This window comes from Vidua macroura, chromosome 3, assembly GCF_024509145.1.
Source record: "Vidua macroura isolate BioBank_ID:100142 chromosome 3, ASM2450914v1, whole genome shotgun sequence".
Classification (NCBI taxonomy): Eukaryota; Metazoa; Chordata; class Aves; order Passeriformes; family Viduidae; genus Vidua; species Vidua macroura.
The window spans coordinates 67,091-139,179 of NC_071573.1; the positions used below are offsets into that span (position 1 = coordinate 67,091).

At 48.3% G+C, this 72,089-nt stretch overlaps 3 long non-coding RNA genes across 4 annotated transcripts; 1 reads left to right on the top strand and 2 right to left on the bottom strand.

Moving 5' to 3' along the window:
- Positions 1-10,428: 10,428 nt before the first annotated feature.
- On the bottom strand, positions 10,429-10,797 carry LOC128804461 (uncharacterized). Its single transcript, XR_008436082.1, has 3 exons — positions 10,725-10,797; positions 10,617-10,644; positions 10,429-10,516 (listed from the first exon to the last, which is right to left on the bottom strand). It is a non-coding gene; the product is annotated as an uncharacterized LOC128804461 (long non-coding RNA).
- A 1,225-nt stretch (positions 10,798-12,022) lies between these two features.
- Positions 12,023-13,391, bottom strand: LOC128805683 (uncharacterized). Of its 2 annotated transcripts, XR_008436520.1 has the most exons (4): positions 13,331-13,391; positions 12,369-12,431; positions 12,261-12,288; positions 12,023-12,160 (listed from the first exon to the last, which is right to left on the bottom strand). It is a non-coding gene; the product is annotated as an uncharacterized LOC128805683 (long non-coding RNA). The 2 variants fall into 2 exon arrangements; XR_008436519.1 differs by lacking the exon at positions 13,331-13,391 and having other exon boundaries at positions 12,369-12,441.
- A 481-nt stretch (positions 13,392-13,872) lies between these two features.
- Positions 13,873-14,823, top strand: LOC128805600 (uncharacterized). The gene is made up of 3 exons (XR_008436491.1): positions 13,873-14,039; positions 14,270-14,434; positions 14,710-14,823. It is a non-coding gene; the product is annotated as an uncharacterized LOC128805600 (long non-coding RNA).
- Positions 14,824-72,089: the final 57,266 nt, after the last annotated feature.

A 72,089-nucleotide genomic window follows, 5' to 3' on the forward strand; every position in this document is an offset into this window, starting at 1 on the left:
AGACACAGAAGGCACGACAGACAAGTGACACACCGTGCACCGGCACTGCTCTGCCCTGAGCACTTCAGCACTGTGAGGCTTTTCCTTTATGTGGCCTAAAGGGCCACCCCCATCTCCAAAGCTGCCTCCAAAAGCCCTCCCAGCGCCTCGCTTCCATCCCCTCTCAGGGTCCCAGCCCTCGACGTATCTCTCGGACGTCCGGGGACGAGAATCCACGTCCGGTGCCGAGGAAGGCCGCCTCGCCCGCTGGCAGTCTCCTAGAGTCACCGACTGTGGCCCCTTGCTCAGCTACAATCAAGAACACCAAACATCACTGCAGGATCTTAGCTGCACAGCGGCCAATAACCAATAACAATTCTGCTACTCACCATTCTCCTAAGAACGTCCGCCTCATCTGGCCGCGCCCGGAGGCCGATGCCCTCGCGGCAGGGTCTGCCTGGGTGAAGAGGAGACGAGGTGACGTGGCATTGCTGAAACTCGAGTGGACCCCGGCTCCTCCTCCCTAGCTCCCCGACCTACAGCAACTCCTCGGCCGCTCCTGAAGGCTCCCCGGGTGACACCTTCAAACGACAAAGATCAAGCCTTCATCACAGTTCCGTGCACTGCTTCCCGAATTCCCACGAGAGTGACGAAGCGGGGGTCTGCGGCCCCGTTGCTGAGGGGGGTCTCGGCGTAAGACGAGCAGACCGCCTAGAGCACGCAAACAAGAACGGAGCCTAAGAGCTGCACCGGGAATTGAGACCGGAGCAAGAACAACTGCTGCCTGCCACCGCTCACCTTACCCACTTACCTTGACCGCTAGTATCTGGCTTTAGTTCCTAAAAATAACAACAAAGAAAATAGCTGTAATACAGAGGCACCATTTATACTCCCCCTGCAAAGACAAACGGTGACTGACCTTCTCGGGGGACCCCCCTCACCCGGGACGGGGCCCTCTGCCACGGATTCCATCTGGCTGCGTCTGAAAGAACGTTAGCACAAAAGTCAGAGCACTGCAGGGTAACTTAACAGCTCCAGATAGCCTTCATCAATCTACAGATCCCATCTAGAGTCCAAATACACCCCACATTACAAATTTCCAGGCCCCAGGACACGCCCCATTCTAGACCTACACCAGGCTATGCAGCAGGGCAGAGCAGCTCCAGGCCAAATACCCAGACACCCGTGACACAGAACAAGACAAACAAGGGGACACAACAGGGGGAGAAAGCTCTGAGCGAGAAGAATGCCCTCAGGGAGCCAGAGACTGCAGAATGAGATGACCTAGCTGAGACTGATGGCGAGCCTCTAAGGCTCAGAGAACCCTGCAGGAACAAGATGCTAACTGAATGACCTATTCCAAGCAAGGCAGAGAAGGATGCCCGAGAACCCTAGCGTCAGAATGCTCTACGGATCTCCGCATCGCTACGAGTCCTAATCTGCTAGAACGCATCCTTGCCGTCACTATTGTCACAAATCACAGCTGTCGAGAACAGCCCAGAACAAGACCTCAAAAGACATCTGACCGGATGCTACTCTGATGCCTGTCCGGGCTCCCGAGCCAAAGGCAAGAAGGAATCAGCACGAGGCCGAGGAACACAGAGATGAAAGATGCAAAGATGGACGCCCGGGCTTCCGATAAGCCCCTCAAAGGACTAAGGCAAAAGACACAGAAGGCACGACAGACAAGTGACACACCGTGCACCGGCACTGCTCTGCCCTGAGCACTTCAGCACTGTGAGGCTTTTCCTTTATGTGGCCTAAAGGGCCACCCCCATCTCCAAAGCTGCCTCCAAAAGCCCTCCCAGCGCCTCGCTTCCATCCCCTCTCAGGGTCCCAGCCCTCGACTTATCTCTCGGACGTCCGGGGACGAGAATCCACGTCCGGTGCCGAGGAAGGCCGCCTCGCCCGCTGGCAGTCTCCTAGAGTCACCGACTGTGGCCCCTTGCTCAGCTACAATCAAGAACACCAAACATCACTGCAGGATCTTAGCTGCACAGCGGCCAATAACCAATAACAATTCTGCTACTCACCATTCTCCTAAGAACGTCCGCCTCATCTGGCCGCGCCCGGAGGCCGATGCCCTCGCGGCAGGGTCTGCCTGGGTGAAGAGGAGACGAGGTGACATGGCATTGCTGAAACTCGAGTGGACCCCGGCTCCTCCTCGGCCGCTCCTGAAGGCTCCCCAGGTGACACCTTCAAATGACAAAGATCAAGCCTTCATCACAGATCCGTGCACTGCTTCCCGAATTCCCACGAGAGTGACGAAGCGGGTCTGCGGCCCCGTTGCTGAGGGGGGTCTCGGCGTAAGACGAGCGGACCGCCTAGAGCACGCAAACAAGAACGGAGCCTAAGAGCTGCACCGGGAATTGAGACCGGAGCAAGAACAACTACTGCCTGCCACCGCTCACTGCTCACCTTGCCCACTTACCTTGACTGCTAGTATCTGGCTTTAGTTCCTAAAAATAACAACAAAGAAAATAGCTGTAATACAGAGGCACCATTTATACTCCCCCTGCAAAGACAAACGGTGACTGACCTTCTCGGGGGACCCCCCTCACCCGGGACGAGGCCCTCTGCCGCGGATTCCATCTGGCTGCGTCTGAAAGAACGTTAGGACAAAAGTCAGAGCACTGCAGGATAACTTAACAGCTCCAGATAGCCTTCATCAATCTACAGATCCCATCTAGAGTTCAAATACACCCCACATTACAAATTTCCAGGCCCCAGGACACGCCCCATTCTAGACCTACACCAGGCTATGCAGCAGGGCAGAGCAGCTCCAGGCCAAATACCCAGACACCCGTGACACAGAACAAGACAAACAAGGGGACACAACAGGGGGAGAAAGCTCTGAGCGAGAAGAATGCCCTCAGGGAGCCAGAGACTGCAGAATGAGATGACCTAGCTGAGACTGATGGCGAGCCTCTAAGGCTCAGAGAACCCTGCAGGATCAAGATGCTAACTGAATGACCTATTCCAAGCAAGGCAGAGAAGGATGCCCGAGAACCCTAGCGTCAGAATGCTCTACGGATCTCCGCATCGCTACGAGTCCTAATCTGCTAGAACGCATCCTTGCCGTCACTATTGTCACAAATCACAGCTGTCGAGAACAGCCCAGAACAAGACCTCAAAAGACATCTGACCGGATGCTACTCTGATGCCTGTCCGGGCTCCCGAGCCAAAGGCAAGAAGGAATCAGCACGGGGCCGAGGAACACAGAGATGAAAGATGCAAAGATGGACGCCCGGGCTTCCGATAAGCCCCTCAAAGGACTAAGGCAAAAGACACAGAAGGCACGACAGACAAGTGACACACCGTGCACCGGCACTGCTCTGCCCTGAGCACTTCAGCACTGTGAGGCTTTTCCTTTATGTGGCCTAAAGGGCCACCCCCATCTCCAAAGCTGCCTCCAAAAGCCCTCCCAGCGCCTCGCTTCCATCCCCTCTCAGGGTCCCAGCCCTCGACTTATCTCTCGGACGTCCGGGGACGAGAATCCACGTCCGGTGCCGAGGAAGGCCGCCTCGCCCGCTGGCAGTCTCCTAGAGTCACCGACTGTGGCCCCTTGCTCAGCTACAATCAAGAACACCAAACATCACTGCAGGATCTTAGCTGCACAGCGGCCAATAACCAATAACAATTCTGCTACTCACCATTCTCCTAAGAACGTCCGCCTCATCTGGCCGCGCCCGGAGGCCGATGCCCTCGCGGCAGGGTCTGCCTGGGTGAAGAGGAGACGAGGTGACGTGGCATTGCTGAAACTCGAGTGGACCCCGGCTCCTCCTCCCTAGCTCCCCGACTTACAGCAACTCCTCGGCCGCTCCTGAAGGCTCCCCAGGTGACACCTTCAAATGACAAAGATCAAGCCTTCATCACAGATCCGTGCACTGCTTCCCGAATTCCCACGAGAGTGACGAAGCGGGTCTGCGGCCCCGTTGCTGAGGGGGGTCTCGGCGTAAGACGAGCGGACCGCCTAGAGCACGCAAACAAGAACGGAGCCTAAGAGCTGCACCGGGAATTGAGACCGGAGCAAGAACAACTGCTGCCTGCCACCGCTCACTGCTCACCTTGCCCACTTACCTTGACTGCTAGTATCTGGCTTTAGTTCCTAAAAATAACAACAAAGAAAATAGCTGTAATACAGAGGCACCATTTATACTCCCCCTGCAAAGACAAACGGTGACTGACCTTCTCGGGGGACCCCCCTCACCCGGGATGAGGCCCTCTGCCACGGATTCCATCTGGCTGCATCTGAAAGAACGTTAGGACAAAAGTCAGAGCACTGCAGGATAACTTAACAGCTCCAGATAGCCTTCATCAATCTACAGATCCCATCTAGAGTCCAAATACACCCCACATTACAAATTTCCAGGCCCCAGGACACGCCCCATTCTAGACCTACACCAGGCTATGCAGCAGGGCAGAGCAGCTCCAGGCCAAATACCCAGACACCCGTGACACAGAACAAGACAAACAAGGGGACACAACAGGGGGAGAAAGCTCTGAGCGAGAAGAATGCCCTCAGGGAGCCAGAGACTGCAGAATGAGATGACCTAGCTGAGACTGATGGCGAGCCTCTAAGGCTCAGAGAACCCTGCAGGAACAAGATGCTAACTGAATGACCTATTCCAAGCAAGGCAGAGAAGGATGCCCGAGAACCCTAGCGTCAGAATGCTCTACGGATCTCCGCATCGCTACGAGTCCTAATCTGCTAGAACGCATCCTTGCCGTCACTATTGTCACAAATCACAGCTGTCGAGAACAGCCCAGAACAAGACCTCAAAAGACATCTGACCGGATGCTACTCTGATGCCTGTCCGGGCTCCCGAGCCAAAGGCGAGAAGGAATCAGCACGGGGCCGAGGAACACAGAGATGAGAGATGCTAAGATGGACGCCCGGGCTTCCGATAAGCCCCTCAAAGGACTAAGGCAAAAGACACAGAAGGCACGACAGACAAGTGACACACCGTGCACCGGCACTGCTCTGCCCTGAGCACTTCAGCACTGTGAGGCTTTTCCTTTATGTGGCCTAAAGGGCCACCCCCATCTCCAAAGCTGCCTCCAAAAGCCCTCCCAGCGCCTCGCTTCCATCCCCTCTCAGGGTCCCAGCCCTCGACTTATCTCTCGGACGTCCGGGGACGAGAATCCACGTCCGGTGCCGAGGAAGGCCGCCTCGCCCGCTGGCAGTCTCCTAGAGTCACCGACTGTGGCCCCTTGCTCAGCTACAATCAAGAACACCAAACATCACTGCAGGATCTTAGCTGCACAGCGGCCAATAACCAATAACAATTCTGCTACTCACCATTCTCCTAAGAACGTCCGCCTCATCTGGCCGCGCCCGGAGGCCGATGCCCTCGCGGCAGGGTCTGCCTGGGTGAAGAGGAGACGAGGTGACGTGGCATTGCTGAAACTCGAGTGGACCCCGGCTCCTCCTCCCTAGCTCCCCGACTTACAGCAACTCCTCGGCCGCTCCTGAAGGCTCCCCAGGTGACACCTTCAAATGACAAAGATCAAGCCTTCATCACAGATCCGTGCACTGCTTCCCGAATTCCCACGAGAGTGACGAAGCGGGTCTGCGGCCCCGTTGCTGAGGGGGGTCTCGGCGTAAGACGAGCGGACCGCCTAGAGCACGCAAACAAGAACGGAGCCTAAGAGCTGCACCGGGAATTGAGACCGGAGCAAGAACAACTGCTGCCTGCCACCGCTCACTGCTCACCTTGCCCACTTACCTTGACTGCTAGTATCTGGCTTTAGTTCCTAAAAATAACAACAAAGAAAATAGCTGTAATACAGAGGCACCATTTATACTCCCCCTGCAAAGACAAACGGTGACTGACCTTCTCGGGGGACCCCCCTCACCCGGGATGAGGCCCTCTGCCACGGATTCCATCTGGCTGCATCTGAAAGAACGTTAGGACAAAAGTCAGAGCACTGCAGGATAACTTAACAGCTCCAGATAGCCTTCATCAATCTACAGATCCCATCTAGAGTCCAAATACACCCCACATTACAAATTTCCAGGCCCCAGGACACGCCCCATTCTAGACCTACACCAGGCTATGCAGCAGGGCAGAGCAGCTCCAGGCCAAATACCCAGACACCCGTGACACAGAACAAGACAAACAAGGGGACACAACAGGGGGAGAAAGCTCTGAGCGAGAAGAATGCCCTCAGGGAGCCAGAGACTGCAGAATGAGATGACCTAGCTGAGACTGATGGCGAGCCTCTAAGGCTCAGAGAACCCTGCAGGAACAAGATGCTAACTGAATGACCTATTCCAAGCAAGGCAGAGAAGGATGCCCGAGAACCCTAGCGTCAGAATGCTCTACGGATCTCCGCATCGCTACGAGTCCTAATCTGCTAGAACGCATCCTTGCCGTCACTATTGTCACAAATCACAGCTGTCGAGAACAGCCCAGAACAAGACCTCAAAAGACATCTGACCGGATGCTACTCTGATGCCTGTCCGGGCTCCCGAGCCAAAGGCGAGAAGGAATCAGCACGGGGCCGAGGAACACAGAGATGAGAGATGCTAAGATGGACGCCCGGGCTTCCGATAAGCCCCTCAAAGGACTAAGGCAAAAGACACAGAAGGCACGACAGACAAGTGACACACCGTGCACCGGCACTGCTCTGCCCTGAGCACTTCAGCACTGTGAGGCTTTTCCTTTATGTGGCCTAAAGGGCCACCCCCATCTCCAAAGCTGCCTCCAAAAGCCCTCCCAGCGCCTCGCTTCCATCCCCTCTCAGGGTCCCAGCCCTCGACTTATCTCTCGGACGTCCGGGGACGAGAATCCACGTCCGGTGCCGAGGAAGGCCGCCTCGCCCGCTGGCAGTCTCCTAGAGTCACCGACTGTGGCCCCTTGCTCAGCTACAATCAAGAACACCAAACATCACTGCAGGATCTTAGCTGCACAGCGGCCAATAACCAATAACAATTCTGCTACTCACCATTCTCCTAAGAACGTCCGCCTCATCTGGCCGCGCCCGGAGGCCGATGCCCTCGCGGCAGGGTCTGCCTGGGTGAAGAGGAGACGAGGTGACGTGGCATTGCTGAAACACGAGTGGACCCCGGCTCCTCCTCCCTAGCTCCCCGACCTACAGCAACTCCTCGGCCGCTCCTGAAGGCTCCCCGGGTGACACCTTCAAACGACAAAGATCAAGCCTTCATCACAGTTCCGTGCACTGCTTCCCGAATTCCCACGAGAGTGACGAAGCGGGGGTCTGCGGCCCCGTTGCTGAGGGGGGTCTCGGCGTAAGACGAGCGGACCGCCTAGAGCACGCAAACAAGAACGGAGCCTAAGAGCTGCACCGGGAATTGAGACCGGAGCAAGAACAACTGCTGCCTGCCACCGCTCACCTTACCCACTTACCTTGACCGCTAGTATCTGGCTTTAGTTCCTAAAAATAACAACAAAGAAAATAGCTGTAATACAGAGGCACCATTTATACTCCCCCTGCAAAGACAAACGGTGACTGACCTTCTCGGGGGACCCCCCTCACCCGGGACGGGGCCCTCTGCCACGGATTCCATCTGGCTGCGTCTGAAAGAACGTTAGCACAAAAGTCAGAGCACTGCAGGGTAACTTAACAGCTCCAGATAGCCTTCATCAATCTACAGATCCCATCTAGAGTCCAAATACACCCCACATTACAAATTTCCAGGCCCCAGGACACGCCCCATTCTAGACCTACACCAGGCTATGCAGCAGGGCAGAGCAGCTCCAGGCCAAATACCCAGACACCCGTGACACAGAACAAGACAAACAAGGGGACACAACAGGGGGAGAAAGCTCTGAGCGAGAAGAATGCCCTCAGGGAGCCAGAGACTGCAGAATGAGATGACCTAGCTGAGACTGATGGCGAGCCTCTAAGGCTCAGAGAACCCTGCAGGAACAAGATGCTAACTGAATGACCTATTCCAAGCAAGGCAGAGAAGGATGCCCGAGAACCCTAGCGTCAGAATGCTCTACGGATCTCCGCATCGCTACGAGTCCTAATCTGTTAGAACGCATCCTTGCCGTCACTATTGTCACAAATCACAGCTGTCGAGAACAGCCCAGAACAAGACCTCAAAAGACATCTGACCGGATGCTACTCTGATGCCTGTCCGGGCTCCCGAGCCAAAGGCAAGAAGGAATCAGCACGGGGCCGAGGAACACAGAGATGAAAGATGCAAAGATGGACGCCCGGGCTTCCGATAAGCCCCTCAAAGGACTAAGGCAAAAGACACAGAAGGCACGACAGACAAGTGACACACCGTGCACCGGCACTGCTCTGCCCTGAGCACTTCAGCACTGTGAGGCTTTTCCTTTATGTGGCCTAAAGGGCCACCCCCATCTCCAAAGCTGCCTCCAAAAGCCCTCCCAGCGCCTCGCTTCCATCCCCTCTCAGGGTCCCAGCCCTCGACTTATCTCTCGGACGTCCGGGGACGAGAATCCACGTCCGGTGCCGAGGAAGGCCGCCTCGCCCGCTGGCAGTCTCCTAGAGTCACCGACTGTGGCCCCTTGCTCAGCTACAATCAAGAACACCAAACATCACTGCAGGATCTTAGCTGCACAGCGGCCAATAACCAATAACAATTCTGCTACTCACCATTCTCCTAAGAACGTCCGCCTCATCTGGCCGCGCCCGGAGGCCGATGCCCTCGCGGCAGGGTCTGCCTGGGTGAAGAGGAGACGAGGTGACGTGGCATTGCTGAAACTCAAGTGGACCCCGGCTCCTCCTCGGCCGCTCCTGAAGGCTCCCCAGGTGACACCTTCAAATGACAAAGATCAAGCCTTCATCACAGATCCGTGCACTGCTTCCCGAATTCCCACGAGAGTGACGAAGCGGGTCTGCGGCCCCGTTGCTGAGGGGGGTCTCGGCGTAAGACGAGCGGACCGCCTAGAGCACGCAAACAAGAACGGAGCCTAAGAGCTGCACCGGGAATTGAGACCGGAGCAAGAACAACTGCTGCCTGCCACCGCTCACTGCTCACCTTGCCCACTTACCTTGACTGCTAGTATCTGGCTTTAGTTCCTAAAAATAACAACAAAGAAAATAGCTGTAATACAGAGGCACCATTTATACTCCCCCTGCAAAGACAAACGGTGACTGACCTTCTCGGGGGACCCCCCTCACCCGGGACGGGGCCCTCTGCCACGGATTCCATCTGGCTGCGTCTGAAAGAACGTTAGCACAAAAGTCAGAGCACTGCAGGATAACTTAACAGCTCCAGATAGCCTTCATCAATCTACAGATCCCATCTAGAGTTCAAATACACCCCACATTACAAATTTCCAGGCCCCAGGACACGCCCCATTCTAGACCTACACCAGGCTATGCAGCAGGGCAGAGCAGCTCCAGGCCAAATACCCAGACACCCGTGACACAGAACAAGACAAACAAGGGGACACAACAGGGGGAGAAAGCTCTGAGCGAGAAGAATGCCCTCAGGGAGCCAGAGACTGCAGAATGAGATGACCTAGCTGAGACTGATGGCGAGCCTCTAAGGCTCAGAGAACCCTGCAGGAACAAGATGCTAACTGAATGACCTATTCCAAGCAAGGCAGAGAAGGATGCCCGAGAACCCTAGCGTCAGAATGCTCTACGGATCTCCGCATCGCTACGAGTCCTAATCTGCTAGAACGCATCCTTGCCGTCACTATTGTCACAAATCACAGCTGTCGAGAACAGCCCAGAACAAGACCTCAAAAGACATCTGACCGGATGCTACTCTGATGCCTGTCCGGGCTCCCGAGCCAAAGGCGAGAAGGAATCAGCACGGGGCCGAGGAACACAGAGATGAGAGATGCTAAGATGGACGCCCGGGCTTCCGATAAGCCCCTCAAAGGACTAAGGCAAAAGACACAGAAGGCACGACAGACAAGTGACACACCGTGCACCGGCACTGCTCTGCCCTGAGCACTTCAGCACTGTGAGGCTTTTCCTTTATGTGGCCTAAAGGGCCACCCCCATCTCCAAAGCTGCCTCCAAAAGCCCTCCCAGCGCCTCGCTTCCATCCCCTCTCAGGGTCCCAGCCCTCGACTTATCTCTCGGACGTCCGGGGATGAGAATCCACGTCCGGTGCCGAGGAAGGCCGCCTCGCCCGCTGGCAGTCTCCTAGAGTCACCGACTGTGGCCCCTTGCTCAGCTACAATCAAGAACACCAAACATCACTGCAGGATCTTAGCTGCACAGCGGCCAATAACCAATAACAATTCTGCTACTCACCATTCTCCTAAGAACGTCCGCCTCATCTGGCCGCGCCCGGAGGCCGATGCCCTCGCGGCAGGGTCTGCCTGGGTGAAGAGGAGACGAGGTGACGTGGCATTGCTGAAACTCAAGTGGACCCCGGCTCCTCCTCCCTAGCTCCCCGACCTACAGCAACTCCTCGGCCGCTCCTGAAGGCTCCCCGGGTGACACCTTCAAATGACAAAGATCAAGCCTTCATCACAGTTCCGTGCACTGCTTCCCGAATTCCCACGAGAGTGACGAAGCGGGGGTCTGCGGCCCCGTTGCTGAGGGGGGTCTCGGCGTAATACGAGCGGACCGCCTAGAGCACGCAAACAAGAACGGAGCCTAAGAGCTGCACCGGGAATTGAGACCGGAGCAAGAACAACTGCTGCCTGCCACCGCTCACCTTACCCACTTACCTTGACCGCTAGTATCTGGCTTTAGTTCCTAAAAATAACAACAAAGAAAATAGCTGTAATACAGAGGCACCATTTATACTCCCCCTGCAAAGACAAACGGTGACTGACCTTCTCGGGGGACCCCCCTCACCCGGGACGGGGCCCTCTGCCACGGATTCCATCTGGCTGCGTCTGAAAGAACGTTAGCACAAAAGTCAGAGCACTGCAGGGTAACTTAACAGCTCCAGATAGCCTTCATCAATCTACAGATCCCATCTAGAGTCCAAATACACCCCACATTACAAATTTCCAGGCCCCAGGACACACCCCATTCTAGACCTACACCAGGCTATGCAGCAGGGCAGAGCAGCTCCAGGCCAAATACCCAGACACCCGTGACACAGAACAAGACAAACAAGGGGACACAACAGGGGGAGAAAGCTCTGAGCGAGAAGAATGCCCTCAGGGAGCCAGAGACTGCAGAATGAGATGACCTAGCTGAGACTGATGGCGAGCCTCTAAGGCTCAGAGAACCCTGCAGGAACAAGATGCTAACTGAATGACCTATTCCAAGCAAGGCAGAGAAGGATGCCCGAGAACCCTAGCGTCAGAATGCTCTACGGATCTCCGCATCGCTACGAGTCCTAATCTGCTAGAACGCATCCTTGCCGTCACTATTGTCACAAATCACAGCTGTCGAGAACAGCCCAGAACAAGACCTCAAAAGACATCTGACCGGATGCTACTCTGATGCCTGTCCGGGCTCCCGAGCCAAAGGCAAGAAGGAATCAGCACGGGGCCGAGGAACACAGAGATGAAAGATGCAAAGATGGATGCCCGGGCTTCCGATAAGCCCCTCAAAGGACTAAGGCAAAAGACACAGAGGGCACGACAGACGAGTGACACACCGTGCACCGGCACTGCTCTGCCCTGAGCACTTCAGCACTGTGAGGCTTTTCCTTTATGTGGCCTAAAGGGCCACCCCCATCTCCAAAGCTGCCTCCAAAAGCCCTCCCAGCGCCTCGCTTCCATCCCCTCTCAGGGTCCCAGCCCTCGACTTATCTCTCGGACGTCCGGGGACGAGAATCCACGTCCGGTGCCGAGGAAGGCCGCCTCGCCCGCTGGCAGTCTCCTAGAGTCACCGACTGTGGCCCCTTGCTCAGCTACAATCAAGAACACCAAACATCACTGCAGGATCTTCGCTGCACAGCGGCCAATAACCAATAACAATTCTGCTACTCACCATTCTCCTAAGAACGTCCGCCTCATCTGGCCGCGCCCAGAGGCCGATGCCCTCGCGGCAGGGTCTGCCTGGGTGAAGAGGAGACGAGGTGACGTGGCATTGCTGAAACTCGAGCGGACCCTGGCTCCTCCTCCCTAGCTCCCTGACTTACAGCAACTCCTCGGCCGCTCCTGAAGGCTCCCCGGGTGACACCTTCAAACGACAAAGATCAAGGCTTCATCACAGATCCGTGCACTGCTTCCCGAATTCCCACGAGAGTGACCAAGCGGGGGTCTGCGGCCCCGTTGCTGAGGGGGGTCTCGGCGTAAGACGAGCGGACCGCCTAGAGCACGCAAACAAGAATGGAGCCTAAGAGCTGCACCGGGAATTGAGACCGGAGCAAGAACAACTGCTGCCTGCCACCGCTCACCTTACCCACTTACCTTGACCGCTAGTATCTGGCTTTAGTTCCTAAAAATAACAACAAAGAAAATAGCTGTAATACAGAGGCACCATTTATACTCCCCCTGCAAAGACAAACGGTGACTGACCTTCTCGGGGGACCCCCCTCACCCGGGACGGGGCCCTCTGCCACGGATTCCATCTGGCTGCGTCTGAAAGAACGTTAGCACAAAAGTCAGAGCACTGCAGGGTAACTTAACAGCTCCAGATAGCCTTCATCAATCTACAGATCCCATCTAGAGTCCAAATACACCCCACATTACAAATTTCCAGGCCCCAGGACACACCCCATTCTAGACCTACACCAGGCTATGCAGCAGGGCAGAGCAGCTCCAGGCCAAATACCCAGACACCCGTGACACAGAACAAGACAAACAAGGGGACACAACAGGGGGAGAAAGCTCTGAGCGAGAAGAATGCCCTCAGGGAGCCAGAGACTGCAGAATGAGATGACCTAGCTGAGACTGATGGCGAGCCTCTAAGGCTCAGAGAACCCTGCAGGAACAAGATGCTAACTGAATGACCTATTCCAAGCAAGGCAGAGAAGGATGCCCGAGAACCCTAGCGTCAGAATGCTCTACGGATCTCCGCATCGCTACGAGTCCTAATCTGCTAGAACGCATCCTTGCCGTCACTATTGTCACAAATCACAGCTGTCGAGAACAGCCCAGAACAAGACCTCAAAAGACATCTGACCGGATGCTACTCTGATGCCTGTCCGGGCTCCCGAGCCAAAGGCAAGAAGGAATCAGCACGGGGCCGAGGAACACAGAGATGAAAGATGCAAAGATGGACGCCCGGGCTTCCGATAAGCCCCTCAAAGGACTAAGGCAAAAGACACAGAAGGCACGACAGACAAGTGACACACCGTGCACCGGCACTGCTCTGCCCTGAGCACTTCAGCACTGTGAGGCTTTTCCTTTATGTGGCCTAAAGGGCCACCCCCATCTCCAAAGCTGCCTCCAAAAGCCCTCCCAGCGCCTCGCTTCCATCCCCTCTCAGGGTCCCAGCCCTCGACTTATCTCTCGGACGTCCGGGGACGAGAATCCACGTCCGGTGCCGAGGAAGGCCACCTCGCCCGCTGGCAGTCTCCTAGAGTCACCGACTGTGGCCCCTTGCTCAGCTACAATCAAGAACACCAAAGAAACCTGTTACCATAATCAGTATTTCACAGATTCTCTGCAACAACAAACAAAACATACACGACAATCAAACAAACTAAATGAATAAAACCTCTATTATACAATAAATAATAATGCAATTTCCAATATTATAAATACCTCACTGATTAACTACAGGACAGTACCTAAAACCCATCAAAATGAACACTACATACTCACACTTATAAAACCCACTCCAGCAGAATTATAAACCTACCCTCTACTTCATGGTATGACCCATATAGACTTTTGTAGACCTTAAACAACAGATCCTCTTAAAATTTTACTGTTTTAATTATATTTTTATAGCATAAAAATATTACTACATAGTAGAAAAAAAAAAAATCAAAACAAAAAAATCTAGCAAATTCCACAACAAAAAATATTCAACAAAACTCAATCCCAAAAAACCCTTGCCATCAGCACCTGAAACAAGAACCATAACATTCAAGAAGTACACCATGTCCGTTATCATACATCAACTACGAACGAAATAAAACGATACAATCAATTCCTAAAAACCACCTCAAAGTCACAACATCAAGGAACTTTGGAAAATTAAAAGCCGCGCTCCCAGCACCGGGCGGAAGGCGGCTTCCGGTAAGAAAGCGGCTCCTCCGGCGGCTCCTGAGGGCTGCAGGGGGCCCCGACGGCGCCCGAGCCCCGCGCCCGGAGCGGACGGAGCGGCCGGCACCGGCGCAGCGCCCGCGCCGCCTCTCCCGCCCGCCGGCCCGGCAAAGCTCCCCGCGGCTCCGCACGCCTCGCTCCGGCGCGGCTCTGGCAGTCCCGCGCCAGCCCGGCCGCGCCCAAGTCCCCTTCCACCTCGGCAGCTCCCCAGGCAACGCCAGCAGCTCCCGCGCCACAGCCTTGGCTGCCGGGCCAGGGGCAGAAGAAGCGCCCTCCAATGCAGCGGCACAGCCCGATTCCAACCCTTCAAACGCTGCGAGAGCTGCAGCTTCCTTCAATTCAACCCCCGGAACTTACGCCACACTCAGGTGCTCACCTCACTTCAACAAGGGCAAATAAATGTGTTCTCCCCTTCAGTTTCAGCCCCTATAAGAGCAGACAAGAAAGTACTTTCCTCAAATGATGGTAAAAGGGGGATTTTTACCGCAATCCAAACCCTTTACAAGGACGGACAACACGTCCCCTACCAACTACCCCCTCCATTTAAACCTCAGGATGATGAAAATGGGGGGGGGGGGGGGGCTACCCTCAAGTCAAAACCCAGCATACAACAACAATATTTTTCCCCTTCTATTTGAAATAGAACACAGGGATTCGCTGCCACCCCGGGATACCCCTAACACCCTGGAAAAGGCATGTTTTCCTTCAATCAAGACCCTCAAAACCACGAGTGCACGGGAATCCCACCCAGTTCAAACACAGGCAATAACGGAAGAGAAGTTGCTTCCCTCATTTTGAATTTCTTTTGTCTTAATAAACCCTAGTTTGTTTGGGGTTTTGTTGGTTTTTTTTTTTTTTTTTTTTGGTTTTGGGGTTTTTGGGGTTTTTTTGGTGGTTTTTTTTTTTTCGGGGAGCAATGGGGAGGGATTGGCAAAACGAAATTTAAAAGGGAAAGGAGAAAAGTCCCCGCTACAAAGGCACACCGTCTCACCTGTTTGGCTGCTGTTTCCCGGCACAAAGGTTTGTCCCTCGGCACCTCCTTTGAGCAATGCTCCAGGTATCCAAGCGATCCCCCAGACCCTGTCTGAAGCTCTCACCGTCCTTCCATGAGACAACCCCGGGAGCCCCCCCCCCAAACTCCTCTTCTCCAACAGCTCCATGCAAGAGTGAGCTGAGGCAAACCCCCTAAAACAGCCGCCGGCAGGAGCCGCCCCCTCATCATCCTCACAGCTCACACCTGGGGCTGCTCTGAGCCCTCATCATCCTCACAGCTCACACCTGGGGCTGCTCTGAGCCCTCATCATCCTCACAGCTCACACCTGGGGCTGCTCTGAGCCCTCATCATCCTCACAGCTCACACCTGGCGCTGTTGCCACTCTCCAACAGCGCCTCTCCCTGTCCAGCACACAGCCCACTTCTCACAGACACACACCAAGCAGAAATCCACTAGGGGTGTTGGCTTTTCTTAGTCCGTCTGGTTAGACGATTAAAACACGCACATGCATTGATGGTCATTGAGGGAAAGCTTTCCAGTGGACAAAATAGTCATTTTGGAAGCACACTTTGATACACCTTCAGAAAAAGCAGAATCAGCACCAGCTCCTAAGACCCTTGCTGAGGAACCCAGCCCTCCTTGGGACACCCAAAGCAGCAGACCTCGAAAAAGGAGGGGAAAAGTCAAGCTTGGAGTGGAAAAAGAGAACATAAGTACACCAGCCTTTCAAAATGCCTGCACACAGCAATAGTGGGAACCAGTCACATTTCTCCTTTCCTTGCTTTCTGTGATGACATAAATATGAAGTAAAAACACGTTAAACAAAAGGCAGAGCTAGGATTTTACAGGTCTTCATTTTGGCAGTCTGGATGACAAACGCCTCTTACGGGACTGCGACACGTTTTGGGGACTGGCAGAGAATGGAGGCAAAAGGTGCCAGAGCGCCCTTTCTATTCCCTTCAGCCCCTGCAGCTGTTCTGATGGTTTCAGGGCACTTGCTTGGTTCATTCCTAGATCAAAACGTTATGGCATTATTTTCAAAACTACTACCCATGCCCAGTCAGAGTTTCCTACATTCCTGGATACAAATGAGTGGATAGAGAGAGGGTTTCTTTCCAAATGAATTTAGCAATACTTTCCTATTTTTACCAATACCTATAAAAACGAAACATTTGCCAGGATTTAGTAGTATTCTACACACCCCCCTCCCTGTGCATTTTGGGGCAGCTTTGGGTCCCTCGGGGGGACGGCACCCGGCAGGACCCCCCCTCATTCACCACCCACCTGCTCCTCCGCCGCAGCGTGCGTCCCTCTCCTAGGGACCTTGGGGTGCCCCAAATGACACCAGAGCCCCGAGTCTTCACCCCTTTATCCTGGCCCCCAAAGAAGGCACAGAACGAGTCTTAACTGCCCCGGACAGCAGCCCAGCACTTGCTTCCATCCCTTTCCACATGTACATCCTCCCCGAAAGGGACTCTGCCGCAAGGAGAAAGGGGGGCAGCCCCCAGAAGGGTCGAAGCTCCTGCCCAGCCTCGCTGTCACGGGCGAGGGGCAGAGAGAGGGAGCGGCAGAGACGGCGGGGACGCGGCACGGACGGCACGGCACCGAGCGGGGGCCGCTCTCAGCGCGATGCCGGCAAAGCCGCAGGTCCGGCGGGGCCGGGCGGGGTTTGACCGGCACGGGGGGATCCGCCGAGAGCCTCCGGCCCCGTGCGGGGGGACTCCCGCAAGGGCCCGGGGGCGCCGGGCTCCGGCCCTCTGGGCTTTATTCTCCGGCGCCCCCGGCCCCGCGGCTGCGGGGAAAGAAGATACGGGGCGACGGCAAGAGAGGAGGGCTAGCAGGGCGTGAGAAAGGGTAGGGAGGGAGGGAGGTCGGGCTGTGGAGGAAAGCGGGAGGGCAAGGGAAAGGCCGGGAGCGGGGAAGAGGGACGGTGCACAGAGGAGGGAGAGAAGAGGAATAGAACGGAGGAGCGGGATAGGGACAGGGCAGTGGGGGTCGGGTTTGCGAGGGAGAGGAGGGGAGGGTCTGGGGGACAAAGAACAGGAATACGGGGAGGAGGAAGGAAGGGTAGAGGGGGGGACGGGAGGGGAGACCGAAAAGGGAGAGAAAGGGGTCGGCTTTGGGGAGAGAGGGAACTAAGGGATAGAGAGAGAAAGAAGGGGAATACGGGAAGGAGGAAGAAAGGAAGAAGGATTGGTAGAGAGAGGGACAAGAGGGGGAGCCTCAGAGAGCGCCGATCCACCCCGAGCCCGCCCCGGCGGCCCGCCCTGCTCGGGATGCTGCGCTCGGCGGAGCTCGGCTCGGTTCGGCCCCACTCGGCTCCTCGCCTACACTCGGGCTGTTCTCCGCTAGACTCGGCTGGATTCGCCTCTTCGGCGCAGCTCGGCTCGCCTCAACTCGGAGCCGCTCGGCTCCGCTCGGCTCCGTTCGGCTCCCCGCGGGAGCGCGCCTCCCGCGCACGCGCACAGCTCGCCGCTCTCCTGCCGCCGAGCCCCGCGCCCGGCCCGGCCGGCGCACGGAAACCCCCGCGCCACATCAGAGCCAGCAGTTTCTGCGCTAAAGCCTTTCTGTCCTAGAAGGAGATAAACTTCTCTACCTCCTTCGTCTCCTCAGTTTTCTTCTTTGATTTCAAAATCAGAGTTACAAAAACCTACTCAACTACAAGACTCAGTAAGTAGCCGATAAAGTAGTCCCGTCAATTTCAGAACCTAAAGAACACGTTATACTTAAGTTTCCACACTTCAAAAAAGAAAAATCACACACGAGTCCTACTCACTGTGTCAAGCCTTATTTAAAACACACAAAAAAACCCCTAAAAGAAATAGTTCCACAACCAAAACAGAACAAACAAGTAACACTAACTAAAACCACGCATCCAAATACACTGTTTATCAGTCACCAACCCGAAAAATCTCTTTTCAACGTGTCTCGTTTGTATACCTCCTCACAACTAACCTTATCCTTTACAAACACTAAATTGCAAATCAAAAAACTTACACATAACATAAACTCTTCAAATAACATTTATACACTCATACCCCAAATGACAGGTAAACCACCAAAAGTCAAATTACTCAAATCATTACAAACAAATACTTGTACAATATTTAGTTACAAAACAACCCCCAAACCACACAAAACCACAAAGAAGTTACCTCAAAACAGCAAACCTACAATTTAAAACAATTAATCCACTAAGACCAAACTTAACAATAATACATAAAAAAACCACAAAAAAAAACAAAAAAAAAAAAAACAAACAAACAAACAACCAACAAAAAAAAGAACACCCACCCAAAAATACCCAATCGCTCCAACACAAATTTACTTCTCAGTATCAAAACAGTACGACCTTTTAATGACCTAATTCTATTATTTCTGCATCTCTTTTAACACCTAAAATAACTACAACTCACACTTGAACCACATTAAATGAACTTACTTATTAACTAGCCAAATGAAACAATAACACATCTATAACATTAAATAAATTACTGCCAAATAGGAACATCTTTAAACATACTACCTTACAAAATAAAACAACTGTTCATTTTTTATTATTCACACACAATCATAAATATAAAACATTTAAAAAATATATAAATTGATGAAATCACAAGAAATCAATTTACAAAAACATTACAAAAATTTTAAATTAATCAATCACACATAAATAAAAAATAACGAAATAATATTTTCAAGAATTAAAACATCACTAAATAACTTAAATCATTATTAAAAACTAAAATACTCATCTTATTAATAATTACCGCTTTTTATCTCCCCTACCGATTTAAATTTTTACATAGAACTCTACAAAAATCCTTAACAAGTAGATTTATAACTTAAATTTAAAACATTTATAGATAAACATACTTCATGAATAATCTACACACCAAACAACTAAACTAACAAGAAAAACCTAATAAAATACTAATATATTCATAACATCAAAACCCCAAATCATTAACATAAAAACCCATATAAACACATGAAAATACCTACAGTTAAAAAAGACGTACCTTAATGAACAATATTCATAGCTTAATAATTCATTACAAACTCTTACCAATTAACGATTAACATTAATTACTTGATACCAATAAAATACAAGAAAATGTTACTTTAGCCAATAACTATAATAAAATCTCATAACTAATAACTTAAAATCTCACTTTATTAAAAATATAAAACGGTGAAGCAACGTATCATCAAAAATCCCATTATTATCACTACACAGCTATACGTATATACATATATCTATCTACAGATAGATAGATAGATCATATATCCATCTCAACAGCAGCATCTGGGACCGATTCCTGTTTTCTCTCTTGTCTCCTAAATTTATTAGCCATAGAGGATGGAGTAAGGAAATCATTTTATTTATCACCTTGTTCTCCAGAAACCTGAAAAACAAAATAAAACAGAACAAAAAGAAAAAAAAAAAAAAAAAAAAAAAGAAAACCACATTTGAAAGGCAGATCCTCACCAGCAGCTGGTCCATCTCCTACGGGGGACCATATTCTAGGGCACTTTTGGTGCACTTGCCTGAACCTGTCAGGGCACTCTGTGCCGGCAGAAGAGATTTTTTTTTGTCAGGGAGAGGCAAGGGGAGGAGAAATAACGTTCTAGACAGCTCAAATCCATTACTGTGCCACTTCCTGTGCAGCAGGTCCTGTGACAGGATGGGAACTGAGGGTGCTTGAAATTTAAAAGCTAAAGACACCAGCACAAGGTGTCCTTTTGCTTTGTCAAGGAAGTGATTCCCAAATCACACAGCCCCCCCACCATCGTCCCTCCTACCACCACCTGAAAGCCTCTTGATTCTCTTCTCAAAAACACAAGGGACACCTCAGAGTTCAGCAAGTTCTGCCAGTGCAGCCCTCGGTGCCCCCGTCTCCAGGTCTGTCCCCCTTGCTTTCATCCTCAGCCACGTCATTCTTCAGCCGTGGACAGGAAATTGTCCCCATTTCTCCCGTACTTGGCTGGTTACCTTTTCTCTAAGCCGTGCAGGACCCACGAGAGGAGGCTGTGATCCTCTATCAGCTCATGGGCAGCTCTAGAGGTGACACGGGCAGCACTCTGTCATATCTCCAGAATACGACTCTGAAACAGAGAATGCAACTTGTTCTTTTACAGCCAAGATCTGATTATCTAAAATAAAATGAGCAATTTGGCTGGTACCCGATCAACTTCCAGCTAAAATGAACACCGCCTGTTCTCAGCAACTCCAGAGAAGGAAAGACATTCTCCCTTCAACGCTTCACACCACAGGTGCTGCTCTTACAAGAAGTATTCAGGTAGCAAGACAATTTTCTCTTTTTGTCCGAGGTTTTGATACCTGAAATCCTCAGGGTGGATGCTCCCAAACCTGAGAGCTCCCGGCAGGCGAGTTTCCCTCCTGCCGAAGCACTGTGCAGGTGACAAACGTGCTGGCTGGGGAAATAGAGACCCCAAAAAGAAAAGGCCCCGACTGCAGGAGCAAAACCACGGCACCCCCGTGAGGCTCCACGACGGCAGGAACCGGTCCCAGTTTCAGGGGATAAGGATGGGACCGGTTTAGACACAAGCAAAATTATTTCCCCATCCACACATCCACAAAACCAACAAGGAACAGATTTTCAAGAGGACCAAGGCAGAATCAGCTATTCCTTTCTGTTTGGTACTTGAGATCTCGAGGCCAATACAAGCTTTTGTGGTTTTGGGGTATTTGGGAACTGTTCTTTTTCAATTCTTACCTGGGAGCCCTGGTCACACAAAGGACTGCTGAAAAAGGCAAGAATGACCCGGAAAATCCTCTGGTAGACATAGAGCTCACAGCAATGTTTGTCACGCAGCCCTTCCCCAAGAAATCTGAGGATCCACTCGCGCTCTGTTTTCTACGGGAAGCCACAAAGAAAAACACCGCTGTCAGACATTCCGACATTTCCAAAGGATACCTGCTCCTAAGAGCACAAAACCCCGGTTCCCTCTGAGTGCCAGCTCAGGGCTCACCACAGCTTCTTCTGGACTTCTCCATTTCCATTCCTACCAAATTTAATCGCTAACATCCACTGGGAACAGTCAGTCTGCAGCCCAAACATGCAGTGGAAATGGAATTTTAGAAGTACCTGTTTCTAAAATACTTCAGTTGATCTCAAAGTTACTAACCTAAACTCCTTCAAACAACTTGTTCACGAGGAGGCAGGGATTGATTCAATACTCACCAGCCCATCTGGCCAAGGTCAGAGCTCTGTGCCCACCCAGGACACGGCAGCCAGCAGGGACCCTTCTCCCACTCTCCAGCACGGACCTGTGAAGCCAGGGAGAAGTTTACGGAGCAGCAACAGCCAGAAGATGCTCTCTGCTTCCGTACGCTCTCTGATCCATCACTCCCAAGGAAAGTCCCCACGGATCGGAAGCAACCACCTCTCATTTCTCCTCCGCAATCATCACTGCCTTGCCTTTCTCTGCAAGCGTTTCCTCCCGTGCCCGTCCCCAGAGCACCTTTAGTCCATCTTTTCCTCCCAACCGCAGCTCTCCAGCACAAATGCCACTCCTCACACACACAAAGCAAACACTCATCTGCCTCAGCTTTTGGCCTAGAAAGCAAAAACCTCAACGCGTCCGCCTACGTGATTAAAACACAGAGACGCACGGGTGGACATAGATGGAAAGCTTTTCAGGAGAGAAAAGAGCTGATTCGCTAGCACGCCTCCATACAGCTTCAGAAAAATCAGAATCCACAGCAACTCCTAAGACCCCTGCTGAGGAACCCAGCCCTCCTGGGAACACCCAATTCAGCAGCCACGGGAAAAGGATGGGAGAAGCCAAGCTTGGGGTGAAAAAAAGATGACATCAATACAGCAGCCTGTAAAAAGCCTTCACACAGCAACAGTGGGAACCAGTCCCATTTGCTCCGTCCCTGCTTTTTGGGATGACACAAACAGGAAATGAAAACACGTGCAACACAAGGCACACCTATAGGGCGTACCAGGTGCTCCTTTTGGCAGCGTGGATGACAAAGGTCTCTCTGCGCACTTACAGGCAGCCCGGTTTCAATCCATCCTTAGCCCAAGCCTTCCTCGCCTCCCATTCGCCAGCGCTCTGCTCTGGCCTTTGGAGCGCTGGCCCCGTCCTCCCGCAGCAGCACGGCACCGGAACACAGCGAGGCAAAGCGTGCCGGAGCCGCCCGTGCTGTCAGCGTACCTGTCAGCTGCCGGCGGTGGGCAACTCCGGCCCTGCGGGCAAGGGGGAGACGGCTCGGGCACCTCCAGCGGCTGCTCTGCCCCGATGCTTTCGCGTTCTCCTGCATTTCCCTGCAGCGGAGGGGGTCCGGGACGGGGGCGGATCGTGTCAGAGTGGAGACGGCGGGGAAGCACGGGGAGGCGGCGGGAACGCGGCGGGACGAGACAGGGACGCGGCGGGACGGGGACGACTCGCTTGACCTTCCAAAGATGGCGGCAGGAGGGGCGGGGAAAGCCGGGGCCCCGCTCCGCCGCCCGCGCGCCGCCCCGGCGGCATTTTCCGGCACGCGGTCGCTTCCAGCGTCTAGAGAGGGACGCGCGCGGGGATCGGGAAAGGGGAGTGCAGCCCTGTTCCGACGCCGCTCGCCCGCCGCCCGCCGCCCCCGGCCCGTGAGCGCTGCGACCGCGCCTCCGCCGCCCGCCGAAAGCGGCCCCGCAGGGCCGCCCTCGCCGCTGCCGTTCTTCTCGGTTCTTCTCGGTTCTTCTCGGTCAAGGCCGCGGGAAATCCCGGCGGGGCGGCGCCTGCGTGGCGCGCGGGCAGTGCAGCACGCGGACCACGATTTTCCCGCGGTTTTTTTTTTTTTTTTTTTTTTTTTTTTTTTAATCCGCCATATTGAGAAGGTCAAGAGTGTCCCGGCCGCCGCGACACTTTCAAGATGGCGGCCGCGTGAGGCCCTCGGAAGGGAGAGGCGTTTATGCCGATGCCTGTCGGCGCCCGCTCACAACCTGACCGCCCGCGCAGCCCCTGAGCTCACAGTCCGTGGCCACGACACGGGAAAAAGCGAAAAAAATCCCGCGGGGCGGCGCCGGCGTCAGGGTGGCGTGCAGGCAGTGCAGTAAACAGACCGTGGTCCTCGTTTTTCCCGCCTTTTTTTGCCGCCATATTGGGAAGGTCAAGCGAGTCCGCGACAACCCACTCCCAAGATGGCGGCCGCGGGAGGACCTCGGGCGAGGGCTGCAGTACCGCACTCTGGCCACAAGGCGGCGGCACTGCCGCCCGCCCTGGGGCTGCAGGCGGGGAAGGCGCGCAAAGAAGAACAGGCGCGACCCCCTTCCAAACATCCTCTGCAATAAATGCCCCTAAACAGCCCGCACGAAACCAAAAAACACCGAGAAAAAAAAAAAAAAAAAAAAAAAAACAAAAAAAAAAAAAACTGCCTCTAACCCGATAATAACCAAAATAAAAAATCTTTCCTTTTAAGCTATATTTCAATCTATATTATTTTTATATTTTTTATATTTATATTCACATTTTGATTTAAAATGTATACTGATGTATAATGATCATTTCATAATTTCTTACATTCATTCATATTACTTAAAGTTTATTTTATTTTATATTTTTATGCATGTCTTAATATATGGATTACATATTTCTATATTTAGATTGATATTTCTAAAAGGTTTATATTTTTAAAAATAAAATCCCTGCATCTATCCAAGTAAAAACCTAAAAAAAAAAAAAAAAAAAAACTCTTTTAAACTGTTTGTAAATTTATCTATATATTTTTCGCATTTATATTCAAATTTGCATTTTAAAGGTAGATTGATATATGTCGTTATTTATATTCTATCTCTTCCTATTACTTATTTTTACTTATATTTTATATTTTTATATCTATCTTTATACATTGATTATATATTTTTATATTTAGAAGTCTATCAAAATAAAATGTATATTCATATTTTTTTTAATAAAAACCCTGCCTCGAACCAAATAAAAACCAAAAAAGCCCTTTCTTTAAACAATATTTAAATATTTATAGCATATTTTCATCATTATAATCACATTTGCATTTATACTTTCTATTGATGGATTATATTTATAAATGCATATAATATATATAATAACAAGATAGATAAAATATTATATATATTATATTTCATACATATTGCTAATACTTCTATTTACTTACATTTTAATTTTTATATAGATTTTAATGTACGTATGATATACTTCTATACATAGATTTCTACTTTATTTATATTTCTAATTTTTACAATAAAAACCCTGCCTACTAACAAATACAAAATTTTAAAAATCCTTTTATTTTAAACTATATTTGAATATTTCTATATTCATGCTTTTGATATTTACATCTATATGCTCTTGTATATTATACTACAGTATATTGACGTACTATATTTAGATATATATAATATATTACATGTAATGTGGTATAATAAGACATATACACTAGAATATCTATTAGGTATTGTATCGATTTCTGTGATTTTGTATTTTTTTTTCTATTTTCTATTTCTCTTTCTATATACACGTATATTAATTATACATTACATCCTCACAGCGCATACCTGGGGCTGTTCTGGCTTTCTTTCCAAATGAATTTAGCAATACTTTCCTATTTTTACCAATACCTATAAAAACGAAACATTTGCCAGGATTTAGTAGTATTCTACACACCTCCCTCCCTGTGCATTTTGGGGCAGCTTTGGGTCCCTCGGGGGGACGGCACCCGGCAGGAACCCCCCCTCATTCGCCACCCACCTGCTCCTCCGCCGCAGCGTGCGTCCCTCTCCTAGGGACCTTAGGGTGCCCCAAATGACACCAGAGCCCCGAGTCTTCACCCCTTTTTCCTGGCCCCCAAAGAAGGCACAGAAGGAGTCTTAACTGCCCTGGACAGCAGCCCAGCACTTGCTTCCATCCCTTTCCACATGTACATCCCCCCCGCAAGGGACTCTGCCGCAACAAGAAAGGGGGGCAGCCGCCAGAAGGGTCGAAGCTCCTGCCCAGCCTCGCTGTCACGGGCGAGGGGCAGAGAGGGGGAGCGGCAGAGACGGCGGGGACGCGGCACGGACGGCACGGCCCCGAGCGGGGGCCGCTCTCAGCGCGATGCCGGCAAAGCCGCAGGTCCGGCGGGGCCGGGCGGGGTTTGACCGGCACGGGGGGATCCGCCGAGAGCCTCCGGCCCCGTGCGGGGACTCCCGCAAGGGCCCGGGGCCGCCGGGCTCCGGCCCTCTGGGCTTTATGCTCCGGCGCCCCCGGCCCCGCGGCTGCGGGGAAAGAAGGAACGGGGCGACGGCAAGAGAGGAGGGCTAGCAGGGCGTGAGACAGCGTATGGAGGGAGGGAGGTCGGGCTGTGGAGGAAAGCGGGAGGGCAAGGGAAAGGCCGGGAGCGGGGAAGAGGGACGGTGCACAGAGGAGGGAGAGAAGAGGAATAGAACGGAGGAGCGGGATAGGGACAGGGCAGTGGGGGTCGGGTTTGCGAGGGAGAGGAGGGGAGGGTCTGGGGGACAAAGAACAGGAATACGGGGAGGAGGAAGGAAGGGTAGAGGGGGGGACGGGAGGGGAGACCGAAAAGGGAGAGAAAGGGGTCGGCTTTGGGGAGAGAGGGAACTAAGGGATAGAGAGAGAAAGAAGGGGAATACGGGAAGGAGGAAGAAAGGAAGAAGGATTGGTAGAGAGAGGGACAAGAGGGGGAGCCTCAGAGAGCGCCGATCCACCCCGAGCCCGCCCCGGCGGCCCGCCCTGCTCGGGATGCTGCGCTCGGCGGAGCTCGGCTCGGTTCGGCCCCACTCGGCTCCTCGCCTACACTCGGGCTGTTCTCCGCTAGACTCGGCTGGATTCGCCTCTTCGGCGCAGCTCGGCTCGCCTCAACTCGGAGCCGCTCGGCTCCGCTCGGCTCCGTTCGGCTCCCCGCGGGAGCGCGCCTCCCGCGCACGCGCACAGCTCGCCGCTCTCCTGCCGCCGAGCCCCGCGCCCGGCCCGGCCGGCGCACGGAAACCCCCGCGCCACATCAGAGCCAGCAGTTTCTGCGCTAAAGCCTTTCTGTCCTAGAAGGAGATAAACTTCTCTACCTCCTTCGTCTCCTCAGTTTTCTTCTTTGATTTCAAAATCAGAGTTACAAAAACCTACTCAACTACAAGACTCAGTAAGTAGCCGATAAAGTAGTCCCGTCAATTTCAGAACCTAAAGAACACGTTATACTTAAGTTTCCACACTTCAAAAAAGAAAAATCACACACGAGTCCTACTCACTGTGTCAAGCCTTATTTAAAACACACAAAAAAACCCCTAAAAGAAATAGTTCCACAACCAAAACAGAACAAACAAGTAACACTAACTAAAACCACGCATCCAAATACACTGTTTATCAGTCACCAACCCGAAAAATCTCTTTTCAACGTGTCTCGTTTGTATACCTCCTCACAACTAACCTTATCCTTTACAAACACTAAATTGCAAATCAAAAAACTTACACATAACATAAACTCTTCAAATAACATTTATACACTCATACCCCAAATGACAGGTAAACCACCAAAAGTCAAATTACTCAAATCATTACAAACAAATACTTGTACAATATTTAGTTACAAAACAACCCCCAAACCACACAAAACCACAAAGAAGTTACCTCAAAACAGCAAACCTACAATTTAAAACAATTAATCCACTAAGACCAAACTTAACAATAATACATAAAAAAACCACCAAAAAAAACAAAAAAAAAAAAAACAAACAAACAACCAACAAAAAAAAGAACACCCACCCAAAAATACCCAATCGCTCCAACACAAATTTACTTCTCAGTATCAAAACAGTACGACCTTTTAATGACCTAATTCTATTATTTCTGCATCTCTTTTAACACCTAAAATAACTACAACTCACACTTGAACCACATTAAATGAACTTACTTATTAACTAGCCAAATGAAACAATAACACATCTATAACATTAAATAAATTACTGCCAAATAGGAACATCTTTAAACATACTACCTTACAAAATAAAACAACTGTTCATTTTTTATTATTCACACACAATCATAAATATAAAACATTTAAAAAATATATAAATTGATGAAATCACAAGAAATCAATTTACAAAAACATTACAAAAATTTTAAATTAATCAATCACACATAAATAAAAAATAACGAAATAATATTTTCAAGAATTAAAACATCACTAAATAACTTAAATCATTATTAAAAACTAAAATACTCATCTTATTAATAATTACCGCTTTTTATCTCCCCTACCGATTTAAATTTTTACATAGAACTCTACAAAAATCCTTAACAAGTAGATTTATAACTTAAATTTAAAACATTTATAGATAAACATACTTCATGAATAATCTACACACCAAACAACTAAACTAACAAGAAAAACCTAATAAAATACTAATATATTCATAACATCAAAACCCCAAATCATTAACATAAAAACCCATATAAACACATGAAAATACCTACAGTTAAAAAAGACGTACCTTAATGAACAATATTCATAGCTTAATAATTCATTACAAACTCTTACCAATTAACGATTAACATTAATTACTTGATACCAATAAAATACAAGAAAATGTTACTTTAGACAATAACTATAATAAAATCTCATAACTAATAACTTAAAATCTCACTTTATTAAAAATATACAACGGTGAAGCAACGTATCATAAAAAATCCCATTATTATCACTACACAGATATACGTATATACATATATCTATCTACAGATAGATAGATCATATATCCATCTCAACAGCAGCATCTGGGACCGATTCCTGTTTTCTCTCTTGTCTCCTAAATTTATTAGCCATAGAGGATGGAGTAAGGAAATAATTTTATTTATCACCTTGTTCTCCAGAAACCTGAAAAACAAAATAAAACAGAACAAAAAGAAAAAAAAAAAAAAAAAAAAAGAAAACCACATTTGAAAGGCAGATCCTCACCAGCAGCTGGTCCATCTCCTACAGGGGACCATATTCTAGGGCACTTTTGGTGCACTTGCCTGAACCTGTCAGGGCACTCTGTGCCGGCAGAAGAGATTTTTTTTTGTCAGGGAGAGGCAAGGGGAGGAGAAATAACGTTCGAGACAGCTCAAATCCATTACTGTGCCACTTCCTGTGCAGCAGGTCCTGTGACAGGATGGGAACTGAGGCTGCTTGAAATTTAAAAGCTAAAGACACCAGCACAAGGTGTCCTTTTGCTTTGTCAAGGAAGTGATTCCCAAATCACACAGCCCCCCCACCATCGTCCCTCCTACCACCACCTGAAAGCCTCTTGATTCTCTTCTCAAAAACACAAGGGACACCTCAGAGTTCAGCAAGTTCTGCCAGTGCAGCCCTCGGTGCCCCCGTCTCCAGGTCTGTCCCCCTTGCTTTCATCCTCAGCCACGTCATTCTTCAGCCGTGGACAGGAAATTGTCCCCATTTCTCCCGTACTTCCCTGGTTACCTTTTCTCTAAGCCGTGCAGGACCCCCGAGAGGAGGCTGTGATCCTCTATCAGCTCATGGGCAGCTCTAGAGGTGACACGGGCAGCACTCTGTCATATCTCCAGAATACGACGCTGAAACAGAGAATGCAACTTGTTCTTTTACAGCCAAGATCTGATTATCTAAAATAAAATGAGCAATTTGGCTGGTACCCCATCAACTTCCAGCTAAAATGAACACCGCCTGTTCTCAGCAACTCCAGAGAAGGAAAGACATTCTCCCTTCAACGCTTCCCACCACAGGTGCTGCTCTTACAAGAAGTATTCAGGTAGCAAGACAATTTTCTCTTTTTGTCCGAGGTTTTGATACCTGAAATCCTCAGGGTGGATGCTCCCAAACCTGAGAGCTCCCGGCAGGCGAGTTTCCCTCCTGCCGAAGCACTGTGCAGGTGACAAACGTGCTGGCTGGGGAAATAGAGACCCCAAAAAGAAAAGGCCCCGACTGCAGGAGCAAAACCACGGCACCCCCGTGAGGCTCCACGACGGCAGGAACCGGTCCCAGTTTCAGGGGATAAGGATGGGACCGGTTTAGACACAAGCAAAATTATTTCTCCCTCCACACATCCACAAAACCAACAAGGAACAGATTTTCAAGAGGACCAAGGCAGAATCAGCTATTCCTTTCTGTTTGGTACTTGAGATCTCGAGGCCAATACAAGCTTTTGTGGTTTGGGGTATTTGGGAACTGTTCTTTTTCAATTCTTACCTGGGAGCCCTGGTCACACAAAGGACTGCTGAAAAAGGCAAGAATGACCTGGAAAATCCTCTGGTAGACATAGAGCTCACAGCAATGTTTGTCACGCAGCCCTTCCCCAAGAAATCTGAGGATCCCCTCGCGCTCTGTTTTCTACGGGAAGCCACAAAGAAAAACACCACTGTCAGACATTCCGACATTTCCAAAGGATACCTGCTCCTAAGAGCACAAAACCCCGGTTCCCTCCGAGTGCCAGCTCAGGGCTCACCACAGCTTCTTCTGGACTTCTCCATTTCCATTCCTACCAAATTTAATCGCTAACATCCACTGGGAACAGTCAGTCTGCAGCCCAAACATGCAGTGGAAATGGAATTTTAGAAGTACCTGTTTCTAAAATACTTCAGTTGATCTCAAAGTTACTAACCTAAACTCCTTCAAACAACTTGTTCACGAGGAGGCAGGGATTGATTCAATACTCACCAGCCCATCTGGCCAAGGTCAGAGCTCTGTGCCCACCCAGGACACAGCAGCCAGCAGGGACCCTTCTCCCACTCTCCAGCACGGACCTGTGAAGCCAGGGAGAAGTTTACGGAGCAGCAACAGCCAGAAGATGCTCTCTGCTTCCGTACGCTCTCTGATCCATCACTCCCAAGGAAAGTCCCCACGGATCGGAAGCAACCACCTCTCATTTCTCCTCCGCAATCATCACTGCCTTGCCTTTCTCTGCAAGCGTTTCCTCCCGTGCCCGTCCCCAGAGCACATTAAGTCCATCTTTTGTTCCCAACCGCAGCTCTCCAGCACAAATGCCACTCCTCACACACACAAAGCAAACACTCATCTGCCTCAGCTTTTGGCCTAGAAAGCAAAAACCTCAACGCGTCCGCCTACGTGATTAAAACACAGAGACGCACGGGTGGACATAGATGGAAAGCTTTTCAGGAGAGAAAAGAGCTGATTCGCTAGCACGCCTCCATACAGCTTCAGAAAAATCAGAATCCACAGCAACTCCTAAGACCCCTGCTGAGGAACCCAGCCCTCCTGGGAACACCCAATTCAGCAGCCACGGGAAAAGGATGGGAGAAGCCAAGCTTGGGGTGAAAAAAAGATGACATCAATACAGCAGCCTGTAAAAAGCCTTCACACAGCAACAGTGGGAACCAGTCCCATTTGCTCCGTCCCTGCTTTTTGGGATGACACAAACAGGAAATGAAAACACGTGCAACACAAGGCACACCTATAGGGCGTACCAGGTGCTCCTTTCGGCAGCGTGGATGACAAAGGTCTCTCTGCGCACTTACAGGCAGCCCGGTTTCAATCCATCCTTAGCCCAAGCCTTCCTCGCCTCCCATTCGCCAGCGCTCTGCTCTGGCCTTTGGAGCGCTGGCCCCGTCCTCCCGCAGCAGCACGGCACCGGAACACAGCGAGGCAAAGCGTGCCGGAGCCGCCCGTGCTGTCAGCGTACCTGTCAGCTGCCGGCGGTGGGCAACTCCGGCCCTGCGGGCAAGGGGGAGACGGCTCGGGCACCTCCAGCGGCTGCTCTGCCCCGATGCTTTCGCGTTCTCCTGCATTTCCCTGCAGCGGAGGGGGTCCGGGACGGGGGCGGATCGTGTCAGAGTGGAGACGGCGGGGAAGCACGGGGAGGCGGCGGGAACGCGGCGGGACGAGACAGGGACGCGGCGGGACGGCGACGACTCGCTTGACCTTCCAAAGATGGCGGCAGGAGGGGCGGGGAAAGCCGGGGCCCCGCTCCGCCGCCCGCGCGCCGCCCCGGCGGCATTTTCCGGCACGCGGTCGCTTCCAGCGTCTAGAGAGGGAGGCGCGCGGGGATCGGGAAAGGGGAGTGCAGCCCTGTTCCGACGCCGCTCGCCCGCCGCCCGCCGCCCCCGGCCCGTGAGCGCTGCGACCGCGCCTCCGCCGCCCGCCGAAAGCGGCCCCGCAGGGCCGCCCTCGCCGCTGCCGTTCTTCTCGGTTCTTCTCGGTTCTTCTCGGTCAAGGCCGCGGGAAATCCCGGCGGGGCGGCGCCTGCGTGGCGCGCGGGCAGTGCAGCACGCGGACCACGATTTTCCCGCGGTTTTTTTTTTTTTTTTTTTTTTTTTTTTTTTTAATCCGCCATATTGAGAAGGTCAAGAGTGTCCCGGCCGCCGCGACACTTTCAAGATGGCGGCCGCGTGAGGCCCTCGGAAGGGAGAGGCGTTTATGCCGATGCCTGTCGGCGCCCGCTCACAACCTGACCGCCCGCGCAGCCGCTGAGCTCACAGTCCGTGGCCACGACACGGGAAAAAGCGAAAAAAATCCCGCGGGGCGGCGCCGGCGTCAGGGTGGCGTGCAGGCAGTGCAGTAAACAGACCGTGGTCCTCGTTTTTCCCGCCTTTTTTTGCCGCCATATTGGGAAGGTCAAGCGAGTCCGCGACAACCCACTCCCAAGATGGCGGCCGCGGGAGGACCTCGGGCGAGGGCTGCAGTACCGCACTCTGGCCACAAGGCGGCGGCACTGCCGCCCGCCCTGGGGCTGCAGGCGGGGAAGGCGCGCAAAGAAGAACAGGCGCGACCCCCTTCCAAACATCCTCTGCAATAAATGCCCCTAAACAGCCCGCACGAAACCAAAAAACACCGACAAAAAAAAAAAAAAAAAAACCAAAAAAAAAAAAAAAAAACAAAAAAAACAAAACTGCCTCTAACCCGATAATAACCAAAATAAAAAATCTTTCCTTTTAAGCTATATTTCAATCTATATTATTTTTATATTTTTTATATTTATATTCACATTTTGATTTAAAATGTATACTGATGTATAATGATCATTTCATAATTTCTTACATTCATTCATATTACTTAAAGTTTATTTTATTTTATATTTTTATGCATGTCTTAATATATTGATTACATATTTCTATATTTAGATTGATATTTCTAAAAGGTTTATATTTTTAAAAATAAAATCCCTGCATCTATCCAAGTAAAAACCTAAAAAAAAAAAAAAAAAAACTCTTTTAAACTGTTTGTAAATTTATCTATATATTTTTCGCATTTATATTCAAATTTGCATTTTAAAGGTAGATTGATATATGTCGTTATTTATATTCTATCTCTTCCTATTACTTATTTTTACTTATATTTTATATTTTTATATCTATCTTTATACATTGATTATATATTTTTATATTTAGAAGTCTATCAAAATAAAATGTATATTCATATTTTTTTTAATAAAAACCCTGCCTCGAACCAAATAAAAACCAAAAAAGCCCTTTCTTTAAACAATATTTAAATATTTATAGCATATTTTCATCATTATAATCACATTTGCATTTATACTTTCTATTGATGGATTATATTTATAAATGCATATAATATATATAATAACAAGATAGATAAAATATTATATATATTATATTTCATACATATTGCTAATACTTCTATTTACTTACATTTTAATTTTTATATAGATTTTAATGTACGTATGATATACTTCTATACATAGATTTCTACTTTATTTATATTTCTAATTTTTACAATAAAAACCCTGCCTACTAACAAATACAAAATTTTAAAAATCCTTTTATTTTAAACTATATTTGAATATTTCTATATTCATGCTTTTGATATTTACATCTATATGCTCTTGTATATTATACTACAGTATATTGACGTACTATATTTAGATATATATAATATATTACATGTAATGTGGTATAATAAGACATATACACTAGAATATCTATTAGGTATTGTATCGATTTCTGTGATTTTGTATTTTTTTTTCTATTTTCTATTTCTCTTTCTATATACACGTATATTAATTATACATTACATCCTCACAGCGCATACCTGGGGCTGTTCTGGCTTTCTTTCCAAATGAATTTAGCAATACTTTCCTATTTTTACCAATACCTATAAAAACGAAACATTTGCCAGGATTTAGTAGTATTCTACACACCTCCCTCCCTGTGCATTTTGGGGCAGCTTTGGGTCCCTCGGGGGGACGGCACCCGGCAGGACCCCCCCTCATTCGCCACCCACCTGCTCCTCCGCCGCAGCGTGCGTCCCTCTCCTAGGGACCTTAGGGTGCCCCAAATGACACCAGAGCCCCGAGTCTTCACCCCTTTTTCCTGGCCCCCAAAGAAGGCACAGAAGGAGTCTAACTGCCCCGGACAGCAGCCCAGCACTTGCTTCCATCCCTTTCCACATGTACATCCCCCCCGCAAGGGACTCTGCCGCAACAAGAAAGGGGGGCAGCCGCCAGAAGGGTCGAAGCTCCTGCCCAGCCTCGCTGTCACGGGCGAGGGGCAGAGAGGGGGAGCGGCAGAGACGGCGGGGACGCGGCACGGACGGCACGGCCCCGAGCGGGGGCCGCTCTCAGCGCGATGCCGGCAAAGCCGCAGGTCCGGCGGGGCCGGGCGGGGTTTGACCGGCACGGGGGGATCCGCCGAGAGCCTCCGGCCCCGTGCGGGGGGACTCCCGCAAGGGCCCGGGGCCGCCGGGCTCCGGCCCTCTGGGCTTTATGCTCCGGCGCCCCCGGCCCCGCGGCTGCGGGGAAAGAAGGAACGGGGCGACGGCAAGAGAGGAGGGCTAGCAGGGCGTGAGACAGCGTATGGAGGGAGGGAGGTCGGGCTGTGGAGGAAAGCGGGAGGGCAAGGGAAAGGCCGGGAGCGGGGAAGAGGGACGGTGCACAGAGGAGGGAGAGAAGAGGAATAGAACGGAGGAGCGGGATAGGGCAGTGGGGGTCGGGTTTGCGAGGGAGAGGAGGGGAGGGTCTGGGGGACAAAGAACAGGAATACGGGGAGGAGGAAGGAAGGGTAGAGGGGGGGACGGGAGGGGAGACCGAAAAGGGAGAGAAAGGGGTCGGCTTTGGGGAGAGAGGGAACTAAGGGATAGAGAGAGAAAGAAGGGGAATACGGGAAGGAGGAAGAAAGGAAGAAGGATTGGTAGAGAGAGGGACAAGAGGGGGAGCCTCAGAGAGCGCCGGCTCCACCCCGAGCCCGCCCCGGCGGCCCGCCCTGCTCGGGATGCTGCGCTCGGCGGAGCTCGGCTCGGTTCGGCCCCACTCGGCTCCTCGCCTACACTCGGGCTGTTCTCCGCTAGACTCGGCTGGATTCGCCTCTTCGGCGCAGCTCGGCTCGCCTCAACTCGGAGCCGCTCGGCTCCGCTCGGCTCCGTTCGGCTCCCCGCGGGAGCGCGCCTCCCGCGCACGCGCACAGCTCGCCGCTCTCCTGCCGCCGAGCCCCGCGCCCGGCCCGGCCGGCGCACGGAAACCCCCGCGCCACATCAGAGCCAGCAGTTTCTGCGCTAAAGCCTTTCTGTCCTAGAAGGAGATAAACTTCTCTACCTCCTTCGTCTCCTCAGTTTTCTTCTTTGATTTCAAAATCAGAGTTACAAAAACCTACTCAACTACAAGACTCAGTAAGTAGCCGATAAAGTAGTCCCGTCAATTTCAGAACCTAAAGAACACGTTATACTTAAGTTTCCACACTTCAAAAAAGAAAAATCACACACGAGTCCTACTCACTGTGTCAAGCCTTATTTAAAACACACAAAAAAACCCCTAAAAGAAATAGTTCCACAACCAAAACAGAACAAACAAGTAACACTAACTAAAACCACGCATCCAAATACACTGTTTATCAGTCACCAACCCGAAAAATCTCTTTTCAACGTGTCTCGTTTGTATACCTCCTCACAACTAACCTTATCCTTTACAAACACTAAATTGCAAATCAAAAAACTTACACATAACATAAACTCTTCAAATAACATTTATACACTCATACCCCAAATGACAGGTAAACCACCAAAAGTCAAATTACTCAAATCATTACAAACAAATACTTGTACAATATTTAGTTACAAAACAACCCCCAAACCACACAAAACCACAAAGAAGTTACCTCAAAACAGCAAACCTACAATTTAAAACAATTAATCCACTAAGACCAAACTTAACAATAATACATAAAAAAACCACCAAAAAAAACAAAAAAAAAAAAAACAAACAAACAAACAACCAACAAAAAAAAGAACACCCACCCAAAAATACCCAATCGCTCCAACACAAATTTACTTCTCAGTATCAAAACAGTACGACCTTTTAATGACCTAATTCTATTATTTCTGCATCTCTTTTAACACCTAAAATAACTACAACTCACACTTGAACCACATTAAATGAACTTACTTATTAACTAGCCAAATGAAACAATAACACATCTATAACATTAAATAAATTACTGCCAAATAGGAACATCTTTAAACATACTACCTTACAAAATAAAACAACTGTTCATTTTTTATTATTCACACACAATCATAAATATAAAACATTTAAAAAATATATAAATTGATGAAATCACAAGAAATCAATTTACAAAAACATTACAAAAATTTTAAATTAATCAATCACACATAAATAAAAAATAACGAAATAATATTTTCAAGAATTAAAACATCACTAAATAACTTAAATCATTATTAAAAACTAAAATACTCATCTTATTAATAATTACCGCTTTTTATCTCCCCTACCGATTTAAATTTTTACATAGAACTCTACAAAAATCCTTAACAAGTAGATTTATAACTTAAATTTAAAACATTTATAGATAAACATACTTCATGAATAATCTACACACCAAACAACTAAACTAACAAGAAAAACCTAATAAAATACTAATATATTCATAACATCAAAACCCCAAATCATTAACATAAAAACCCATATAAACACATGAAAATACCTACAGTTAAAAAAGACGTACCTTAATGAACAATATTCATAGCTTAATAATTCATTACAAACTCTTACCAATTAACGATTAACATTAATTACTTGATACCAATAAAATACAAGAAAATGTTACTTTAGACAATAACTATAATAAAATCTCATAACTAATAACTTAAAATCTCACTTTATTAAAAATATACAACGGTGAAGCAACGTATCATAAAAAATCCCATTATTATCACTACACAGATATACGTATATACATATATCTATCTACAGATAGATAGATCATATATCCATCTCAACAGCAGCATCTGGGACCGATTCCTGTTTTCTCTCTTGTCTCCTAAATTTATTAGCCATAGAGGATGGAGTAAGGAAATAATTTTATTTATCACCTTGTTCTCCAGAAACCTGAAAAACAAAATAAAACAGAACAAAAAGAAAAAAAAAAAAAAAAAAAAAAGAAAACCACATTTGAAAGGCAGATCCTCACCAGCAGCTGGTCCATCTCCTACAGGGGACCATATTCTAGGGCACTTTTGGTGCACTTGCCTGAACCTGTCAGGGCACTCTGTGCCGGCAGAAGAGATTTTTTTTTGTCAGGGAGAGGCAAGGGGAGGAGAAATAACGTTCGAGACAGCTCAAATCCATTACTGTGCCACTTCCTGTGCAGCAGGTCCTGTGACAGGATGGGAACTGAGGCTGCTTGAAATTTAAAAGCTAAAGACACCAGCACAAGGTGTCCTTTTGCTTTGTCAAGGAAGTGATTCCCAAATCACACAGCCCCCCCACCATCGTCCCTCCTACCACCACCTGAAAGCCTCTTGATTCTCTTCTCAAAAACACAAGGGACACCTCAGAGTTCAGCAAGTTCTGCCAGTGCAGCCCTCGGTGCCCCCGTCTCCAGGTCTGTCCCCCTTGCTTTCATCCTCAGCCACGTCATTCTTCAGCCGTGGACAGGAAATTGTCCCCATTTCTCCCGTACTTCCCTGGTTACCTTTTCTCTAAGCCGTGCAGGACCCCCGAGAGGAGGCTGTGATCCTCTATCAGCTCATGGGCAGCTCTAGAGGTGACACGGGCAGCACTCTGTCATATCTCCAGAATACGACGCTGAAACAGAGAATGCAACTTGTTCTTTTACAGCCAAGATCTGATTATCTAAAATAAAATGAGCAATTTGGCTGGTACCCCATCAACTTCCAGCTAAAATGAACACCGCCTGTTCTCAGCAACTCCAGAGAAGGAAAGACATTCTCCCTTCAACGCTTCCCACCACAGGTGCTGCTCTTACAAGAAGTATTCAGGTAGCAAGACAATTTTCTCTTTTTGTCCGAGGTTTTGATACCTGAAATCCTCAGGGTGGATGCTCCCAAACCTGAGAGCTCCCGGCAGGCGAGTTTCCCTCCTGCCGAAGCACTGTGCAGGTGACAAACGTGCTGGCTGGGGAAATAGAGACCCCAAAAAGAAAAGGCCCCGACTGCAGGAGCAAAACCACGGCACCCCCGTGAGGCTCCACGACGGCAGGAACCGGTCCCAGTTTCAGGGGATAAGGATGGGACCGGTTTAGACACAAGCAAAATTATTTCTCCCTCCACACATCCACAAAACCAACAAGGAACAGATTTTCAAGAGGACCAAGGCAGAATCAGCTATTCCTTTCTGTTTGGTACTTGAGATCTCGAGGCCAATACAAGCTTTTGTGGTTTGGGGTATTTGGGAACTGTTCTTTTTCAATTCTTACCTGGGAGCCCTGGTCACACAAAGGACTGCTGAAAAAGGCAAGAATGACCCGGAAAATCCTCTGGTAGACATAGAGCTCACAGCAATGTTTGTCACGCAGCCCTTCCCCAAGAAATCTGAGGATCCCCTCGCGCTCTGTTTTCTACGGGAAGCCACAAAGAAAAACACCACTGTCAGACATTCCGACATTTCCAAAGGATACCTGCTCCTAAGAGCACAAAACCCCGGTTCCCTCCGAGTGCCAGCTCAGGGCTCACCACAGCTTCTTCTGGACTTCTCCATTTCCATTCCTACCAAATTTAATCGCTAACATCCACTGGGAACAGTCAGTCTGCAGCCCAAACATGCAGTGGAAATGGAATTTTAGAAGTACCTGTTTCTAAAATACTTCAGTTGATCTCAAAGTTACTAACCTAAACTCCTTCAAACAACTTGTTCACGAGGAGGCAGGGATTGATTCAATACTCACCAGCCCATCTGGCCAAGGTCAGAGCTCTGTGCCCACCCAGGACACGGCAGCCAGCAGGGACCCTTCTCCCACTCTCCAGCACGGACCTGTGAAGCCAGGGAGAAGTTTACGGAGCAGCAACAGCCAGAAGATGCTCTCTGCTTCCGTACGCTCTCTGATCCATCACTCCCAAGGAAAGTCCCCACGGATCGGAAGCAACCACCTCTCATTTCTCCTCCGCAATCATCACTGCCTTGCCTTTCTCTGCAAGCGTTTCCTCCCGTGCCCGTCCCCAGAGCACATTAAGTCCATCTTTTGTTCCCAACCGCAGCTCTCCAGCACAAATGCCACTCCTCACACACACAAAGCAAACACTCATCTGCCTCAGCTTTTGGCCTAGAAAGCAAAAACCTCAACGCGTCCGCCTACGTGATTAAAACACAGAGACGCACGGGTGGACATAGATGGAAAGCTTTTCAGGAGAGAAAAGAGCTGATTCGCTAGCACGCCTCCATACAGCTTCAGAAAAATCAGAATCCACAGCAACTCCTAAGACCCCTGCTGAGGAACCCAGCCCTCCTGGGAACACCCAATTCAGCAGCCACGGGAAAAGGATGGGAGAAGCCAAGCTTGGGGTGAAAAAAAGATGACATCAATACAGCAGCCTGTAAAAAGCCTTCACACAGCAACAGTGGGAACCAGTCCCATTTGCTCCGTCCCTGCTTTTTGGGATGACACAAACAGGAAATGAAAACACGTGCAACACAAGGCACACCTATAGGGCGTACCAGGTGCTCCTTTTGGCAGCGTGGATGACAAAGGTCTCTCTGCGCACTTACAGGCAGCCCGGTTTCAATCCATCCTTAGCCCAAGCCTTCCTCGCCTCCCATTCGCCAGCGCTCTGCTCTGGCCTTTGGAGCGCTGGCCCCGTCCTCCCGCAGCAGCACGGCACCGGAACACAGCGAGGCAAAGCGTGCCGGAGCCGCCCGTGCTGTCAGCGTACCTGTCAGCTGCCGGCGGTGGGCAACTCCGGCCCTGCGGGCAAGGGGGAGACGGCTCGGGCACCTCCAGCGGCTGCTCTGCCCCGATGCTTTCGCGTTCTCCTGCATTTCCCTGCAGCGGAGGGGGTCCGGGACGGGGGCGGATCGTGTCAGAGTGGAGACGGCGGGGAAGCACGGGGAGGCGGCGGGAACGCGGCGGGACGAGACAGGGACGCGGCGGGACGGGGACGACTCGCTTGACCTTCCAAAGATGGCGGCAGGAGGGGCGGGGAAAGCCGGGGCCCCGCTCCGCCGCCCGCGCGCCGCCCCGGCGGCATTTTCCGGCACGCGGTCGCTTCCAGCGTCTAGAGAGGGAGGCGCGCGGGGATCGGGAAAGGGGAGTGCAGCCCTGTTCCGACGCCGCTCGCCCGCCGCCCGCCGCCCCCGGCCCGTGAGCGCTGCGACCGCGCCTCCGCCGCCCGCCGAAAGCGGCCCCGCAGGGCCGCCCTCGCCGCTGCCGTTCTTCTCGGTTCTTCTCGGTTCTTCTCGGTCAAGGCCGCGGGAAATCCCGGCGGGGCGGCGCCTGCGTGGCGCGCGGGCAGTGCAGCACGCGGACCACGATTTTCCCGCGGTTTTTTTTTTTTTTTTTTTTTTTTAATCCGCCATATTGAGAAGGTCAAGAGTGTCCCGGCCGCCGCGACACTTTCAAGATGGCGGCCGCGTGAGGCCCTCGGAAGGGAGAGGCGTTTATGCCGATGCCTGTCGGCGCCCGCTCACAACCTGACCGCCCGCGCAGCCCCTGAGCTCACAGTCCGTGGCCACGACACGGGAAAAAGCGAAAAAAATCCCGCGGGGCGGCGCCGGCGTCAGGGTGGCGTGCAGGCAGTGCAGTAAACAGACCGTGGTCCTCGTTTTTCCCGCCTTTTTTTGCCGCCATATTGGGAAGGTCAAGCGAGTCCGCGACAACCCACTCCCAAGATGGCGGCCGCGGGAGGACCTCGGGCGAGGGCTGCAGTACCGCACTCTGGCCACAAGGCGGCGGCACTGCCGCCCGCCCTGGGGCTGCAGGCGGGGAAGGCGCGCAAAGAAGAACAGGCGCGACCCCCTTCCAAACATCCTCTGCAATAAATGCCCCTAAACAGCCCGCACGAAACCAAAAAACACCGACAAAAAAAAAAAAAAAAAACCAAAAAAAAAAAAACCAAAAAAAACAAAACTGCCTCTAACCCGATAATAACCAAAATAAAAAATCTTTCCTTTTAAGCTATATTTCAATCTATATTATTTTTATATTTTTTATATTTATATTCACATTTTGATTTAAAATGTATACTGATGTATAATGATCATTTCATAATTTCTTACATTCATTCATATTACTTAAAGTTTATTTTATTTTATATTTTTATGCATGTCTTAATATATTGATTACATATTTCTATATTTAGATTGATATTTCTAAAAGGTTTATATTTTTAAAAATAAAATCCCTGCATCTATCCAAGTAAAAACCTAAAAAAAAAAAACCTCTTTTAAACTGTTTGTAAATTTATCTATATATTTTTCGCATTTATATTCAAATTTGCATTTTAAAGGTAGATTGATATATGTCGTTATTTATATTCTATCTCTTCCTATTACTTATTTTTACTTATATTTTATATTTTTATATCTATCTTTATACATTGATTATATATTTTTATATTTAGAAGTCTATCAAAATAAAATGTATATTCATATTATTTTAAATAAAAACTCTGCCTCGAACCAAATAAAAACCAAAAAAGCCCTTTCTTTAAACAATATTTAAATATTTATAGCATATTTTCATCATTATAATCACATTTGCATTTATACTTTCTATGGATGGATTATATTTATAAATGTATATAATATATATAATAAGATAACAAGATAGATAAAATATTATATATATTATATTTCATACATACTGCTAATACTTCTATTTACTTACATTTTAATTTTTATATAGATTTTAATGTACGTATGATATACTTCTATACATAGATTTCTACTTTATTTATATTTCTAATTTTTACAATAAAAACCCTGCCTACTAACAAATACAAAATTTTAAAAATCCTTTTATTTTAAACTATATTTGAATATTTCTATATTCATGCTTTTGATATTTACATCTATATGCTCTTGTATATTATATTACAGTATATTGACGTACTATATTTAGATATATATAATATATTACATGTAATGTGGTATAATAAGACATATACACTAGAATATCTATTAGGTATTGTATCGATTTCTGTGATTTTGTATTTTTTTTTCTATTTTCTATTTCTCTTTCTATATACACGTATATTAATTATACATTACATCCTCACAGCGCATACCTGGGGCTGTTCTGGCTTTCTTTCCAAATGAATTTAGCAATACTTTCCTATTTTTACCAATACCTATAAAAACGAAACATTTGCCAGGATTTAGTAGTATTCTACACACCTCCCTCCCTGTGCATTTTGGGGCAGCTTTGGGTCCCTCGGGGGGACGGCACCCGGCAGGACCCCCCCTCATTCGCCACCCACCTGCTCCTCCGCCGCAGCGTGCGTCCCTCTCCTAGGGACCTTAGGGTGCCCCAAATGACACCAGAGCCCCGAGTCTTCACCCCTTTTTCCTGGCCCCCAAAGAAGGCACAGAAGGAGTCTAACTGCCCCGGACAGCAGCCCAGCACTTGCTTCCATCCCTTTCCACATGTACATCCCCCCCGCAAGGGACTCTGCCGCAACAAGAAAGGGGGGCAGCCGCCAGAAGGGTCGAAGCTCCTGCCCAGCCTCGCTGTCACGGGCGAGGGGCAGAGAGGGGGAGCGGCAGAGACGGCGGGGACGCGGCACGGACGGCACGGCCCCGAGCGGGGGCCGCTCTCAGCGCGATGCCGGCAAAGCCGCAGGTCCGGCGGGGCCGGGCGGGGTTTGACCGGCACGGGGGGATCCGCCGAGAGCCTCCGGCCCCGTGCGGGGGGACTCCCGCAAGGGCCCGGGGCCGCCGGGCTCCGGCCCTCTGGGCTTTATGCTCCGGCGCCCCCGGCCCCGCGGCTGCGGGGAAAGAAGGAACGGGGCGACGGCAAGAGAGGAGGGCTAGCAGGGCGTGAGACAGCGTATGGAGGGAGGGAGGTCGGGCTGTGGAGGAAAGCGGGAGGGCAAGGGAAAGGCCGGGAGCGGGGAAGAGGGACGGTGCACAGAGGAGGGAGAGAAGAGGAATAGAACGGAGGAGCGGGATAGGGACAGGGCAGTGGGGGTCGGGTTTGCGAGGGAGAGGAGGGGAGGGTCCGCGGACAAAGAACAGGAATACGGGGAGGAGGAAGGAAGGGTAGAGGGGGGGACGGGAGGGGAGACCGAAAAGGGAGAGAAAGGGGTCGGCTTTGGGGAGAGAGGGAACTAAGGGATAGAGAGAGAAAGAAGGGGAATACGGGAAGGAGGAAGAAAGGAAGAAGGATTGGTAGAGAGAGGGACAAGAGGGGGAGCCTCAGAGAGCGCCGGCTCCACCCCGAGCCCGCCCCGGCGGCCCGCCCTGCTCGGGATGCTGCGCTCGGCGGAGCTCGGCTCGGTTCGGCCCCACTCGGCTCCTCGCCTACACTCGGGCTGTTCTCCGCTAGACTCGGCTGGATTCGCCTCTTCGGCGCAGCTCGGCTCGCCTCAACTCGGAGCCGCTCGGCTCCGCTCGGCTCCCCGCGGGAGCGCGCCTCCCGCGCACGCGCACAGCTCGCCGCTCTCCTGCCGCCGAGCCCCGCGCCCGGCCCGGCCGGCGCACGGAAACCCCCGCGCCACATCAGAGCCAGCAGTTTCTGCGCTAAAGCCTTTCTGTCCTAGAAGGAGATAAACTTCTCTAGCTCCTTCGTCTCCTCAGTTTTCTTCTTTGATTTCAAAATCAGAGTTACAAAAACCTACTCAACTACAAGACTCAGTAAGTAGCCGAGAAAGTAGTCCCGTCAATTTCAGAACCTAAAGAACACGTTATACTTAAGTTTCCACACTTCAAAAAAGAAAAATCACACACGAGTCCTACTCACTGTGTCAAGCCTTATTTAAAACACACAAAAAAACCCCTAAAAGAAATAGTTCCACAACCAAAACAGAACAAACAAGTAACACTAACTAAAACCACGCATCCAAATACACTGTTTATCAGTCACCAACCCGAAAAATCTCTTTTCAACGTGTCTCGTTTGTATACCTCCTCACAACTAACCTTATCCTTTACAAACACTAAATTGCAAATCAAAAAACTTACACGTAACATAAACTCTTCAAATAACATTTATACACTCATACCCCAAATGACAGGTAAACCACCAAAAGTCAAATTACTCAAATCATTACAAACAAATACTTGTACAATATTTAGTTACAAAACAACCCCCAAACCACACAAAACCACAAAGAAGTTACCTCAAAACAGCAAACCTACAATTTAAAACAATTAATCCACTAAGACCAAACTTAACAATAATACATAAAAAAACCACCAAAAAAAACCAAAAAAAAAAACAAACAAAAAACAAACAACCAACAAAAAAAAGAACACCCACCCAAAAATACCCAATCGCTCCAACACAAATTTACTTCTCAGTATCAAAACAGTACGACCTTTTAATGACCTAATTCTATTATTTCTGCATCTCTTTTAACACCTAAAATAACTACAACTCACACTTGAACCACATTAAATGAACTTACTTATTAACTAGCCAAATGAAACAATAACACATCTATAACATTAAATAAATTACTGCCAAATAGGAACATCTTTAAACATACTACCTTACAAAATAAAACAACTGTTCATTTTTTATTATTCACACACAATCATAAATATAAAACATTTAAAAAATATATAAATTGATGAAATCACAAGAAATCAATTTACAAAAACATTACAAAAATTTTAAATTAATCAATCACACATAAATAAAAAATAACGAAATAATATTTTCAAGAATTAAAACATCACTAAATAACTTAAATCATTATTAAAAACTAAAATACTCATCTTATTAATAATTACCGCTTTTTATCTCCCCTACCGATTTAAATTTTTACATAGAACTCTACAAAAATCCTTAACAAGTAGATTTATAACTTAAATTTAAAACATTTATGGATAAACATACTTCATGAATAATCTACACACCAAACAACTAAACTAACAAGAAAAACCTAATAAAATACTAATATATTCATAACATCAAAACCCCAAATCATTAACATAAAAACCCATATAAACACATGAAAATACCTACAGTTAAAAAAGACGTACCTTAATGAACAATATTCATAGCTTAATAATTCATTACAAACTCTTACCAATTAACGATTAACATTAATTACTTGATACCAATAAAATACAAGAAAATGTTACTTTAGACAATAACTATAATAAAATCTCATAACTAATAACTTAAAATCTCACTTTATTAAAAATATACAACGGTGAAGCAACGTATCATAAAAAATCCCATTATTATCACTACACAGATATACGTATATACATATATCTATCTACAGATAGATAGATCATATATCCATCTCAACAGCAGCATCTGGGACCGATTCCTGTTTTCTCTCTTGTCTCCTAAATTTATTAGCCATAGAGGATGGAGTAAGGAAATAATTTTATTTATCACCTTGTTCTCCAGAAACCTGAAAAACAAAATAAAACAGAACAAAAAGAAAAAAAAAAAAAAAAAAAAAAGAAAACCACATTTGAAAGGCAGATCCTCACCAGCAGCTGGTCCATCTCCTACAGGGGACCATATTCTAGGGCACTTTTGGTGCACTTGCCTGAACCTGTCAGGGCACTCTGTGCCGGCAGAAGAGATTTTTTTTTGTCAGGGAGAGGCAAGGGGAGGAGAAATAACGTTCGAGACAGCTCAAATCCATTACTGTGCCACTTCCTGTGCAGCAGGTCCTGTGACAGGATGGGAACTGAGGCTGCTTGAAATTTAAAAGCTAAAGACACCAGCACAAGGTGTCCTTTTGCTTTGTCAAGGAAGTGATTCCCAAATCACACAGCCCCCCCACCATCGTCCCTCCTACCACCACCTGAAAGCCTCTTGATTCTCTTCTCAAAAACACAAGGGACACCTCAGAGTTCAGCAAGTTCTGCCAGTGCAGCCCTCGGTGGCCCCGTCTCCAGGTCTGTCCCCCTTGCTTTCATCCTCAGCCACGTCATTCTTCAGCCGTGGACAGGAAATTGTCCCCATTTCTCCCGTACTTCCCTGGTTACCTTTTCTCTAAGCCGTGCAGGACCCCCGAGAGGAGGCTGTGATCCTCTATCAGCTCATGGGCAGCTCTAGAGGTGACACGGGCAGCACTCTGTCATATCTCCAGAATACGACGCTGAAACAGAGAATGCAACTTGTTCTTTTACAGCCAAGATCTGATTATCTAAAATAAAATGAGCAATTTGGCTGGTACCCCATCAACTTCCAGCTAAAATGAACACCGCCTGTTCTCAGCAACTCCAGAGAAGGAAAGACATTCTCCCTTCAACGCTTCCCACCACAGGTGCTGCTCTTACAAGAAGTATTCAGGTAGCAAGACAATTTTCTCTTTTTGTCCGAGGTTTTGATACCTGAAATCCTCAGGGTGGATGCTCCCAAACCTGAGAGCTCCCGGCAGGCGAGTTTCCCTCCTGCCGAAGCACTGTGCAGGTGACAAACGTGCTGGCTGGGGAAATAGAGACCCCAAAAAGAAAAGGCCCCGACTGCAGGAGCAAAACCACGGCACCCCCGTGAGGCTCCACGACGGCAGGAACCGGTCCCAGTTTCAGGGGATAAGGATGGGACTGGTTTAGACACAAGCAAAATTATTTCCCCATCCACACATCCACAAAACCAACAAGGAACAGATTTTCAAGAGGACCAAGGCAGAATCAGCTATTCCTTTCTGTTTGGTACTTGAGATCTCGAGGCCAATACAAGCTTTTGTGGTTTTGGGGTATTTGGGAACTGTTCTTTTTCAATTCTTACCTGGGAGCCCTGGTCACACAAAGGACTGCTGAAAAAGGCAAGAATGACCCGGAAAATCCTCTGGTAGACATAAAGCTCACAGCAATGTTTGTCACGCAGCCCTTCCCCAAGAAATCTGAGGATCCCCTCGCGCTCTGTTTTCTACGGGAAGCCACAAAGAAAAACACCACTGTCAGACATTCCGACATTTCCAAAGGATACCTGCTCCTAAGAGCACAAAACCCCGGTTCCCTCCGAGTGCCAGCTCAGGGCTCACCACAGCTTCTTCTGGACTTCTCCATTTCCATTCCTACCAAATTTAATCGCTAACATCCACTGGGAACAGTCAGTCTGCAGCCCAAACATGCAGTGGAAATGGAATTTTAGAAGTACCTGTTTCTAAAATACTTCAGTTGATCTCAAAGTTACTAACCTAAACTCCTTCAAACAACTTGTTCACGAGGAGGCAGGGATTGATTCAATACTCACCAGCCCATCTGGCCAAGGTCAGAGCTCTGTGCCCACCCAGGACACGGCAGCCAGCAGGGACCTTTCTCCCACTCTCCAGCACGGACCTGCGAAGCCAGGGAGAAGTTTACAGAACAGAAGCAGCCAGAAGATGCTCTCTACTTCCATATGCTCTCTGATCGATCATTCCCAAGGAAAGTCCCCACGGATCGGAAGCAACAACCTCTCATTTCTCCTCCGCAATCATCACTGCCTTGCCTTTCTGTGCGTTTCCTCCCGTGCCCGTCCCCAGAGCACATTAAGTCCATCTTTTCTTCCCAACCGCAGCTCTCCAGCACAAATGCCACTCCTCACACACACAAAGCAAACACTCATCTGCCTCAGCTTTTGGCCTAGAAAGCAAAAACCTCAACGCGTCCGCCTACGTGATTAAAACACAGAGACGCACGGGTGGACATAGATGGAAAGCTTTTCAGGAGAGAAAAGAGCTGATTCGCTAGCACGCCTCCATACAGCTTCAGAAAAATCAGAATCCACAGCAACTCCTAAGACCCCTGCTGAGGAACCCAGCCCTCCTGGGAACACCCAATTCAGCAGCCACGGGAAAAGGATGGGAGAAGCCAAGCTTGGGGTGAAAAAAAGATGACATCAATACAGCAGCCTGTAAAAAGCCTTCACACAGCAACAGTGGGAACCAGTCCCATTTGCTCCGTCCCTGCTTTTTGCGATGACACAAACAGGAAATGAAAACACGTGCAACACAAGGCACACCTATAGGGCGTACCAGGTGCTCCTTTTGGCAGGGTGGACGACAAAGGTCTCTCTGCGCACTTACAGGCAGCCCGGTTTCAATCCATCCTTAGCCCAAGCCTTCCTCGCCTCCCATTCGCCAGCGCTCTGCGCTGGCCTTTGGAGCGCTGGCCCCGTCCTCCCGCAGCAGCACGGCACCGGAACACAGCGAGGCAAAGCGTGCCGGAGCCGCCCGTGCTGTCAGCGTACCTGTCAGCTGCCGGCGGTGGGCAACTCCGGCCCTGCGGGCAAGGGGGAGACGGCTCGGGCACCTCCAGCGGCTGCTCTGCCCCGATGCTTTCGCGTTCTCCTGCATTTCCCTGCAGCGGAGGGGGTCCGGGACGGGGGCGGATCGTGTCAGAGTGGAGACGGCGGGGAAGCACGGGGAGGCGGCGGGAACGCGGCGGGACGAGACAGGGACGCGGCGGGACGGGGACGACTCGCTTGACCTTCCAAAGATGGCGGCAGGAGGGGCGGGGAAAGCCGGGGCCCCGCTCCGCCGCCCGCGCGCCGCCCCGGCGGCATTTTCCGGCACGCGGTCGCTTCCAGCGTCTAGAGAGGGACGCGCGCGGGGATCGGGAAAGGGGAGTGCAGCCCTGTTCCGACGCCGCTCGCCCCCCGCCCGCCGCCCCCGGCCCGTGAGCGCTGCGACCGCGCCTCCGCCGCCCGCCGAAAGCGGCCCCGCCGGGCCGCCCTCGCCGCTGCCGTTCTTCTCGGTCATCGGGTCCCTTTGCTCTCCCGAATCTCCTTCACCCCTCCCCTCTATTTACAGACACCGCCCCGCTTGCCGCTCGCTCCCGCGCCTCGCCCTTCCCACGCTCGGCAGCCGTCCTTCCCCCCTCAGCCGGCACCCAGCGGCGAGGGGCAGGGCGCTGGCTGGGGGGGGGGGCTGCAGTACCGCTCTCTGTCCACAAGGCGGCAGCACCGCCGCCGGCCACAGCCGGGGGCTGCCGCTCGCCCGGAGGGAAGGGAGGCAGAAAAGAACGGGGGCGATCCCCTTGGAAAAATCCTGAAAAATAAAGGGCCCAAAAAACATCCGCACACAAACTAAAACACACTGCCTCTAACCCAATACAACCCCTCCAAAATCCTTTTCTTTTAAACTCTCTCTAACTATCTTTCATATTTATACTTTTCACATTCCCATTTATCATGTATATTGATGCATGATGTTATTTCGATTCTATATTAAATATCTTCCTATGACTTCTATTTATTTCTATTTTATCTTTTTATAGATCTAGATATATATATGATACATTTCTATATTTATATTGCAAAAATAGTTCTGTTATTTAAAATAAAAGCCCTGCCTGTAACCGAATTCTAGCTCTATGATATTAATATTAACGATCTCTTATTTAAAAGAAAAATGCTGCCTGAAACCCACCCGCCCGCGGCGCAAGTGTGGCAACAGCCCGTGTCCGCAGTACTGGCAAGGCCGCGGGAAATCCCGGCGGGGCGGCGCCTGCGTGGCGCGCGGGCAGTGCAGCACGCGGACCACGATTTTCCCGCGCTTTTTTTTTTTTTTTTTTTCCTATCCGCCATATTGAGAAGGTCAAGAGTGTCCCGGCCGCCGCGACACTTTCAAGATGGCGGCCGCGTGAGGCCCTCGGAAGGGAGAGGCGTTTTTGCCGATGCCTGTCGGCGCCCGCTCACAACCTGACCGCCCGCGCAGCCGCTGAGCTCACAGTCCGTGGCCACGACACGGGAAAAAGCGAAAAAAATCCCGCGGGGCGGCGCCGGCGTCAGGGTGGCGTGCAGGCAGTGCAGTAAACAGACCGTGGTCCTCGTTTTTCCCGCCTTTTTTGCCGCCATATTGGGAAGGTCAAGCGAGTCCGCGACAACCCACTCCCAAGACGGCGGCCGCGGGAGGACCTCGGGCGAGGGCTGCAGTACCGCACTCTGGCCACAAGGCGGCGGCACTGCCGCCCGCCCTGGGGCTGCAGGCGGGGAAGGCGCGCAAAGAAGAACAGGCGTGACCCCCTTCAAAACATCCTCTGCAATAAATGCCCCTAAACAGCCCGCACGAAACCAAAAAACACCGACAAAAAAAAAAAAAAAAAAAAAAAACAACAAAACTGCCTCTAACCCGATAATAACCAAAATAAAAAATCTTTCCTTTTAAGCTATATTTCAATCTATATTATTTTTATATTTTTTATATTTATATTCACATTTTGATTTAAAATGTATACTGATGTATAATGATCATTTCATAATTTCTTACATTCATTCATATTACTTAAAGTTTATTTTATTTTATATTTTTATGCATGTCTTAATATATGGATTACATATTTCTATATTTAGATTGATATTTCTAAAAGGTTTATATTTTTAAAAATAAAATCCCTGCATCTATCCAAGTAAAAACCTAAAAAAAAAAAAAAAAAACTCTTTTAAACTGTTTGTAAATTTATCTATATATTTTTCGCATTTATATTCAAATTTGCATTTTAAAGGTAGATTGATATATGTCGTTATTTATATTCTATCTCTTCCTATTACTTATTTTTACTTATATTTTATATTTTTATATCTATCTTTATACATTGATTATATATTTTTATATTTAGAAGTCTATCAAAATAAAATGTATATTCATATTATTTTAAATAAAAACCCTGCCTCGAACCAAATAAAAACCAAAAAAGCCCTTTCTTTAAACAATATTTAAATATTTATAGCATATTTTCATCATTATAATCACATTTGCATTTATACTTTCTATTGATGGATTATATTTATAAATGCATATAATATATATAATAACAAGATAGATAAAATATTATATATATTATATTTCATACATATTGCTAATACTTCTATTTACTTACATTTTAATTTTTATATAGATTTTAATGTACGTATGATATACTTCTATACATAGATTTCTACTTTATTTATATTTCTAATTTTTACAATAAAAACCCTGCCTACTAACAAATACAAAATTTTAAAAATCCTTTTATTTTAAACTATATTTGAATATTTCTATATTCATGCTTTTGATATTTACATCTATATGCTCTTGTATATTATATTACAGTATATTGACGTACTATATTTAGATATATATAATATATTACATGTAATGTGGTATAATAAGACATATACACTAGAATATCTATTAGGTATTGTATCGATTTCTGTGATTTTGTATTTTTTTTTCTATTTTCTATTTCTCTTTCTATATACACGTATATTAATTATACATTACATCCTCACAGCGCATACCTGGGGCTGTTCTGGCTTTCTTTCCAAATGAATTTAGCAATACTTTCCTATTTTTACCAATACCTATAAAAACGAAACATTTGCCAGGATTTAGTAGTATTCTACACACCCCCCTCCCTGTGCATTTTGGGGCAGCTTTGGGTCCCTCGGGGGGACGGCACCCGGCAGGACCCCCCCTCATTCGCCACCCACCTGCTCCTCCGCCGCAGCGTGCGTCCCTCTCCTAGGGACCTTAGGGTGCCCCAAATGACACCAGAGCCCCGAGTCTTCACCCCTTTTTCCTGGCCCCCAAAGAAGGCACAGAAGGAGTCTAACTGCCCCGGACAGCAGCCCAGCACTTGCTTCCATCCCTTTCCACATGTACATCCCCCCCGCAAGGGACTCTGCCGCAACAAGAAAGGGGGGCAGCCGCCAGAAGGGTCGAAGCTCCTGCCCAGCCTCACTGTCACGGGCGAGGGGCAGAGAGGGGGAGCGGCAGAGACGGCGGGGACGCGGCACGGACGGCACGGCACCGAGCGGGGGCCGCTCTCAGCGCGATGCCGGCAAAGCCGCAGGTCCGGCGGGGCCGGGCGGGGTTTGACCGGCACGGGGGGATCCGCCGAGAGCCTCCGGCCCCGTGCGGGGACTCCCGCAAGGGCCCGGGGCCGCCGGGCTCCGGCCCTCTGGGCTTTATGCTCCGGCGCCCCCGGCCCCGCGGCTGCGGGGAAAGAAGGAACGGGGCGACGGCAAGAGAGGAGGGCTAGCAGGGCGTGAGACAGCGTATGGAGGGAGGGAGGTCGGGCTGTGGAGGAAAGCGGGAGGGCAAGGGAAAGGCCGGGAGCGGGGAAGAGGGACGGTGCACAGAGGAGGGAGAGAAGAGGAATAGAACGGAGGAGCGGGATAGGGACAGGGCAGTGGGGGTCGGGTTTGCGAGGGAGAGGAGGGGAGGGTCCGCGGACAAAGAACAGGAATACGGGGAGGAGGAAGGAAGGGTAGAGGGGGGGACGGGAGGGGAGACCGAAAAGGGAGAGAAAGGGGTCGGCTTTGGGGAGAGAGGGAACTAAGGGATAGAGAGAGAAAGAAGGGGAATACGGGAAGGAGGAAGAAAGGAAGAAGGATTGGTAGAGAGAGGGACAAGAGGGGGAGCCTCAGAGAGCGCCGGCTCCACCCCGAGCCCGCCCCGGCGGCCCGCCCTGCTCGGGATGCTGCGCTCGGCGGAGCTCGGCTCGGTTCGGCCCCACTCGGCTCCTCGCCTACACTCGGGCTGTTCTCCGCTAGACTCGGCTGGATTCGCCTCTTCGGCGCAGCTCGGCTCGCCTCAACTCGGAGCCGCTCGGCTCCGCTCGGCTCCGTTCGGCTCCCCGCGGGAGCGCGCCTCCCGCGCACGCGCACAGCTCGCCGCTCTCCTGCCGCCGAGCCCCGCGCCCGGCCCGGCCGGCGCACGGAAACCCCCGCGCCACATCAGAGCCAGCAGTTTCTGCGCTAAACCCTTTCTGTCCTAGAAGGAGATCAACTTCTCTAGCTCCTTCGTCTCCTCAGTTTTCTTCTTTGATTTCAAAATCAGAGTTACAAAAACCTACTCAACTACAAGACTCAGTAAGTAGCCGATAAAGTAGTCCCGTCAATTTCAGAACCTAAAGAACACGTTATACTTAAGTTTCCACACTTCAAAAAAGAAAAATCACACACGAGTCCTACTCACTGTGTCAAGCCTTATTTAAAACACACAAAAAAAACCCTAAAAGAAATAGTTCCACAACCAAAACAGAACAAACAAGTAACACTAACTAAAACCACGCATCCAAATACACTGTTTATCAGTCACCAACCCGAAAAATCTCTTTTCAACGTGTCTCGTTTGTATACCTCCTCACAACTAACCTTATCCTTTACAAACACTAAATTGCAAATCAAAAAACTTACACGTAACATAAACTCTTCAAATAACATTTATACACTCATACCCCAAATGACAGGTAAACCACCAAAAGTAAAATTACTCAAATCATTACAAACAAATACTTGTACAATATTTAGTTACAAAACAACCCCCAAACCACACAAAACCACAAAGAAGTTACCTCAAAACAGCAAACCTACAATTTAAAACAATTAATCCACTAAGACCAAACTTAACAATAATACATAAAAAAACCACCAAAAAAAACCAAAAAAAAAAACCAAAAAAAAAACAAACAACCAACAAAAAAAAGAACACCCACCCAAAAATACCCAATCGCTCCAACACAAATTTACTTCTCAGTATCAAAACAGTACGACCTTTTAATGACCTAATTCTATTATTTCTGCATCTCTTTTAACACCTAAAATAACTACAACTCACACTTGAACCACATTAAATGAACTTACTTATTAACTAGCCAAATGAAACAATAACACATCTATAACATTAAATAAATTACTGCCAAATAGGAACATCTTTAAACATACTACCTTACAAAATAAAACAACTGTTCATTTTTTATTATTCACACACAATCATAAATATAAAACATTTAAAAAATATATAAATTGATGAAATCACAAGAAATCAATTTACAAAAACATTACAAAAATTTTAAATTAATCAATCACACATAAATAAAAAATAACAAAATAATATTTTCAAGAATTAAAACATCACTAAATAACTTAAATCATTATTAAAAACTAAAATACTCATCTTATTAATAATTACCGCTTTTTATCTCCCCTACCGATTTAAATTTTTACATAGAACTCTACAAAAATCCTTAACAAGTAGATTTATAACTTAAATTTAAAACATTTATGGATAAACATACTTCATGAATAATCTACACACCAAACAACTAAACTAACAAGAAAAACCTAATAAAATACTAATATATTCATAACATCAAAACCCCAAATCATTAACATAAAAACCCATATAAACACATGAAAATACCTACAGTTAAAAAAGACGTACCTTAATGAACAATATTCATAGCTTAATAATTCATTACAAACTCTTACCAATTAACGATTAACATTAATTACTTGATACCAATAAAATACAAGAAAATGTTACTTTAGACAATAACTATAATAAAATATCATAACTAATAACTTAAAATCTCACTTTATTAAAAATATACAACGGTGAAGCAACGTATCATAAAAAATCCCATTATTATCACTACACAGCTATACGTATATACATATATCTATCTACAGATAGATAGATCATATATCCATCTCAACAGCAGCATCTGGGACCGATTCCTGTTTTCTCTCTTGTCTCCTAAATTTATTAGCCATAGAGGATGGAGTAAGGAAATAATTTTATTTATCACCTTGTTCTCCAGAAACCTGAAAAACAAAATAAAACAGAACAAAAAGAAAAAAAAAAAAAAAAAAAAAAGAAAACCACATTTGAAAGGCAGATCCTCACCAGCAGCTGGTCCATCTCCTACAGGGGACCATATTCTAGGGCACTTTTGGTGCACTTGCCTGAACCTGTCAGGGCACTCTGTGCCGGCAGAAGAGATTTTTTTTTGTCAGGGAGAGGCAAGGGGAGGAGAAATAACGTTCGAGACAGCTCAAATCCATTACTGTGCCACTTCCTGTGCAGCAGGTCCTGTGACAGGATGGGAACTGAGGCTGCTTGAAATTTAAAAGCTAAAGACACCAGCACAAGGTGTCCTTTTGCTTTGTCAAGGAAGTGATTCCCAAATCACACAGCCCCCCCACCATCGTCCCTCCTACCACCACCTGAAAGCCTCTTGATTCTCTTCTCAAAAACACAAGGGACACCTCAGAGTTCAGCAAGTTCTGCCAGTGCAGCCCTCGGTGCCCCCGTCTCCAGGTCTGTCCCCCTTGCTTTCATCCTCAGCCACGTCATTCTTCAGCCGTGGACAGGAAATTGTCCCCATTTCTCCCGTACTTCCCTGGTTACCTTTTCTCTAAGCCGTGCAGGACCCCCGAGAGGAGGCTGTGATCCTCTATCAGCTCATGGGCAGCTCTAGAGGTGACACGGGCAGCACTCTGTCATATCTCCAGAATACGACGCTGAAACAGAGAATGCAACTTGTTCTTTTACAGCCAAGATCTGATTATCTAAAATAAAATGAGCAATTTGGCTGGTACCCCATCAACTTCCAGCTAAAATGAACACCGCCTGTTCTCAGCAACTCCAGAGAAGGAAAGACATTCTCCCTTCAACGCTTCCCACCACAGGTGCTGCTCTTACAAGAAGTATTCAGGTAGCAAGACAATTTTCTCTTTTTGTCCGAGGTTTTGATACCTGAAATCCTCAGGGTGGATGCTCCCAAACCTGAGAGCTCCCGGCAGGCGAGTTTCCCTCCTGCCGAAGCACTGTGCAGGTGACAAACGTGCTGGCTGGGGAAATAGAGACCCCAAAAAGAAAAGGCCCCGACTGCAGGAGCAAAACCACGGCACCCCCGTGAGGCTCCACGACGGCAGGAACCGGTCCCAGTTTCAGGGGATAAGGATGGGACTGGTTTAGACACAAGCAAAATTATTTCCCCATCCACACATCCACAAAACCAACAAGGAACAGATTTTCAAGAGGACCAAGGCAGAATCAGCTATTCCTTTCTGTTTGGTACTTGAGATCTCGAGGCCAATACAAGCTTTTGTGGTTTTGGGGTATTTGGGAACTGTTCTTTTTCAATTCTTACCTGGGAGCCCTGGTCACACAAAGGACTGCTGAAAAAGGCAAGAATGACCCGGAAAATCCTCTGGTAGACATAAAGCTCACAGCAATGTTTGTCACGCAGCCCTTCCCCAAGAAATCTGAGGATCCCCTCGCGCTCTGTTTTCTACGGGAAGCCACAAAGAAAAACACCACTGTCAGACATTCCGACATTTCCAAAGGATACCTGCTCCTAAGAGCACAAAACCCCGGTTCCCTCCGAGTGCCAGCTCAGGGCTCACCACAGCTTCTTCTGGACTTCTCCATTTCCATTCCTACCAAATTTAATCGCTAACATCCACTGGGAACAGTCAGTCTGCAGCCCAAACATGCAGTGGAAATGGAATTTTAGAAGTACCTGTTTCTAAAATACTTCAGTTGATCTCAAAGTTACTAACCTAAACTCCTTCAAACAACTTGTTCACGAGGAGGCAGGGATTGATTCAATACTCACCAGCCCATCTGGCCAAGGTCAGAGCTCTGTGCCCACCCAGGACACGGCAGCCAGCAGGGACCTTTCTCCCACTCTCCAGCACGGACCTGCGAAGCCAGGGAGAAGTTTACAGAACAGAAGCAGCCAGAAGATGCTCTCTACTTCCATATGCTCTCTGATCGATCATTCCCAAGGAAAGTCCCCACGGATCGGAAGCAACAACCTCTCATTTCTCCTCCGCAATCATCACTGCCTTGCCTTTCTGTGCGTTTCCTCCCGTGCCCGTCCCCAGAGCACATTAAGTCCATCTTTTCTTCCCAACCGCAGCTCTCCAGCACAAATGCCACTCCTCACACACACAAAGCAAACACTCATCTGCCTCAGCTTTTGGCCTAGAAAGCAAAAACCTCAACGCGTCCGCCTACGTGATTAAAACACAGAGACGCACGGGTGGACATAGATGGAAAGCTTTTCAGGAGAGAAAAGAGCTGATTCGCTAGCACGCCTCCATACAGCTTCAGAAAAATCAGAATCCACAGCAACTCCTAAGACCCCTGCTGAGGAACCCAGCCCTCCTGGGAACACCCAATTCAGCAGCCACGGGAAAAGGATGGGAGAAGCCAAGCTTGGGGTGAAAAAAAGATGACATCAATACAGCAGCCTGTAAAAAGCCTTCACACAGCAACAGTGGGAACCAGTCCCATTTGCTCCGTCCCTGCTTTTTGCGATGACACAAACAGGAAATGAAAACACGTGCAACACAAGGCACACCTATAGGGCGTACCAGGTGCTCCTTTTGGCAGCGTGGACGACAAAGGTCTCTCTGCGCACTTACAGGCAGCCCGGTTTCAATCCATCCTTAGCCCAAGCCTTCCTCGCCTCCCATTCGCCAGCGCTCTGCGCTGGCCTTTGGAGCGCTGGCCCCGTCCTCCCGCAGCAGCACGGCACCGGAACACAGCGAGGCAAAGCGTGCCGGAGCCGCCCGTGCTGTCAGCGTACCTGTCAGCTGCCGGCGGTGGGCAACTCCGGCCCTGCGGGCAAGGGGGAGACGGCTCGGGCACCTCCAGCGGCTGCTCTGCCCCGATGCTTTCGCGTTCTCCTGCATTTCCCTGCAGCGGAGGGGGTCCGGGACGGGGGCGGATCGTGTCAGAGTGGAGACGGCGGGGAAGCACGGGGAGGCGGCGGGAACGCGGCGGGACGAGACAGGGACGCGGCGGGACGGGGACGACTCGCTTGACCTTCCAAAGATGGCGGCAGGAGGGGCGGGGAAAGCCGGGGCCCCGCTCCGCCGCCCGCGCGCCGCCCCGGCGGCATTTTCCGGCACGCGGTCGCTTCCAGCGTCTAGAGAGGGAGGCGCGCGGGGATCGGGAAAGGGGAGTGCAGCCCTGTTCCGACGCCGCTCGCCCCCCGCCCGCCGCCCCCGGCCCGTGAGCGCTGCGACCGCGCCTCCGCCGCCCGCCGAAAGCGGCCCCGCCGGGCCGCCCTCGCCGCTGCCGTTCTTCTCGGTCATCGGGTCCCTTTGCTCTCCCGAATCTCCTTCACCCCTCCCCTCTATTTACAGACACCGCCCCGCTTGCCGCTCGCTCCCGCGCCTCGCCCTTCCCACGCTCGGCAGCCGTCCTTCCCCCCTCAGCCGGCACCCAGCGGCGAGGGGCAGGGCGCTGGCTGGGGGGGGGGGCTGCAGTACCGCTCTCTGTCCACAAGGCGGCAGCACCGCCGCCGGCCACAGCCGGGGGCTGCCGCTCGCCCGGAGGGAAGGGAGGCAGAAAAGAACAGGGGCGATCCCCTTGGAAAAATCCTGAAAAATAAATGGCCCAAACACACCCGCACACAAACTAAAACACACTGCCTCTAACCCAATACAACCCCTCCAAAATCCTTTTCTTTTAAACTCTCTAGAACTATCTTTCATATTTATACTTTTCACATTCCCATTTATCATGTATATGGATGCATGATGCTATTTCGATTCTATATTAAATATCTTCCTATGACTTCTATTTATTTCTATTTTATCTTTTTATATATCCAGATATATTAATATACATTTCTATATTTATATTGCAAAAATACTTCTATTATTTAAAATAAAGGCCCTGCCTGTAACCGAATTCTATCTCTATGATATCGATGTTAACTATCTCTTATTTAAAAGAAAAATGCTGCCTGAAACCCGCCCGCCCGCGGCGCAAGTGTGGCAACAGCCCGTGTCCGCAGTACTGGCAAGGCCGCGGGAAATCCCGGCGGGGCGGCGCCTGCGTGGCGCGCGGGCAGTGCAGCACGCGGACCACGATTTTCCCGGTGGTTTTTTTTTTGTGGTTTTTTTTTTTTTTTTGTGGTTTTTTTTTTTTTTTTTTTTTTTTTTTCTTCTATCCGCCATATTGAGAAGGTCAAGAGTGTCCCGGCCGCCGCGACACTTTCAAGATGGCGGCCGCGTGAGGCCCTCGGAAGGGAGAGGCGTTTTTGCCGATGCCTGTCGGCGCCCGCTCACAACCTGACCGCCTGCGGAGCCGCTGAGCCTACAGTACGTGGCCACGGCACGGGAAAAAGCGAAAAAAATCCCGCGGGGACGGCGCCGGCGTCAGGGTGGCGTGCAGGCAGTGCAGTAAACAGACCGTGGTCCTCGTTTTTCCCGCCTTTTTTGCCGCCATATTGGGAAGGTCAAGCGAGTCCGCGACAACCCACTCCCAAGATGGCGGCCGCGGGAGGACCTCGGGCGAGGGCTGCAGTACCGCACTCTGGCCACAAGGCGGCGGCACTGCCGCCCGCCCTGGGGCTGCAGGCGGGGAAGGCGCGCAAAGAAGAACAGGCGCGACCCCCTTCAAAACATCCTCTGCAATAAATGCCCCTAAACAGCCCGCACGAAACCAAAAAACACCGACAAAAAAAAAAAAAAAAAAAACAAACCTGCCTCTAACCCGATAATAACCAAAATAAAAAATCTTTTCTTTTAAGCTATATTTCAATCTATATTATTTTTATACTTTTTATATTTATATTCACATTTTGATTTAAAATGTATACTGATGTATAATGATCATTTTATAATTTCTTACATTCATTCATATTACTTAAAGTTTATTTTATTTTATATTTTTATGCATGTCTTAATATATGGATTACATATTTCTATATTTAGATTGATATTTCTAAAAGGTTTATATTTTTAAAAATAAAATCCCTGCATCTATCCAAGTAAAAACCTAAAAAAAACCCCACTTTCTTTTAAACTGTTTGTAAATTTATCTATATATTTTTCGCATTTATATTCAAATTTGCATTTTAAAGGTAGATTGATATATGTCGTTATTTATATTCTATCTCTTCCTATTACTTATTTTTACTTATATTTTATATCTATCTTTGTACATTGATTATATATTTTTATATTTAGAAGTCTATCAAAATAAAATGTATATTCATATTTTTTTTAATAAAAACCCTGCCTCGAACCAAATAAAAACCAAAAAAGCCCTTTCTTTAAACAATATTTAAATATTTATAGCATATTTTCATCATTATAATCACACTTGCATTTATACTTTCTATTGATGGATTATATTTATAAATGCATATAATATATATAATAAGATAACAAGATAGATAAAATATTATATATATTATATTTCATACATACTGCTAATACTTCTATTTACTTACATTTTAATTTTTATATAGATTTTAATGTACGTATGATATACTTCTATGCATAGATTTCTACTTTATTTATATTTCTAATTTTTACAATAAAAACCCTGCCTACTAACAAATACAAAATTTTAAAAATCCTTTTATTTTAAACTATATTTGAATATTTCTATATTCATGCTTTTGATATTTACATCTATATGCTCTTGTATATTATATTACAGTATATTGACGTACTATATTTAGATAGATATAATATATTACATGTAATGTGGTATAATAAGACATATACACTAGAATATCTATCAGGTATTGTATCGATTTCTGTGATTTTGTATTTTTTTTTCTATTTTCTATTTATATTTATATATACACGTATATTAATTATACATTACATCCTCACAGCGCATACCTGGGGCTGTTCTGGCTTTCTTTCCAAATGAATTTAGCAATACTTTCCTATTTTTACCAATACCTATAAAAACGAAACATTTGCCAGGATTTAGTAGTATTCTACACACCCCCCTCCCTGTGCATTTTGGGGGCAGCTTTGGGTCCCTCGGGGGGACGGCACCCGGCAGGACCCCCCCTCATTCGCCACCCACCTGCTCCTCCGCCGCAGCGTGCGTCCCTCTCCTAGGGACCTTAGGGTGCCTCAAGTGACACCAGAGCCCCGAGTCTTCACCCCTTTTTCCTGGCCCCCAAAGAAGGCACAGAAGGAGTCTAACTGCCCCGGACAGCAGCCCAGCACTTGCTTCCATCCCTTTCCACATGTACATCCCCCCCGAAAGGGACTCTGCCGCAACAAGAAAGGGGGGCAGCCGCCAGAAGGGTCGAAGCTCCTGCCCAGCCTCGCTGTCACGGGCGAGGGGCAGAGAGGGGGAGCGGCAGAGACGGCGGGGACGCGGCACGGACGGCACGGCACCGAGCGGAGGCCGCTCTCAGCGCGATGCCGGCAAAGCCGCAGGTCCGGCGGGGCCGGGCGGGGTTTGACCGGCACGGGGGGATCCGCCGAGAGCCTCCGGCCCCGTGCGGGGACTCCCGCAAGGGCCCGGGGCCGCCGGGCTCCGGCCCTCTGGGCTTTATGCTCCGGCGCCCCCGGCCCCGCGGCTGCGGGGAAAGAAGGAACGGGGCGACGGCAAGAGAGGAGGGCTAGCAGGGCGTGAGACAGCGTATGGAGGGAGGTCGGGCTGTGGAGGAAAGCGGGAGGGCAAGGGAAAGGCCGGGAGCGGGGAAGAGGGACGGTGCACAGAGGAGGGAGAGAAGAGGAATAGAACGGAGGAGCGGGATAGGGACAGGGCAGTGGGGGTCGGGTTTGCGAGGGAGAGGAGGGGAGGGTCCGCGGACAAAGAACAGGAATACGGGGAGGAGGAAGGAAGGGTAGAGGGGGGGACGGGAGGGGAGACCGAAAAGGGAGAGAAAGGGGTCGGCTTTGGGGAGAGAGGGAACTAAGGGATAGAGAGAGAAAGAAGGGGAATACGGGAAGGAGGAAGAAAGGAAGAAGGATTGGTAGAGAGAGGGACAAGAGGGGGAGCCTCAGAGAGCGCCGATCCACCCCGAGCCCGCCCCGGCGGCCCGCCCTGCTCGGGATGCTGCGCTCGGCGGAGCTCGGCTCGGTTCGGCCCCACTCGGCTCCTCGCCGACACTCGGCTGTTCTCCGCTAGACTCGGCTGGATTCGCCTCTTCGGCGCAGCTCGGCTCGCCTCAACTCGGAGCCGCTCGGCTCCGCTCGGCTCCGCTCGGCTCCCCGCGGGAGCGCGCCTCCCGCGCACGCGCACAGCTCGCCGCTCTCCTGCCGCCGAGCCCCGCGCCCGGCCCGGCCGGCGCACGGAAACCCCCGCGCCACATCAGAGCCAGCAGTTTCTGCGCTAAAGCCTTTCTGTCCTAGAAGGAGATAAACTCCTCTACCTCCTTCGTCTCCTCAGTTTTCTTCTTTGATTTCAAAATCAGAGTTACAAAAACCTACTCAACTACAAGACTCAGTAAGTAGCCGAGAAAGTAGTCCCGTCAATTTCAGAACCTAAAGAACACGTTATACTTAAGTTTCCACACTTCAAAAAAGAAAAATCACACACGAGTCCTACTCACTGTGTCAAGCCTTATTTAAAACACACAAAAAAAAACCCTAAAAGAAATAGTTCCACAACCAAAACAGAACAAACAAGTAACACTAACTAAAACCACGCATCCAAATACACTGTTTATCAGTCACCAACCCGAAAAATCTCTTTTCAACGTGTCTCGTTTGTATACCTCCTCACAACTAACCTTATCCTTTACAAACACTAAATTGCAAATCAAAAAACTTACACGTAACATAAACTCTTCAAATAACATTTATACACTCATACCCCAAATGACAGGTAAACCACCAAAAGTAAAATTACTCAAATCATTACAAACAAATACTTGTACAATATTTAGTTACAAAACAACCCCCAAACCACACAAAACCACAAAGAAGTTACCTCAAAACAGCAAACCTACAATTTAAAACAATTAATCCACTAAGACCAAACTTAACAATAATACATTAAAAAAACACCAAAAAAAAAAAAACCAAAAAAAACCACAACCAACCAACCAAAAAAAAAGAACACCCACCCAAAAATACCCAATCGCTCCAACACAAATTTACTTCTCAGTATCAAAACAGTACGACCTTTTAATAACCTAATTCTATTATTTCTGCATCTCTTTTAACACCTAAAATAACTACAACTCACACTTGAACCACATTAAATGAACTTACTTATTAACTAGCCAAATGAAACAATAACACATCTATAACATTAAATAAATTACTGCCAAATAGGAACATCTTTAAACATACTACCTTACAAAATAAAACAACTGTTCATTTTTTATTATTCACACACAATCATAAATATAAAACATTTAAAAAATATATAAATTGATGAAATCACAAGAAATCAATTTACAAAAACATTACAAAAATTTTAAATTAATCAATCACACATAAATAAAAAATAACGAAATAATATTTTCAAGAATTAAAACATCACTAAATAACTTAAATCATTATTAAAAACTAAAATACTCATCTTATTAATAATTACCGCTTTTTATCTCCCCTACCGATTTAAATTTTTACATAGAACTCTACAAAAATCCTTAACAAGTAGATTTATAACTTAAATTTAAAACATTTATGGATAAACATACTTCATGAATAATCTACACACCAAACAACTAAACTAACAAGAAAAACCTAATAAAATACTAATATATTCATAACATCAAAACCCCAAATCATTAACATAAAAACCCATATAAACACATGAAAATACCTACAGTTAAAAAAGACGTACCTTAATGAACAATATTCATAGCTTAATAATTCATTACAAACTCTTACCAATTAACGATTAACATTAATTACTTGATACCAATAAAATACAAGAAAATGTTACTTTAGACAATAACTATAATAAAATCTCATAACTAATAACTTAAAATCTCACTTTATTAAAAATATACAACGGTGAAGCAACGTATCATAAAAAATCCCATTATTATCACTACACAGATATACGTATATACATATATCTATCTACAGATAGATAGATCATATATCCATCTCAACAGCAGCATCTGGGACCGATTCCTGTTTTCTCTCTTGTCTCCTAAATTTATTAGCCATAGAGGATGGAGTAAGGAAATAATTTTATTTATCACCTTGTTCTCCAGAAACCTGAAAAACAAAATAAAACAGAACAAAAAGAAAAAAAAAAAAAAAAAAAAAAGAAAACCACATTTGAAAGGCAGATCCTCACCAGCAGCTGGTCCATCTCCTACAGGGGACCATATTCTAGGGCACTTTTGGTGCACTTGCCTGAACCTGTCAGGGCACTCTGTGCCGGCAGAAGAGATTTTTTTTTGTCAGGGAGAGGCAAGGGGAGGAGAAATAACGTTCGAGACAGCTCAAATCCATTACTGTGCCACTTCCTGTGCAGCAGGTCCTGTGACAGGATGGGAACTGAGGCTGCTTGAAATTTAAAAGCTAAAGACACCAGCACAAGGTGTCCTTTTGCTTTGTCAAGGAAGTGATTCCCAAATCACACAGCCCCCCCACCATCGTCCCTCCTACCACCACCTGAAAGCCTCTTGATTCTCTTCTCAAAAACACAAGGGACACCTCAGAGTTCAGCAAGTTCTGCCAGTGCAGCCCTCGGTGCCCCCGAGGTCTCCAGGTCTGTCCCCCTTGCTTTCATCCTCAGCCACGTCATTCTTCAGCCGTGGACAGGAAATTGTCCCCATTTCTCCCGTACTTCCCTGGTTACCTTTTCTCTAAGCCGTGCAGGACCCCCGAGAGGAGGCTGTGATCCTCTATCAGCTCATGGGCAGCTCTAGAGGTGACACGGGCAGCACTCTGTCATATCTCCAGAATACGACGCTGAAACAGAGAATGCAACTTGTTCTTTTACAGCCAAGATCTGATTATCTAAAATAAAATGAGCAATTTGGCTGGTACCCCATCAACTTCCAGCTAAAATGAACACCGCCTGTTCTCAGCAACTCCAGAGAAGGAAAGACATTCTCCCTTCAACGCTTCCCACCACAGGTGCTGCTCTTACAAGAAGTATTCAGGTAGCAAGACAATTTTCTCTTTTTGTCCGAGGTTTTGATACCTGAAATCCTCAGGGTGGATGCTCCCAAACCTGAGAGCTCCCGGCAGGCGAGTTTCCCTCCTGCCGAAGCACTGTGCAGGTGACAAACGTGCTGGCTGGGGAAATAGAGACCCCAAAAAGAAAAGGCCCCGACTGCAGGAGCAAAACCACGGCACCCCCGTGAGGCTCCACGACGGCAGGAACCGGTCCCAGTTTCAGGGGATAAGGATGGGACTGGTTTAGACACAAGCAAAATTATTTCCCCATCCACACATCCACAAAACCAACAAGGAACAGATTTTCAAGAGGACCAAGGCAGAATCAGCTATTCCTTTCTGTTTGGTACTTGAGATCTCGAGGCCAATACAAGCTTTTGTGGTTTTGGGGTATTTGGGAACTGTTCTTTTTCAATTCTTACCTGGGAGCCCTGGTCACACAAAGGACTGCTGAAAAAGGCAAGAATGACCCGGAAAATCCTCTGGTAGACATAAAGCTCACAGCAATGTTTGTCACGCAGCCCTTCCCCAAGAAATCTGAGGATCCCCTCGCGCTCTGTTTTCTACGGGAAGCCACAAAGAAAAACACCACTGTCAGACATTCCGACATTTCCAAAGGATACCTGCTCCTAAGAGCACAAAACCCCGGTTCCCTCCGAGTGCCAGCTCAGGGCTCACCACAGCTTCTTCTGGACTTCTCCATTTCCATTCCTACCAAATTTAATCGCTAACATCCACTGGGAACAGTCAGTCTGCAGCCCAAACATGCAGTGGAAATGGAATTTTAGAAGTACCTGTTTCTAAAATACTTCAGTTGATCTCAAAGTTACTAACCTAAACTCCTTCAAACAACTTGTTCACGAGGAGGCAGGGATTGATTCAATACTCACCAGCCCATCTGGCCAAGGTCAGAGCTCTGTGCCCACCCAGGACACGGCAGCCAGCAGGGACCTTTCTCCCACTCTCCAGCACGGACCTGCGAAGCCAGGGAGAAGTTTACAGAACAGAAGCAGCCAGAAGATGCTCTCTACTTCCATATGCTCTCTGATCGATCATTCCCAAGGAAAGTCCCCACGGATCGGAAGCAACAACCTCTCATTTCTCCTCCGCAATCATCACTGCCTTGCCTTTCTGTGCGTTTCCTCCCGTGCCCGTCCCCAGAGCACATTAAGTCCATCTTTTCTTCCCAACCGCAGCTCTCCAGCACAAATGCCACTCCTCACACACACAAAGCAAACACTCATCTGCCTCAGCTTTTGGCCTAGAAAGCAAAAACCTCAACGCGTCCGCCTACGTGATTAAAACACAGAGACGCACGGGTGGACATAGATGGAAAGCTTTTCAGGAGAGAAAAGAGCTGATTCGCTAGCACGCCTCCATACAGCTTCAGAAAAATCAGAATCCACAGCAACTCCTAAGACCCCTGCTGAGGAACCCAGCCCTCCTGGGAACACCCAATTCAGCAGCCACGGGAAAAGGATGGGAGAAGCCAAGCTTGGGGTGAAAAAAAGATGACATCAATACAGCAGCCTGTAAAAAGCCTTCACACAGCAACAGTGGGAACCAGTCCCATTTGCTCCGTCCCTGCTTTTTGCGATGACACAAACAGGAAATGAAAACACGTGCAACACAAGGCACACCTATAGGGCGTACCAGGTGCTCCTTTTGGCAGGGTGGACGACAAAGGTCTCTCTGCGCACTTACAGGCAGCCCGGTTTCAATCCATCCTTAGCCCAAGCCTTCCTCGCCTCCCATTCGCCAGCGCTCTGCGCTGGCCTTTGGAGCGCTGGCCCCGTCCTCCCGCAGCAGCACGGCACCGGAACACAGCGAGGCAAAGCGTGCCGGAGCCGCCCGTGCTGTCAGCGTACCTGTCAGCTGCCGGCGGTGGGCAACTCCGGCCCTGCGGGCAAGGGGGAGACGGCTCGGGCACCTCCAGCGGCTGCTCTGCCCCGATGCTTTCGCGTTCTCCTGCATTTCCCTGCAGCGGAGGGGGTCCGGGACGGGGGCGGATCGTGTCAGAGTGGAGACGGCGGGGAAGCACGGGGAGGCGGCGGGAACGCGGCGGGACGAGACAGGGACGCGGCGGGACGGGGACGACTCGCTTGACCTTCCAAAGATGGCGGCAGGAGGGGCGGGGAAAGCCGGGGCCCCGCTCCGCCGCCCGCGCGCCGCCCCGGCGGCATTTTCCGGCACGCGGTCGCTTCCAGCGTCTAGAGAGGGAGGCGCGCGGGGATCGGGAAAGGGGAGTGCAGCCCTGTTCCGACGCCGCTCGCCCCCCGCCCGCCGCCCCCGGCCCGTGAGCGCTGCGACCGCGCCTCCGCCGCCCGCCGAAAGCGGCCCCGCCGGGCCGCCCTCGCCGCTGCCGTTCTTCTCGGTCATCGGGTCCCTTTGCTCTCCCGAATCTCCTTCACCCCTCCCCTCTATTTACAGACACCGCCCCGCTTGCCGCTCGCTCCCGCGCCTCGCCCTTCCCACGCTCGGCAGCCGTCCTTCCCCCCTCAGCCGGCACCCAGCGGCGAGGGGCAGGGCGCTGGCTGGGGGGGGGGGCTGCAGTACCGCTCTCTGTCCACAAGGCGGCAGCACCGCCGCCGGCCACAGCCGGGGGCTGCCGCTCGCCCGGAGGGAAGGGAGGCAGAAAAGAACGGGGGCGATCCCCTTGGAAAAATCCTGAAAAATAAAGGGCCCAAAAAACATCCGCACACAAACTAAAACACACTGCCTCTAACCCAATACAACCCCTCCAAAATCCTTTTCTTTTAAACTCTCTCTAACTATCTTTCATATTTATACTTTTCACATTCCCATTTATCATGTATATTGATGCATGATGTTATTTCGATTCTATATTAAATATCTTCCTATGACTTCTATTTATTTCTATTTTATCTTTTTATAGATCTAGATATATATATGATACATTTCTATATTTATATTGCAAAAATAGTTCTGTTATTTAAAATAAAAGCCCTGCCTGTAACCAAATTCTAGCTCTATGATATTAATATTAACGATCTCTTATTTAAAAGAAAAATGCTGCCTGAAACCCACCCGCCCGCGGCGCAAGTGTGGCAACAGCCCGTGTCCGCAGTACTGGCAAGGCCGCGGGAAATCCCGGCGGGGCGGCGCCTGCGTGGCGCGCGGGCAGTGCAGCAGGCGGACCACGATTATCCCGCGCTTTTTTTTTTTTTTTTTTTTTTTTTTTTTTTTTTTTTTCCTATCCGCCATATTGAGAAGGTCAAGAGTGTCCCGGCCGCCGCGACACTTTCAAGATGGCGGCCGCGTGAGGCCCTCGGAAGGGAGAGGCGTTTTTGCCGATGCCTGTCGGCGCCCGCTCACAACCTGACCGCCCGCGCAGCCGCTGAGCTCACAGTCCGTGGCCACGACACGGGAAAAAGCGAAAAAAATCCCGCGGGGCGGCGCCGGCGTCAGGGTGTCGTGCAGGCAGTGCAGTAAACAGACCGTGGTCCTCGTTTTTCCCGCCTTTTTTGCCGCCATATTGGGAAGGTCAAGCGAGTCCGCGACAACCCACTCCCAAGACGGCGGCCGCGGGAGGACCTCGGGCGAGGGCTGCAGTACCGCACTCTGGCCACAAGGCGGCGGCACTGCCGCCCGCCCTGGGGCTGCAGGCGGGGAAGGCGCGCAAAGAAGAACAGGCGCGACCCCCTTCAAAACATCCTCTGCAATAAATGCCCCTAAACAGCCCGCACGAAACCAAAAAACACCGACAAAAAAAAAAAAAAAAAAAAAAAAAAACAACAAAACTGCCTCTAACCCGATAATAACCAAAATAAAAAATCTTTCCTTTTAAGCTATATTTCAATCTATATTATTTTTATATTTTTTATATTTATATTCACATTTTGATTTAAAATGTATACTGATGTATAATGATCATTTCATAATTTCTTACATTCATTCATATTACTTAAAGTTTATTTTATTTTATATTTTTATGCATGTCTTAATATATGGATTACATATTTCTATATTTAGATTGATATTTCTAAAAGGTTTATATTTTTAAAAATAAAATCCCTGCATCTATCCAAGTAAAAACCTAAAAAAAAAAAAAAAAAAACTCTTTTAAACTGTTTGTAAATTTATCTATATATTTTTCGCATTTATATTCAAATTTGAATTTTAAAGGTAGATTGATATATGTCGTTATTTATATTCTATCTCTTCCTATTACTTATTTTTACTTATATTTTATATTTTTATATCTATCTTTATACATTGATTATATATTTTTATATTTAGAAGTCTATCAAAATAAAATGTATATTCATATTATTTTAAATAAAAACCCTGCCTCGAACCAAATAAAAACCAAAAAAGCCCTTTCTTTAAACAATATTTAAATATTTATAGCATATTTTCATCATTATAATCACATTTGCATTTATACTTTCTATTGATGGATTATATTTATAAATGCATATAATATATATAATAACAAGATAGATAAAATATTATATATATTATATTTCATACATATTGCTAATACTTCTATTTACTTACATTTTAATTTTTATATAGATTTTAATGTACGTATGATATACTTCTATACATAGATTTCTACTTTATTTATATTTCTAATTTTTACAATAAAAACCCTGCCTACTAACAAATACAAAATTTTAAAAATCCTTTTATTTTAAACTATATTTGAATATTTCTATATTCATGCTTTTGATATTTACATCTATATGCTCTTGTATATTATATTACAGTATATTGACGTACTATATTTAGATATATATAATATATTACATGTAATGTGGTATAATAAGACATATACACTAGAATATCTATTAGGTATTGTATCGATTTCTGTGATTTTGTATTTTTTTTTCTATTTTCTATTTCTCTTTCTATATACACGTATATTAATTATACATTACATCCTCACAGCGCATACCTGGGGCTGTTCTGGCTTTCTTTCCAAATGAATTTAGCAATACTTTCCTATTTTTACCAATACCTATAAAAACGAAACATTTGCCAGGATTTAGTAGTATTCTACACACCTCCCTCCCTGTGCATTTTGGGGCAGCTTTGGGTCCCTCGGGGGGACGGCACCCGGCAGGACCCCCCCTCATTCGCCACCCACCTGCTCCTCCGCCGCAGCGTGCGTCCCTCTCCTAGGGACCTTAGGGTGCCCCAAATGACACCAGAGCCCCGAGTCTTCACCCCTTTTTCCTGGCCCCCAAAGAAGGCACAGAAGGAGTCTAACTGCCCCGGACAGCAGCCCAGCACTTGCTTCCATCCCTTTCCACATGTACATCCCCCCCGCAAGGGACTCTGCCGCAACAAGAAAGGGGGGCAGCCGCCAGAAGGGTCGAAGCTCCTGCCCAGCCTCGCTGTCACGGGCGAGGGGCAGAGAGGGGGAGCGGCAGAGACGGCGGGGACGCGGCACGGACGGCACGGCACCGAGCGGGGGCCGCTCTCAGCGCGATGCCGGCAAAGCCGCAGGTCCGGCGGGGCCGGGCGGGGTTTGACCGGCACGGGGGGATCCGCCGAGAGCCTCCGGCCCCGTGCGGGGACTCCCGCAAGGGCCCGGGGCCGCCGGGCTCCGGCCCTCTGGGCTTTATGCTCCGGCGCCCCCGGCCCCGCGGCTGCGGGGAAAGAAGGAACGGGGCGACGGCAAGAGAGGAGGGCTAGCAGGGCGTGAGACAGCGTATGGAGGGAGGGAGGTCGGGCTGTGGAGGAAAGCGGGAGGGCAAGGGAAAGGCCGGGAGCGGGGAAGAGGGACGGTGCACAGAGGAGGGAGAGAAGAGGAATAGAACGGAGGAGCGGGATAGGGACAGGGCAGTGGGGGTCGGGTTTGCGAGGGAGAGGAGGGGAGGGTCCGCGGACAAAGAACAGGAATACGGGGAGGAGGAAGGAAGGGTAGAGGGGGGGACGGGAGGGGAGACCGAAAAGGGAGAGAAAGGGGTCGGCTTTGGGGAGAGAGGGAACTAAGGGATAGAGAGAGAAAGAAGGGGAATACGGGAAGGAGGAAGAAAGGAAGAAGGATTGGTAGAGAGAGGGACAAGAGGGGGAGCCTCAGAGAGCGCCGGCTCCACCCCGAGCCCGCCCCGGCGGCCCGCCCTGCTCGGGATGCTGCGCTCGGCGGAGCTCGGCTCGGTTCGGCCCCACTCGGCTCCTCGCCTACACTCGGGCTGTTCTCCGCTAGACTCGGCTGGATTCGCCTCTTCGGCGCAGCTCGGCTCGCCTCAACTCGGAGCCGCTCGGCTCCGCTCGGCTCCGTTCGGCTCCCCGCGGGAGCGCGCCTCCCGCGCACGCGCACAGCTCGCCGCTCTCCTGCCGCCGAGCCCCGCGCCCGGCCCGGCCGGCGCACGGAAACCCCCGCGCCACATCAGAGCCAGCAGTTTCTGCGCTAAAGCCTTTCTGTCCTAGAAGGAGATAAACTTCTCTACCTCCTTCGTCTCCTCAGTTTTCTTCTTTGATTTCAAAATCAGAGTTACAAAAACCTACTCAACTACAAGACTCAGTAAGTAGCCGATAAAGTAGTCCCGTCAATTTCAGAACCTAAAGAACACGTTATACTTAAGTTTCCACACTTCAAAAAAGAAAAATCACACACGAGTCCTACTCACTGTGTCAAGCCTTATTTAAAACACACAAAAAAAACCCTAAAAGAAATAGTTCCACAACCAAAACAGAACAAACAAGTAACACTAACTAAAACCACGCATCCAAATACACTGTTTATCAGTCACCAACCCGAAAAATCTCTTTTCAACGTGTCTCGTTTGTATACCTCCTCACAACTAACCTTATCCTTTACAAACACTAAATTGCAAATCAAAAAACTTACACGTAACATAAACTCTTCAAATAACATTTATACACTCATACCCCAAATGACAGGTAAACCACCAAAAGTAAAATTACTCAAATCATTACAAACAAATACTTGTACAATATTTAGTTACAAAACAACCCCCAAACCACACAAAACCACAAAGAAGTTACCTCAAAACAGCAAACCTACAATTTAAAACAATTAATCCACTAAGACCAAACTTAACAATAATACATAAAAAAACCACCAAAAAAAACCAAAAAAAAAAACCAAAAAAAAACAAACAACCAACAAAAAAAAGAACACCCACCCAAAAATACCCAATCGCTCCAACACAAATTTACTTCTCAGTATCAAAACAGTACGACCTTTTAATGACCTAATTCTATTATTTCTGCATCTCTTTTAACACCTAAAATAACTACAACTCACACTTGAACCACATTAAATGAACTTACTTATTAACTAGCCAAATGAAACAATAACACATCTATAACATTAAATAAATTACTGCCAAATAGGAACATCTTTAAACATACTACCTTACAAAATAAAACAACTGTTCATTTTTTATTATTCACACACAATCATAAATATAAAACATTTAAAAAATATATAAATTGATGAAATCACAAGAAATCAATTTACAAAAACATTACAAAAATTTTAAATTAATCAATCACACATAAATAAAAAATAACGAAATAATATTTTCAAGAATTAAAACATCACTAAATAACTTAAATCATTATTAAAAACTAAAATACTCATCTTATTAATAATTACCGCTTTTTATCTCCCCTACCGATTTAAATTTTTACATAGAACTCTACAAAAATCCTTAACAAGTAGATTTATAACTTAAATTTAAAACATTTATGGATAAACATACTTCATGAATAATCTACACACCAAACAACTAAACTAACAAGAAAAACCTAATAAAATACTAATATATTCATAACATCAAAACCCCAATTCATTAACATAAAAACCCATATAAACACATGAAAATACCTACAGTTAAAAAAGACGTACCTTAATGAACAATATTCATAGCTTAATAATTCATTACAAACTCTTACCAATTAACGATTAACATTAATTACTTGATACCAATAAAATACAAGAAAATGTTACTTTAGACAATAACTATAATAAAATCTCATAACTAATAACTTAAAATCTCACTTTATTAAAAATATACAACGGTGAAGCAACGTATCATAAAAAATCCCATTATTATCACTACACAGATATACGTATATACATATATCTATCTACAGATAGATAGATCATATATCCA